The sequence below is a fragment of the Hemiscyllium ocellatum genome, chromosome 3, assembly GCF_020745735.1.
Source record: "Hemiscyllium ocellatum isolate sHemOce1 chromosome 3, sHemOce1.pat.X.cur, whole genome shotgun sequence".
Taxonomy (NCBI): Eukaryota; Metazoa; Chordata; class Chondrichthyes; order Orectolobiformes; family Hemiscylliidae; genus Hemiscyllium; species Hemiscyllium ocellatum.
This window is the reverse complement of record NC_083403.1, coordinates 59,577,525-59,649,613: the sequence shown is the minus strand read 5'-3', so window position 1 is coordinate 59,649,613 and position 72,089 is coordinate 59,577,525. Positions and strand designations below refer to the sequence as shown.

The window sequence follows — 72,089 nt, the reverse complement described above, 5'->3', positions numbered from 1 at the left end:
GAATTACCTCTTTATGTAATTATGTCCAGAGTTCAGGATTTTGCAGTTATTGACACAAAATTATTTTTCGCCATATTTCAGTGATGCTATCACAACAAGTCGCTCAAATTAAAAGCATCCAGTGCAGCATTTAAAAGAAATAAACATTCTAATTCTGATATGTTAGCTAAAGTACCTTGATTGCCACAGATGCAGTCCTAATGTATACTCACATTGATGTCTAAACTGTTGATTCAGAGTTTCTGAGAGTTGATTTTTAAATGCAATTATCTAATTCTGGGGCTCTGAGAGTTGATGTCAGGGCTTAATAGGGCTGATAATGGGATTCAGTAAACTGATGTTGGGGCCATGAGCTGAGATTGAAGTTAATTGGGCAGATATTGGGACTCAGCAGGTCTGGCAGTATCTGTGAAGAGAAATACAGTTAATATTTTGAGTTAACAGGAAGGTAACATTGTAGCTTGCACATAATAGTTTCTTGCAATAAATGTTGGACTCAGCAATATCAACATATCCAGGTTAATTTTCTTATGTTATGGGAAGCAATGCAAGCACTGTACATGGAATAAAATACCCTGCAGCTGCAGTGTGGTAGCAGTGTGGCATGGTGGCTCAGTGGTTAGCACTGCTGCATCACAGTGCCAGGGGCCTGGATTCAATTTCAGCTTTGGGTGACTGTCTGAGTGGAATTTGTACATTCTCCCCGTGTCTGCGTGGGTTTTTTCCGGGTTGTTCAGTTTCTGCACAATCCAAAGATGTGCAGGTTAGGTGAACTGGCCATACTAAAAATTGCCCATAGTGTTCCGGGGGGGGGGGGGGGGGCGGTGGGGGGGGTGGGGGGGAGTGTATATTAGGTACATTAGTAAGGGATAAATGTAGGGTATGGGAATGGGTCTGGTGGGTTACTCTTCGGAGGGTCGGTGTGGACATCTTGGACCAAAGGGCGTGTTCCACGCTGTAGGGATTCTATATCTAAGTACTTGAAATGTTGACTCAGTTTTTCTCTCCAAAGAGATTGTCAGACCTTTCAAGTTTCTCCATTTTTGTTTCAGATTTCAAAAGTCAAAAGTAATTTGTTTTTAATAGATGTTGAGACTTGCTCAGCAGATTTTGGGGTTCTAACAAAACAATAATGGTGTATTATCTAACCCTTCAAGATAAAGTTTGAGATTAGAATATACTCGACTGTCTGTTTATTTTTTTTCTTTTTTGATGCTGTGATTTAAATTCTTTTTGAAGGAAATTGAAATAAATCTACCAGAAGTGAGACTCAATTTTTTTGCATCTTTTTGTTGAACTTGAATCATATTCTTTAAATTACCAAACCAATGAAAGTATTACTGTAAGAATTTGCTATTGGAACAGGAATAGCAAACTTTCCTCTTTCTAATCCATTCCTAATTACTCAAGCATCCATGGGAATTAATTATTCTTCAGACACATTGTCACACTGCTACAACACTGCTACCACACTGCCAGATTCTGCCAGCTGCAGGGTATTTTATTCGATGTACAATGCTTACATTACTTCCCATAACATAAGAAAATTAGCCTGGATATGTTAATATTGCTGAGTCCAACAGAAATTTATCGCAAGAAATTGTTATGTACAAACTATACTGGGCACATGGTGAGGAGAGTATAGAGAGAGAGAGAGAGAGAGAAAACCTGTACAGTTACTGCCTTTACTGCTTGAATTCGTGTATTGCTGGACATCGGAGCACATCTGGGAAGATTAACAAACAGTGAAATTCACAACTAACCTTGGAGGAACTGTTGGGCAAAGTTCACAGCACAGAATCAGATAAGTTAATCGTTGTTTTAAGTCTGTCCAAGAGAAAGGCTGCAGTAGTGAGTATAGTGGATTCTTGCTTGATTATGTTTTTGGAGATAAGTCTCTTGATTAAACTTAAAATATAAGCCATAGCTATTAATTTAACCTGGGGCAGTGTTTGTAGAGGTATAAGACAGTGTTATTTTCTGGGTCTATAGATTGTGAAGGAGCAAAAATGGCCTTTGCAGCGATATGTACTTCTTGTCAGATGTGGGAATTTAAAGAGAGATTAAGGGTTATTGCAGATTATATCTGCCATAAATGCTGTTGGATGTGAATCTTATCAGATCGAGTGGATCAGTTGGAGAGACAAATAGAAGTGATGAGGAATTTGCAACAGCAACAGTATGGCAGTTATAGAAAGGGGGAAAGTCTCAGATACAGTCACATAGATGGGTTAACTCCAGGAAGGGTAAGAGAGGTAGGCAGCTAGAGCAGGAGTCTTTTGTGGATATACCCATTTCAAACAGGTATGCTGTTTTGGAAAATGTAGGGAGTGATGGATTCTCAGGGGAACATAGCACGAACAGCCAAGTTTCTGGTATTCAGACTGGCTCTAATGCAACGAGGGATACGTCGGCTTCCAAGAGATCAATTGTGTTAGGGGATTCTGCAGTTAAAGGTACAGACAGACATTTCAGTGGCCAGCAGAAAAAAAGCGGAATGGTGTGTTGTTTCCCTGGTGCCAGGATCAAGGATGTCTCAGAGAGGGTGCAGAATGTTCTCATGGGGGAGAGGGGTCAGCAAGAGGTCATTGTCCACATTGGAAACAATGACACTGGAAGGGAAAAGGTTGAGACTCTGATGGGAGATTACAGAGAGTTAGGTAGAAATTTAAAAAGGAGGTCCTCAAGGGTAGTAATATCTGGATTATTGCCAGTGCTACGAGCTAGTGAGGGCAGGAATAGGAGGATAGAGCAGATGAATGCATGGCTGAGGAGCTGGTGTATGGGAGAAGGATTCACATTTTTGGATCATTGGAATCTCTTTTGGGGTAGAAGTGACCTGTACAAGAAGGACGGATTGCACCTAAATTGAAAGGGGACTAATATACTGGCAGGGAAATTTACTAGAACTGCTTGGGAGGATTTAAACTAGTAAGGTGCGGGGGGGGGACCGAGGGAGATAGTGAGGAGAGAGATCGATGTGAGACGGGTATAACTAAGAACAGAAGTGAGTCAAACAGTCAGGGCAGGCAGTGTGGGATTAATAAATTAAACTACATTTATTTCAATGCAAGGGGCCTAACAGGGAAGGCAGATGAACTCAGGGCATGGTTAGGAACATGGGACTGGGATATCATAGCAATTACGGAAACATGGCTCAGGGATGGGCAAGACTGGCAGCTGAATGTTCCAGGATACAAATTCTACAGGATAGAAAGGGAGGCAAAAGAGGAGGGGGAGTGGCATTTTTGATGAGGGATAGCATTACATCTGTGCTAAGGAAGGATGTTCCCAGAAATACATCCAGGGAAGTAATTTGGGTAGAACTGAGAAATAAGAAAGGGATGATCACCTTATTGGGATTGTATTATAGACCCCCCAATAGAAAATGGGGGAGATACTAAATTAATATTTTGCATTAGTATTTACTGTGGAAAAGGATATGGAAGATATAGACTGTAGGGAAATAGATGGTGACATCTTGCAAAATGTCCACCTTGCAGAGGAGGAAGTGCGGGAAGTCTTGCAATGGTTAAAGGTGAATAAATCCCCAGAACCTGATCAGGTGTACCCGAGAACTCTGTGGGAAGCTAGAGAAGTGATTGCTGGGCACTTGCTGAGGTATTTGTATCATCAATAGTCAAAGGTGAGGTGCCAGAAGACTGGAGGGTGGCAAACGTGGTGCACTGTTTAAGAAGGATGGTAAGGACAAGCCAGGGAACTATAGACCAGTGAGCCTGACCTCAGTGGCGGGCACGTTGTTGGAGGGAATCCTGAGGGACAGGATATACATGTATTTGGAAAGGCAAGGGCTGATCAGGGATAGTTAACATGGCTTTGTGCATGGGAAATCATGTCTCACAAACTTGATTGAGTTTTTTGAAGAAGTAACAAAAAAGATTGATGAGGGCAGAGCAGTAGATGTGATCTATATGGACTTCAGTAAAGCGTTCAGTAAAGGTTCCCCATGGGAGACTGATTAGCAAGGTTAGATCTCACAGGAATACAGGGAGAACTAGCCATTTGGATACAGAACTGGCTCAAAGGTAGAAGACAGAGGGTGGTCGTGGAGAGTTGTTTTTCAGACTGGAGGCCTGTGACCAGTGGAGTGCCACAAGGATCGGTGCTGGGCCCTCTACTTTTTGTCATTTACATAAATGATTTAGATGCGGGCATAAGAGGTACAGTTAGTAAGTTTGCAGATGACACCAAAATTGGAGGTGTAGTGGACAGCGAAGAGGGTTAACTCAGATTACAATAGGATCTGGACTAGATGGGCCAATGGCTGAGAAGGGGCAGATGGAGTTTAATTCAGATAAATGCGAGGTGCTGAAATTCGGGAAAGCAAATCTTAGCAGGACTTATACACTTAATGGTAAAGTCCTAGGGAGTGTTGCTGAACAAAGAGACCTTGGAGTGTAGCTTCATAGCTCCTTGAAAGTGGGGTCACAGGTAGATAGGATAGTGAAGAGGGCGTTTGGTATACTTTCCTTTATTGATCAGAGTATTGAGTACAGTAGTTGGGAGGTCATGTTGCGGCTGTACAGGACATTGGTTAGGCCACTGTTGGAATATTGCGTGCAATTCTGGTCTCCTTCCTATCGGAAAGATGTTGTGAAACTTGAAAGGGTTCAGAAAAGATTTACAAGGATGTTGCCAGGGTTGGAGGATCTGAGCTACAGGGAGAGGCTGAATAGGCTAGGGCTGGTTTCCCTGGAGCATCGGAGGCTGAGGGGTGACCTTATAGAGGTTTACAAAATTATGAGGGCCATGTATAGGATAAATAGGCAAAGTCTTTTCCCTGGGGTCAGGGAGTCCAGAACTAGAGGGCATAGATTTAGGGTGAGAGGGGAAAGATATAAAAGAGACCTAAGGGAAAATGTTTTCACACAGAGAGTGGTAAGTGTATGGAGTGAGCTGCCAAAGGATGTGGTAGAGGCTGGTACAATTGCAACATTTAAGAGGCATTTGGATGGGTACATGATTAGGAAGGGTTTGGAGGGACATGGGCCGGCTGCTGGCAGGTGGGACTAGATTGGGTTGGGATATCTGGTCGGCATGGATGGGTTGGACCAAAGGGTCTGTTTCTATGCTGTGCAACTCTATGACTCTATGTTCTTCAAAGTCAGAAGTCACATGACACTAAGTTCTACTCCAACAGATTTATTTAAAAACACAAGCTTTTGGAGCAGTGACTTGTTCATCAGGTGAAGTGGAAGGAAGCACACAGGCACAGGATATATATACAAAAAGACAAAGGCAACATAATTCCAGGTAATTTAGAGTGTCAATGAATAAGGACTTAGGAGCAGCGCTCCGAATGCTTGTGATTTCAAATAAACCTGCCGGACAACAACCTGGTGTCGGGTGACTTTTGACTTTGTACACCCCTGTCCAACACCAGCATCGTTATATTCCTCAAGCACAGAAGAGTCTGAGTTAGTGTCAGCTGTTAGGTTCCAACAGAGAAGTACACATCCACAAATGCATCTTGTTGCAAGTGATCCAAAGTTAAATGGAGTATGAAGTTTTTATCCCTTCAGGTCAAATCCTGTAATACAGTGTTGATATCATGACCTTGTCTCTTCAAGGTATATTGACATACAGACCACAAGATATAACAACAGCTTCTGCACTGATCCCCACAAGAAGCACCAAATTCTGAAGGTCACCCAATTGAAAGAGTATCTATTCCCTACTAAAATTAAATAAGTTCAAAATTAAGTTTAAACCATTTTAAAATTGTTTTTCATTTAAATTGCAACCAATTCACTGTATCAAATGGGAGACAGTAGTCTCAACTGGACTCATGCATCAAGTTGCATGATAGGATAAATAACAGAATCAAAGAGGCTGATAATACATGGGCTATGATTTTGACACACAGCAGCCTGGCAGGGTTTGGTGTTTCCAGGCAGATTAAAGATGTGGAAGCTCTGCACACAGGGGTGTGACATAAATAATTTCCAGAAATTAATCTCTCACTTGACCCTTTTTTCTTGTGACAAGGAGGAGGGAGGATGTAGAAGCACGATTGTCGATTACAACTGAAACCACCGTTTGTGTTGATAGAATTGCAATATTTAATCACTAAGTCGGTACCAAACTTGCCACAAAATACAAAGTGAATTTCCCTCATTGAATATTTAATTAGAAGCAAGCTGAATTGTGGAATTCAATCACTAAAACACTAGTAAAAATCTCACGTGATCACAAGTACAGGTCATTCTGCTATAACACACATTTCGTCAACGCGAATTGGCTATAACGCGATTGACAAATGGGGAAGTTTTTTTTAAAATGTGTGTCAGCTACAGTGCAATTGCATCACCAACACTATATATAATATTTTCATTGCATGATTTTTATATAGTGCAGGGTGGCTCAAGAACATAATTATTGCTTTATCGAAGAACTACCTGTAGTCAAAATGGAATTTGACTCTATCGGCCTCAGTTCTGAAAATATCTTTGTTGTTGATTGAAAAACTCATTTATATCAAACCCATGTTATAACACATAAAAGCGACTGAAAAATTGGCTTCCATTTTAAAATTCAGCCCTTTGGTATCTGCCTTTTACTTTGAAATTTCTAGACAACCCAATAAAAACATGCAGTGCAAAATTAGATTTAAAAATATCTTCCTTGGGCACGTTTGCATAAGTTGCACATTTACAAAACGCTTGTATTTTCATAAGGTGATTTTTGAATTATTTTAAATTAAAAAGGAGCATTTACATTCAACAGGAGTACTAAACCTTTCCCCTAATGTATTCAACAAAAGGACAGGATAGTTGAAATCTTTTTCTTTCTGTCAAACTGAGTAAAACATCTGCTGAATGCATGATTAAGACTTTCCTTCATTGATTTGGTCCTTGGCCTCATTGTATTGATTTTTGCTCTTTGTTTTGTCACTTAGCTCCACGTTTGCCGATAACCATTTGATCACTTTGCAGAAAATCAATAGTTGCTATTCACCTTACAGCTTTTGAGAACTTAAATTTATCTTCATAAATGTTGGCACTTATTTACAAAGAAATTCCTAATAGTTTCTAAAACATATTAAACACAGCTACTTAATTTGTCTTTAAAATATTACCTGTTTAAGTTGATACAGCACTGTAATGTACAACTATAATGTTAAGGTACAAATGGGTTGCATTTCTTTTCAAGGAGAAGAGCAACCTAAGTTGGGTATATGGCCTACATCAGCCAGTGTGGTGCTGGAAAAGGTCAGGCAGCATCTGAGCAGAAGAATCAACATTTCGAGCATAAGCCCTTCATCAGCCCTTCCTGATGAAGGGCTTATGCTCGAAACATTGATTCTCCTGCCCCTCGGATGCTGCCTGACTGGCTGTGCTTTTCCAGCACCACACTCTTTGACTCTGATCTCCAGCATCTGTGGTCATCACTTTCTCCTTGATATGGCCTGTATGTGCAGCCTTGATTTTTGGTTCAGAGACAATTGTATAAAACATATGTAGTAATGCCCAGCTCCGTCACACACTAAAAAAATCAAGGCCCCTGATTTCAACCAAACCCTTCTTCATGGGAACTCATGGGTTTGTCGGAGACAGTGATGTAGACGTAACATCATTGGATTGGTAAACCAGAGGCTGGAGCTAATGGTCTGTGGACATGGGTTTGAATTTCACCATGAAATTTGAAATCAATAAAAATCTGAAATGAAAAGTTTACCTAATGCCGACCATACAATGATGATGAATTGTTAGAAAAAGCCATCTGGTTCGCAAATGCCCTTTCAGAAAGGAAAATCAGCTAGCTTTGCCTTATCTGGTCTATATATGACTCCAGAGCTACAACGACATGATTGGCTCTCAATGGATCTTGAAAATGACTAAACAAGTTATTCCGCTAGATAAAACTCTTACAAAGAAAGGAAGCATTCAAAAGGACCAGCTGGCATTGACTTTGGTAACAGAAATGACAACAGCAAAGTTAGTCCTGTTGACCCTGCAAAGACCTCCTCACTAACGCTATGGATGTTGGGTCAAATCTGAGAGATTCATCCCACAGACTGATCAACAACAGCCTGACAGTCGAACTCACCTATTCGTACCTCGCACACGATGTCCTAAGTACTCCTTCACCCAGGAGACTGACCCACCATAGGCGTGATTCAGGGATATGCAGCTGAAAAGGAGTCATTCTTAATATAGACAGTAGATCTCATGAAGCCTCAGGGCATCAGATCAAATTGGGGAAGGAAACCTCCTGCTGATTACTACACAATGCTCATCCCCATCCCCTTGTGAAAGTACTGAGGGCGAAGGTCAGAATATACTCTGGGTAGAAGGCCTTCAATGTCCATCACCAATGTACATCCTAAAGAATGTAGCTGCTAGACTCAGTCAACTGCAGCTAGTGAGTGAACCAACAACAGGGAAAGTCCTGCTTGATGTTGCCTTACTAATCCGACTCTATCAGATGCACCTGTCTATGACAGCATTGGTAGAAGGGACTACCATACAATCTTTGTGGAGAGTAAGTCTTGTTTTCATGTTCAGGATACCCACATCCTGTTCATGGCACTATCACCATGTTAAATGGGATAAACTTCAAACAGATCAAGCATCCCAAAACTGGTCAACCATGGGCCATTGGCAACAGTAAAATAGTATCCAACCACAATCTCATGAACTGGCATACCCCGCAGCTCTACCATTACCATACAGCCAGAGCTCAACTCTGGCTCACTGAAGTTTGCAGGAGAGCATGTCAAGAGCAGCACTAGGCATATCCTCAAATGAAGCACCAATCTCATAAAGCTACAAAACAGGACTGCTTGTCTGCCAAACAGAAGAAGCAGCATGGAATAAACTGGGTTAAGTGATCCAATGAACAATGGATCAGATCTAAGCTCTGGAGGCTAGCTACATCCAGTTGTGAATGGTGGTGGACAATTTACTAACTCACTGGTGGAGGAGGAGGAGGAGGTTTCACAATTAACCCCATCTTCAGTGCTCAGGGATCCGAATGCATCAGTGCAAAAGGCAAGGCTGGAACATTTGTATTCAAATTCAGCTAAAAATGCAGAGTAGGTGATTTATTCTTGGCCTCCAGTGGAGACCCCTAGCATCAGTGGGAGGCTGTGCAGTAAGCTGGCTTCATTGTGAAGTTGACTGTAAGACAAACCAGAGTGAAACTTGGGACATAAATAAGGATAATGCTATGTGGAATCTACTATCCATTCTGATCACAGAGGCACCCAGTTGGAGTAGCAGCTAGTGAAGCAAATCTGGGGTGAGAGACATTTGTGGATTTTCCTGATAAGAGCCTGAGGGCACAGACCAGGCCCTGATTGTGCTCTGTCCAGGCAGCAGCTAGAGCCCAACAGGCAACTTACCAGTATTCAAAAGGCTGGCAAAAGTGACAGCAGTGGAAAGGGGTGAACAGATTGGTTGGTAGTAGATATATATTTTGTTCATTCCTGATGACGAGCTCCTGCCCGAAATGTCAATTTTCCTGCTCCTTGGGTGCTGCCTGACCTGCTGCATTTTTCCAGTACCACTCTAACTTTGGCTCTAATCTCCAGCATCTGCAGTCCTCCCTTTCGCTATGTATTTTGTTCAGTTTAAAACTACATGATTTGTAGTTTCTTCTTTTGAAAAGAAAACTTAATCTTCCGCCAGGCTTAAAATTAGACGAAGTTTTTTTTAACTAAAGGTATGATAGGGATAGCTCAATCCTGAGTGTTGCATGACTTGCAGTATTTGGGAATTCTTAAGTGCTTCTGGCAGTCTGAATGAACAAGCAGTCTACAGGAAGTGCCATAGGTTTCACCAGCTTGTGCGCTGGGTTGTGTAGATTGAACATCAAGTGGACATGCTGCAGTGCATCTGCAAGGCTGCAAGATACATAGCTAATATATTTTAGAGGTGGTCACCGTGCAGCTTAAGGACTGCAGTCAGAGAATGATGGATGGATCACAAGAGAGGCAGGCAGGCAGTCATTAAAGCCCCAGACTACGTCCTACTCAAGAACAGTTTATCTCATTAAGCCATAGAGTCATATAGCACAGACAAAGGGGCTTTGGCCTAACCTATCCATGCCAACCAGGTTTCCAGAGCTGAAGTAGTCCCATTTGGCTGTATTTGGCCTATGTCCCTCAAAACCTTTTCTAGTCATATCCAAATGTCTTTTAAATGCTATAAGTGTACCTACCTCAATCACTTCCTCTGCAGCTCATCTCACACATGTACCACCTTCTGTGTGGAACGATTTGCCTTTCAGGTCACTTTTAAATCCCTTCCCTCTCACCTTAAATCTAGTTTTAGACTCCCATAATCTAGGAAAAGACCTTTGCTATTCACATTAGCTGTGACCCTCAAGATTTCACAAATCTCTATAAGATCACCCCTCAGCCTCCTACACACCAGGGAAAAAAGTCCCAGTCTATCCAAACTCAAACTTTCCAGTCTCAGTAACATCATTGTAAATCTCTTTTGCACCCTTTCCAGTATCATAACATCCTTCCCATACCAGGGTGACCACAGCTGTGTGCAGGTCTCCAAGTGTAATCTTACCAATGTCTTGTAAGTTGTAACACAACATCCCAACTCCTGCACTCAATGCTCTGACCGATGAAGGCAAGCTTGCCAAATGCCTTCTTCACTGCCCTGTCTACTTATGATGTTACTTTCAAGGAACTATGTTCTTGCATCCCGAGGTCTCTCTGTTCGAAACACTCCCTAGGGCCCTATAATTAACTGTGTTGGTCCTGACCTGGTTTATTTCACCAAAATGCAACACTTCACTCCTTGGCCCACCTGCCCAGATGCTCAAGATCCTATTGTAATCATAGATAATCTTCTTCACTGTCTACTCACCCACCAATTTTGGTGTCATCCACAAACTTAATAACCATGCTTTCTATATTCTCATTCAAAAGATTTACATAAATGACAAACAACAGTGGACCCAGCACCAATCCTTGCGGCACTCTGCTGATCACAGGTTTCCAGCATAGAAACCAACAATCCACCACAGCCCTCTGTCTCCTACCATCAAGCCAATTTTGTATCCTACTGGCTAGCTCTTACTAACCAATCTATCATGTTGAAGGCCTTGCTAAAGTCCATGTAGACAGCATCTACCGCTTTCCCTTGATCTATTTTCTTGGCCACCTCTTCAAAACATTTAATCAAATGTGATACATGATTCCCTATGTACAAAGCCATGCTGACTATCCCTAATCAGTCCTTGTCTTTCCAAATATATTTAGATCCTATCTCTCCAAGTCCCTTCTAGTAACTTAACCACCACTGACATTAGCCTCTCTGGTCTGTAGTTCCTTGAGTTTTCCTTGCAGTCTTTATGAAATAATGGCACAAAATTAGTCACCATCCAGTCCTCTGGTGCCTCATCCATGGCTGATGATGATGCTGGAATGGCGAGACTGGTCCCTATTCTGGAATGTCAGCAACAACAGAAGCAGTTCCTTCCGAGGGGCCAGAAGTGACCAGTTCCTTTGATGAAATGGCAGCCCCAGAAGGGAGCAGTGGCAGCCAGGATGAGGCACTGGCTGTTTCAGCGTGGTGAGTCCAGCATTCAGCTAGAGCCCAGTGCGGGACCTCGCTACGTCAGCAGCAACTACATTGCCAAGATCAGCCAAGCATGGACTCCTGGTAGCAATGACTTTGGTGAAGACGAGATGGTGCTGAATAAAGTGACCTGATTCCAGTGGCAGTGATGCAGCTCCAGGCCATGGCTAGGCCCGGGTACCTGACGGTGGACACAGTGGCATTCCACTGCAACAGCAGACAGAGACTCAGGGTACCACAGACTAAGGGATGGACTTTGTGGGTTTTGTTTTATGGCAGCGAGGAATCATGGTGGAAGTGAGGGAATGATCTGGATGTTTCCTTTTCCTGTTCTTGAGTACAGGTGACAATAAAATCTCAATCAAAGTATCTCTGCTAGAGGACCTGTAATTTCTTCTCGAACTTCTCTCAATGTCCTAGAATACACTTGATCACATCCCGGGGTTAATCTGCCTTCATGCATTTTAAGACCTTCAACGCCTCCTTTCCTGTAATGTGGATTCTTCTCAAGCCATCACTATTTACTTCCTTGAGTTCCCTGGCATGTCTTTCTCCATTTCTCCATACTGATGAGAAATATTTGTTTAGGATCTCACCCATCTCTTGTGGTTCCATAGATTGCTCTGTGAGTTGGAAAAAGATGAGAATGACAGTTGCTCTGGCAAATGCAGTCAGAATCCAGCTACATAAAGAGAAGCAAACAGAGAGGAAGAGCTATGGTGAGAGGACACTCAAAAGTGAGGGGTACAGACAGGCATTTCTGCAACTGCAGACATTACACAAGGAGGGTGTGCGGTGTCTAAGGGGCTAGAGTGACTGAACAAAGAAATGGTTGAGGGAAGGATAGGACTGGATGCTAAATATTCCGGAGTATTGAATGTTCAAGAGGGGAATGGAAAGAGGAGGTGGTGTTGCAATATTGATCAAAGCATCAATCATTGTAGTAAAGAGGTATGGTAACTTGTGCTTCTCAATTTGGGGCCAAAAAGTAGAATTAATAACATAAAATGAGCAAATACATTGCTGGAGTGTAACAGCAAACCCCAAACAGTCAGGTAGACCTAGAAGATCAGATGAGTAGGTAAATTTCAGAGAAGTGCAAAAATAACAGGGCAACAATAGTAGGAGGTTTCAGCTTCCCCAGTATCAAGTGGAATAACCAAAATGTGAAAGGCTTACCAGGATTGGATATCAGGGGAAAAAACTGGTTCAGGGATAGGGACACTACCACTGCACAACAATATAGATAGTGCTTAATGACCAGAGCAGTGACAACTGCTTCTTTCCACACAGTAACACTCTTGGACTCTGTCACAGATGCCAGTTTTCAATTTTATTCACTCCATGTGATATCGAGAAATGCTGAAGACACTGGAATACTGCAAAGGCTGTGCGTCCTGACAACGTTTTATCAACGCTACTATATCTTGAGCCAAACTGTTTTAGTATAGCTACAAAGGGATTTACTTACCAATGTGGAAAATTGTTTAGGTACGTCGATACACAAAAAACAGGAGAAATTCAACTCAGCCAATTAACATCCCAATCTACTCCCAGTGATCAGTAAAGTGATTGAAGGGATTGTCAACAGTGCAATCAAGTGGCACTTGCTCAACAATAATCTGATCAATGATGCTTAATTTGTGTTCCACCAGAGTCACTCAGATCTGACTTGAATTAAAGCTTTGATTAAAATGTGGATGAAAGAGCTGAATTCCAGAGATGCAATAAAAGTGACTACCTCTGATGGATACCAGCATTCAATGGAGCGTAATATGAAGACGTCCTGGGGAAAACTGGAGTCAGTGGAAAACAGTAGGTGAATTCTCTTCACTGTTTGGAATCACACCTAGCTGAAATGAGCATGGTTCTGGCTGTTGCATCAAGCATGTCAATTCCAGGACATCGATGCAGGTGTTCCTTAGAGTAGTGTTCTTGCACAAAGCATCTGCAATTGCTTCATCCATGACCTTTCCGTCATCATAAGGTCAGAAATGAAGATATGCACCAATGATGGCAAAGTACTGACCACCATTTGCAATTCTCAGATTTTGAATCAGTTCATGCCCTGATGCAGCAAGACCTAGACAACATCCAAGTTTAGGATAAGTGGCAAATAACATTTGCACCATACAAATGCAAGGCAATGACTAGCTCACAGAGAATCTAACCATTGTTCCTTGTCACAACTCACTAGGGTAGCATGCTGGAAATTTTGTCCCACTACTTCCGGGGTCATCGGGAATGTTAATGTTTTTATAAATTCCTCAATTTACCTGCTTTTTTTGGTCCCAAATTGATAGATAGCACAGATCAAGTTCCTGGACTCAACAAAAATTGCTAATGTTTATGAAGGAATAGACTCCAGCTGAAGGTAAGCCATTATGAACCATGAGCATATAATTCTACTTATTTAATATCTAACCCTCAAATAAAACTTGTTTTACATACCTGTACAGACAAACACAAAGTGAAACATGGTTGTTGGGTATTGGATTTATTTATTTATTGCAAAAATATACTTTCTTCACAAGAATAAATCTTTATGCATATGTATAGTTAATGAAGCCATTCAGATCAATACTCTCCTCCCTTACAGAGAACAAATTAATCCTTGATGTTCACCATTCTGTACATTTACAAGCAACCTCCTGACATTTAACTGAAGCATGAATGGATCTCCATCATTCTTTGGCAGAAGGATGTTACATGGTAGTCTTTCCCCACCGTGCCATGGTAGCAGCTGCCCCAAGCTTTAGCGCATCTCTCAGCACGTAGTCCTGGATCTTGGAATGTGCCAGTCTGCAACACTCAGTCAAGGTCAACTCTTACAACTCCAAGACCTGGAAGTTTTGAGAAAACCAAAGAGCATCTTTCACCAAGTTGATAGCCCTCCAGGCACAGTTGATGTTTGTCTCAGTATAGGTCCTGGGAATAGACTGACAGCATTGAGTCCCACGTCATGGAGCTGCTCAGGAATAACCTCGACAAACTCCACTGTATTCCTCTCCAGACTTCCTTTGCATAGGCACATTCCAGAAGGAGGTGCATGACAGTCTTGTCCCCTCCACAGCTGCTTTGAGGGCAGCATGTGGTGGCGCAGAGAGTCTGGACATGCAGAAAGGATCTCACAGGCAGAGTCCTTCTCACTACCAGCTACACAATATCCTGGTGCTTGTTTGAAAGTTCTGGCGATGAGGCATTCAAACAAAACCCTCCTGGCAGTCTACCCACGATACCGCTCGACAGGACCTGCCCTCTGCTTTTCCCAATGGGTCTCAAGGGCACTACTTGCTGACCTCTTTCTAATGGATTTGTGGTCAAAGTTGCTTTCCTTCACAAATTTCTCCACAATGGACAGGTGATACAGAAAAGGCTGTGAAGGCATTCATTGTTCCCTATCCACAGGATTTCTCAGGGCCTACTGCTCTTCAATCTTCCTTCCCCATGTTCTTTTATTTGCTTCAAGAACAGGGTGATTGGTTCACATTTGTAAAGTCTGACTTATCGATTAAGAGCCACATCTTGCAGCAACTGATGAGGTGTAATAAATTGGCTTTCTTCAGGCTTGAGGTGCTTTTAATACATTGCAGAAAGAAGGATAAATCCTTCCTGTTGGAGGTCTCATGGATTCTGCCCAAAAATTAGCTCTTCAACTAGCTTGCAGCCAATCACATAACTGTTGGCAGGCAGAAGGCTTTTGTCATTAGTCTGGGGAATAATGACTCATTATCAATCAATTACTTGTTGCTGAATCTCCACGTGTAATGTTCCTTAGCTCCATCTCATGTGCAACTGGAATTTCCCCACTGTTTGAACAAACAGCCATGTAAACAGAAATTACAATGACTGTCAGGTAGCTTGCTTTTAAAAAGTGCAGAATTCCTTTCCACAATCTTTGTTACCTAAAATAGTCCTTTTCCCATTTCAGTCCCCAATCAAATGTGAAGAAAAATTTAAAAATAGTGTTTACATCCTTAAAGTTGCTATCATGCACCATCAACATTCACAGAATTATCGTTATCTAGAAACTCAACTAAACTGGTTCAGTTTCTTTCCATCAGGTGTGAGAAACAAGTCAGAAGTGTTATGAGATACACTCCATTTGCCTGGGTGAGTGCACTCAAGATGTTTGACACTGTCCAGTACAAAGTAAAGTAGCCTGCTTGGTTGGCATCCCATCCATTCAACCTTTACTGTGATTACAGCTTGGCAGCAATGTGTACCATTAACAATGACATGGAGAAGACAGTGGTGGACTGGGATGGACAAAGTTAAAAATCACACAACTCCAGGTTATAGTCCAACTGGTTTATTTAGAAGCACTAGCTTTTGGGACCGCTGCTCCTTCATCAGCAACCTGATGAAGGAACAACACTCCGAAAGCTAGAGCTTCCAATTAAACCTGTTGGACTGTAACATGGTGTTGTACCATTAACAAGATACACTGAAATGATTCAGCAGGAGTTCTGCAGCACCTTCAAAACCCATGACCTTTACCACAAGGACAAGAACAGATGCATGGGCAAACCACCACCTGTGAGTTCCCCTCCAAGCCATGCACCATTTTAACTTAGAAATACATCACTAGTCTTCCTTTGTTGTTGTATCAAAATCTTGGAACTTTCTTCCTAATCGTTCTGTAAAAACACATATACCCTAGGGACTATTGTGGTTGTAGAAGGCAGATCACCATTGTCTTCAGGGTAATTAGGGACAGACAATAAATGCTGGCTTAGGGTTAGTGATGCCAATAAACAAATAGTTTCTTTAAAATGATTTTAAACTCATTTACTGTCCATTCCAACTAAGAAGCCTCCAGCTATTGCACTGTCAAATAAAAACTTAAATGAAAATCACCAACCAGAAACAAGGGTCTCATAAATAAAAGTTGAGCAAGGGCTAACTTGCTAATGATTCTAGCTGGGTACAACTGAAGTCTAACACAGATACCAAGCTACTGAGTAAAGCATTATACTATTGGTCTCTAAAACTAGCTGATACAAACAGAATCAATACTTAAGGCAGCACTTACTTTCAGAAACTCAAATCATGTGCATGCCATTGTGATTAATGGATGTTCAAGGCAGTTTTCAGCTTGGAAATGCCAACTTTTTATTTTTCTGACTACAACAGTATCTAGGGACTGTATACTGGGTTCCCAAGGTGTGTTGGAATTCAAGTATTCAGAATTTCCACTCCAGTCACATTACGTCAATGAGTTTTTTGAAAAGGTGTGGGTGATATCTCCACTTCAGAAGTCCATCCTAAAAACCGTAACAGGGGTTTAGCACCTAACAATTTGGCAGGAGCATTTTGGGATAGTTGTGGATTTTGCTTCTTGTTTAGCACGTTAATGACTAGCTTCTTACAAGTGCTGCTGTTTGAGTTGAGTACAATTGTATTATAGTTTTGGACATTCAAAAGCATCTTGCACAGAAGAAAAAAGAGCATTACGAAAGGAATCCAACTCATTTGCTGTGTTTTCTTCAATGAATGCCGATAAACCTTTGTTTAATAAATTATTGAATTGTATTTTTCATGCATCTTAATAATGTCTTTGAAGATGGGCTTACCTACTTGTTTAAAATGATTGAGATTCTCCGTTCATATATGTATATAAAACAGTTAATTGAGCTGAAACGATTTGAACATTCTTGTTAATATATGATAGTTGCAAAAGTCTAATCAGCCTTAAATCATTTTGCTTGTGAAAACAGCTGCATGGCTCATAAATCTATTTATTGTTTTACATTGTTACTGTACATCACCATAGTTGCAGCAACTGAAGTTGTTCACCTAATTAGAATCAATTAACTCATCACATTGTTCACTGAAAATCATTACCTTCTCTTTACACCATTTTGCTGTCACATTCAATTATATTTTCATGTTTAACTATGTTTTCTCAGCTGCTAACCTTACAGTGATACTTCTTGTCCTCAGCAAATTTATTCAATTGTTGATACCTCATTTCCCAATCCAGAAAGCTCCAAGCAAGAGTCTACTTTTTCAGATTAAGCCTTGATAATTAATTTTCCCAGATTAGTCAATAAGATCGTTTTGTCCTCACCAGATAGCCATTTTTCTGAGTACCTACTTGGGAAACTGGCCTTTTACTGGAAATAAATCAGAACAATGTCATCAAAAGATATGGAAGTAAATAGCAACATCCTATTGCCATTTCAAGGCACACTCCAAGGAGTGTCTCACATGGGTTTGTAAGTCACTCGTTGACACTACGTTATCTCTAATGCAAATGCTGATATAACAAAAAAAAGGCAGGAGGAAAGACAAATGGTGGGGATGGGCGAGTGGAGGTGTTAAAAGGCCCATTTCACCAAATAACAAATGTAATTCACCAACTGAGAACTAGAACTAGAAGCCATTCTGGTCAGTTGCCCAAGGACTTACATCATTTGATGTGTTTGTGTTACATTAAACAACTACCCAAAACTAATTATACATTACACTATATTCTATATTCAATCTCCATAACCTTACATCCATATATTAAATTCATTTACACAATGTAAGTAATTACCCACAACCAATTACAACTCCATGATGGTATATGCACCAAGTGTCCTTGCATGATCCACCAGATCCCGGCACCATAGGATCTATGGTATCCTTAAACAGCCGAATGTCGATTATGAATTATGGCCCTCCTCATCTGTCATTGAAGATTTGCACGATCTATGAAGTAACAGCAATTGGTAAACAAGACATATCTTGGCAAATGACCTAAAACATTGAATGACAAGGAAGTTTAGGAGATGATAGTTCTGTTCATACAAATGACCCCTTAACCCATAACAAATCCAAAGTGGGCAGATTCGGACATTCCAATGAGCTCCTTGATTTCTTGGTCAAGACGGGTATACTTCATAACCGTTTCAGTCCAGGCAGCTTCCAAAGATTTAGTATCATCCTCAAAATAAATCATAATGTCAATGACCACGATATGTTGATCCATCTTAAGGACTAGGTCTGGTTTCCGAAGTTGTCCCTCCCTATCCTTAAGACGCAGCTCGATGGATGTCATCCATCTATATTTTCCCAAAATTCCTGCAACTTTACAATTTAATCTTTGCATTTTTAATGAATGAACAGTTACATGAGATACGTGCTCACATTTCAACACATCTTCAACACTCCTTTCTTAGAACCATGCTTCTATATGTGATCTATCCCTGGATAAAGTCATAATAGGATGTAAATTGTATCATATTAGTGGTCCAATAATTAATCTTGATGATTTAATATTATAAGAGGGTTTAATGCAAGTATTTGACTTTGAGTCACTTTTAAGTTAACTAATCCCGAATGTTTCATCCATTTAGTTATTACCCAATCCCTCCATGTTCCACAATTACTTCATGGGACTACCTCAGATGTTAAATGTTTCAAACTAAGATAACTCCAGGGCTCATCTACTTCAACTGCAGAGTTAGTACCTGGATTCTGTGCAAAAGGCTCAACTTCCTTTGGGATCTTCAGTTCAATGAATCCCTTTACAATCTGTAAATTGGAATCTGTAGGTTCTGGTCGCTTCAATTTTGGAAAGATGTGGAAGCTTTAAAGAGGGTGCAGAGGAGATTTACCAGGGTGCTGCCTGGACTGGAGGGCATGTCTTATGAAGAGAGGTTGAGGGACCAGGGCTTTTCTCATTGGAGCGAAGAAGGATGAGAGGTAACTTGATATATGTGTACTTGTTGTTGAGAGGTACAGATAGACTAGATAGCCAGAGACTTTTTCCCAGGGTGGAAATGTCTATCATGAGTGGGCATAATTTTAAGGTGATTGGAGGAAGGTTCAGGGGAGATGTCAGAGGTTGGTCCTTTACTCAGAGATTGGTGGATACATGGAATGCACTGCCAGCAGTGATAGTAGAGTCAGATATATTAGGGACATTTAAGCAACTCTTGCTTTGGCACATTGAAGTTAATACAAAAAAGGGTATGTATGTTAGTCTGATCTTAGAGTAGGATAGAAGACTGACATGAACTGTTCTATGTTCTATGTTCTAAATTGTTCTTCTCTGACAACTGAAAAGAAAGCTAGTAAAGGGATCTTCTGAAACCTCAAATGCTTCTCTCTTCCTCATGATGGCAGCAAAAATTTGCACTTCAAGTTTGGGTTATCCTAACTCTTCATCCTTACTTTTGGCATATAAAATGCCATCTGTTGGATGGGATGGGAGGTAGAGAAATTGGTTTATGGCATTTCTAACTGCATCAAGTTTATGGAGGTTAGTTTGAAAAACTTCTGTGAGGGTCAAATGAAAATACATCCTCGGGATTACATTCGTTTTGAAAGATTGATTTTCTGATTAGGACATAGGGCAGCCGAATCCAAATTGGTAACCCAGACCTTAAACTTCTCCTCCCAGTCAACATCCGTAACACCAGCCCATGGGTTGATTTAAACACCTAAGTATTTTTCCATTTCACCTGGGGGGATATACTTATTGTTGCCTCCCCTCAATGTCCAACACTTCTCAAATGTACAAGAAGATCTTACCTTTATGTATGCAATGAAAACTTTGAATGTTTTGAATCTGTTAATGGTAAGACAGGGTGGTGTTCTCACAGAAGGTCTGGACCATCTTGAGATTCTTTTGCATTCCAAGGTGAGTCATTCATCAGCACAATGTTATCTGCAAAAACAAGGCAGAGCAGTTCATTCTTCCATCATCTATCATCATTGATACACCTGACTTGGCCTTCGCTACGAGGCATAGAAGAGGATCCAGGGTAATGTTAAGAAGTATTAGAAATAATGAAACTTGGTGCTTCACTCACCTCTCAATCTTTATTGAATTCATTTTTGAGAGATTAATAACTGTTGTATTACATGTATACAAGTTTGTAATTAAATGTATAAGGGCATTAGGTAAATAGTCTCGTTGAAAAACCTTAATTAACTGTTCATATCCTAAAAGTTGAAAACCTACAAGGATAACTGTAAGGTCCTTCTGATTCTTTTTGGCACCTTGAAAGATATTATCCAAGATTGCAGTATTTTCATTGTAACCTGGGGTTGCCGCTAAGGAACCTTTGTGTCTGGATTTATGCTGACTGTGGAACTGGGTACTGTGGACTGTGGAACTAACCATGCTTTTAATGAACGGGCAAAGAAAAGTGATTCTAATTGTGATGGATCTCCAGTTATTGTTATTTTTCAGCTATTTATGATCTTGAGTTTTGAGAATGAAGTCAGTTGAAGAAGTTTAGATTTGTGGACATTCTCAACCATAGGGAGAAGATTTTAGGCAGACATGTGGCAACCTCATCATGGATATCTTGGATATGGTTCAATTTCATCCCAGCTGGGTCTGCTGCACTCTTTGGGTCTATTTCTGTAATGGCTATGTTAATCTCTTCCTCCTCTATGGGCACATTAGTTGTCCATCTGACCTTCGCAAAGTTATTAACATTTGCTTTATTGTTCAGCACAAGAAGTTTAGAAATGAAATTATGTTCTAGTCCTTCTTTGGAAAGATGACATAAAAATATTGCTCATGCTACATAGTTTGCTGGGTTAGTTAAATTTCTCTGAACATCTTTTTACTTTTGGCACATTGTTTCTTTGCACTGGCATTCCTCTCTCAACTGTGCCTTTTAGACTTTTATCTATTGACCTGGGATTCTCTTTAGCTGATTCACACCCAGTTATTAACAATTCCGTGATACTTTCAATCAGCCCTAACCCCAGCGGTCTGACCTTGAGATTGCTGTTTTTGCTTCAAACTTCTGCAGCCTGAGTTGCTTGATTATCTACGTCCTGAGGTTTGGGGCTAGAAGATAAAGAATCCTTTTCAATTCTTCACCTATCGCATCAAGCAGTGATAGTTGGACAATAATGTAGGTGAACATTTTATCAGAAATTTACTTCGGTGTTTTTTGCAGATAGGATGCCAGAGATTTATTTGTTGATAAATTTGCCTGTTGAAATTTGTTCTTCTAATTGTCAAAGAAGCTTTGTATCTTCCTCCATCCATTTATACACTGTCCTCCTGGTCTACCCTCTGACATAAAGGCTTCCAAATGCTTCTGACTGCAAAACGTGGCTGATCTATGGTGTTCATGTTGACCAAGGTCAACTTTAGTTGCAAATGTTAATGCAAACATAGAACAAGCCAAGGACCCAAAATGTTTTGCTGATCTATTACATTTTACATAATGGTATGCCAAAGCATAAATTCCCCATTCTTCTCTTGCTTGAAACATCTTGTTCTAGTACTCTTAATTTGATGTTTCCTCCTTAAATAGACATGAAAAATGCCTATACTTGGAAGGAGTGAGTCACAGATCTTGCAAAATAACCTGTCAATGGGATAATGTATGATGATTTCTCTCACAATGGTGGGGTCATGGGTCAGCTCAACTGTGCTATTATATCAAATGCCTCATCGCGAACAGTGATGTTTCCCACATCAGTCACGGTACTTTCACTTGATTCTTTATAATTACTGTTATTGGAAGTTAGTGTCTCCAAGTTGGTACGACGCTCTGCTGTGTGGACCATCCCTGCTTCTACTTCCATAATTGGCCTGTCAGCATCTACCCTGGTCCTCTGGGCCCAGTACCCAAATTTACATCATTGGAGTAAATAAAGAAAAAGTCTCTTAGTTCTCTCTTCTGCCTCTCCTGTCTGTGTAGAGACAGATTTCTTATCAGCATTGGCAACTTTTTGCAGGACTTGATGTGGCATCAGTACTTTTCGCAGCTCAGTCCCACACACGTACCTGTGGCAGGGACAGGGAAAGGATTTTTCTGGGACATTTACCACCTGGACTGAGGTGTGTTATTAAAACTCTTCATTCACAACTCTTTCTACACTGTCACCCAGTGCTGAAGAGTATCATGGTCCATGCGAATCAATCAGCCATCTCGAGGTCTTTAACTAGCCAGAAGAAAAGATACCACTGTTCCCAACGAAGCCAGCAGGGAAGCATGACTGACAATGTGATAGAAAACAACATGTAAAAACTGCCACAAAGAGAACCAGCCAGGTGAGACTGCGATGGGAGACCCATCTATAAGAGTCAAGAGTTGCTCCCACGGTTTAATGGAAAACAATCAGAACTATGTCTTCAAGATGTCAATAGTAATGTCCTATTACTATCTGACATGAGGTCAGCTTACACAGTACAGGCAAATGTGAGGACTGCAGAGGCTGGAGATGAGAATCAAGAGTGTGGTGCTGGAAAAGCACAGCAGGTCAGGTAGCATCCGAGGAGCAGGAGAGTCAATGTTACTCAGTACAGACCTGGGCTCAGATGTGACAGTGTCCAAGACTACATGGCTCAGTTCCTCACAAGCAAGCTTGTGAAGGTCTTGTTTTTTAGCCCACTGTGCTTACTCCTCGAAGAAAATTTGAAGAAGAATCCCCTATCAGGTTACATTAAATCTGGGTCAACATTTTTATTTAACTTTCTTTCAGCTTGATCCAAATAATTGTATAATGGATTAATGACGTAAGTCATGCAATTGCTTTAGGGTTTTTAATTTAAATTTCCATTTCCTTCTATAGATATGTATAATGGATTTATGGAGTCTTTTTTATATAAATGTGATGAGATAGTCATTTAGCAATGCTACCTGCCTCATTTCATCACACTTTTGTGACTCTGCAAAGTTGCAAATTCATGCTCCAGCGAAGGGAATTGAGCTTGTATACTTCATCATAAAATGCCTACAGTGTAAAATCAGACCATTCGGTCCATTGAGCCCACACCGACCATCCCACCCAGACCAACCTTGTACCCCATCCCTGTGGCCCTGCATTTCCCATGGCTAATCTACCCAGCCTGCACATCTTTGGATCGTGGGAGAAAACCAGAACACACCTGCACAGACAACAGGTAGAGGGAGAATGTGCAAGCTCCACAGAGAAAGTCACCCAAGGCTGGAACTGAACCCAGGTCCCTGGCACTGTGAGGCAGTAGTGCTAACCACTGAGTCACCATGCCAGCCCCTATGAGCTTCAGTAATGATTCAGCAGTTGTTGAGCTATTAAAGGCAACAATTTGAGGAAGGCTTCACTTCAAGAAAAATATATTGAGTAAAAAATAAAATACATCTAACTGTATCAACAGTCTGCTAAATCACTGCTGGTTCTGTGTAAGTATGTGAAACATATCAATTCTGTGTGGAACTGGAGACAAAATGATAGCTCCAAGTGATGTTGTAAACTTTTGCTAGATTTTGAAGTCATGCCAGCATAAAGAACCGTTCTTGTGCACAAGCCCACCTTCCATCCACACAAAGAGAAATAGACTTGAATATATTTTATCTGCTATTGTAGTAATGCCCAGGCATCAAATAGAAGCTCTTATTTTACTGTAATGGATTTACTAGATATGATCACAGCATTCCAATGCTTTCCTGTATTTTGAATACTATAAGAATAGATCTCCCTGGATGTAGTTTAAAATATAAACCACAAACAGCTCTGGTCAAGATAATAGATAAGTTCAAATAAGTTGAACAGCTTCCATAATTCTTACAGAAGATGTAACTGATGTCCTCTCTTCAGTTACATTTTAAAAACAACAAATAATGAGACAATTTGTTAACCTGATTGATAATCCAAGTTTCGGATAAATGTTCATACTGTAGAATCTATACTGAGATTTATAATGTCTCGCAGGAATTCTGCAAGAGCTCCATTGTGTCAGTTGTGCTATGATAGTGGTAACTACAGTATGGTCTATTGAATTTTAACTTCTATCCTTGATCACTTACCCACGGATCAAGGCCATAAGATCATAAGATTTTGTTGGAGCAGAAATAGACCATTCAGCCTTTCAAGTCTACTCCACTATTCAAAGAGATTCTGGTTGACCCAATAATCCTCAACATGACTTTCCTATCTTTTCCCCATAACCTTTGATGCCCTTACTTATTAAAAGTCTATCTATCTTGACCCCTCACTCTGAGAGTATGTCCTCTGGTTCATGACTCTCACACAAGGGAAAACATCCTTTCAGCATCTGCCTTGTCAAACCCCCTAAGAAACTTAAATATATCAATCTGATCTCCTCGCATTTTTCTAAATGTCAATGAGTACAGGCCCAACATATTGAATGCCTATTCATATGACAATCCGTAATCAGCCTAGTGAACTTTCTCTGAACTACCTTAGGTACTGGGACTAAAACTGTTCACAGTATTCTAGGCGTGGACTGAATAATGACTTCTGTAGATTTAGCAAGACCTCCCCATATTTTACTCCATTCCCTTTGAAATAAAGAGCAATAATCCTTTAGCCCTTCCTATTGACCATTGAGTTTGAATGTTATAATTTCTTAATTCATGCACAGGATTCCCAAGTCTATCTAGGCTGCAGCTTTCTGGATAATTTAAATAAAATAGTATTCAGCTCTTCTTTCTGCCAAAGTTCATAAACTCTGATGTCTATATTCATCTGCACAATCGTTGTGTTATTTTCACTGTTTGCCTTCCCACTTATTTGTGTTTTATTTGCTAACTTGGGCAGAGTGCATTCACTTTCCTCATCCAAGTCATTAATGTATATTATAAGCAATTGTGGCTCTAGCACTGATCCCTGTGGCACTCCAATAGTTTCCAATTATGAAACAGCTCCCCTTTTTACCCTAATTCCCTATCTTCCACTAATTAGTCAATCCTCTATTTATTTTATTTACTACCTGAAACCATGAGTTTTATCTTATTAAGTAGCCTTCTATATGATGCCTTATCAAACACCTTCTGGAAATGTAAATATATCACACTTACTGGTTTCCCTTTATCTATACTGTCTGTTAACTCTTCAAAGAACTGGAATAAATTTGTCAGGTATGATTTCTCCTTCACGAAGCTCTGCTGATCCTGCTTGATTATATTATGCATTTCTAAATGATCTGCAGTTATATCCTTTATAATGAACTCCAATATTTTTCCACCATTAGATGTTAAGCAAAGGGGTCTAAAGTTACATTTCCTTTCTCTCCATTTCCTTGTGAACAACGCTGTTACATTAGAAGTTTCCAATCCTCTGGGACTTTTCCATCATCTAAAAGATTCTTGGAAGTTTACTATCTGTGCATCCATTATATCTGAGCCACTTCTTTTAAAATCCTAGGAAGCAACCTATCAGATCCGGAGAGTTACCAACCTTTATTCGACCCATGTGGAATGCCAAAAGCCTATGGGCATGAGATTCTAATTTTTTTCAAAAGACATTAAAACCAAGTAACTGAGTCAGCATCAAGGAATTCATTGCTCCTCTTTATTTCACATTTGTATGAAAATTTCACATGTTGGTCAATGTAAGGCTCACCTGCCAGTTAGACAACTTTTGGAGCGACAATGGAAGTAGACTCAGGAATATGTAATGAACTAATTTCAACACCTGCATTTGTGCAACAGGCCACAGAGAAAGAAAAATGATTTTTAAAACAAGAATTGGAAGGCTTGCTTTATCTCTCTGCTTGTTTCTCACAACATCTCAGAAAACAGTGTCCAGTCAATAGGATAAAGAACCATTCATTGAGAACTCAAAAGGTATCTACAAACTGTGCCACTGCTAAGGATACTCTATGTCTCAGATTATTACACCATAATGACTCAAAAGAGCTTTAAAACTGTGTAAACTTTATACTTCTCGTTTGTAGTAGTCATTCACCCTTTTAAATTTGTTAGCTTAAAGATTCTGTTTGTGTTTGACATTACATCTTAATTATTATTTTCCCTGGAATTGGTACGTAATACAATTCTTTTTTCTTTCATTCATGAAAACCATAGTAATCACCTCCTCCATTTTCTTGGAATCTACATTTTAATTCAAGGATGATAGCTGCATGCTCGAAAGAAATATAAATATTTGTTGCTACTGTCTAAAGGGGGATTAAAAAACAAGGAGGCCTCCGCACCTGGTCGTAATAACTGTAATACAATGATACAGGAAGAATCTTTTGATCATAGACCAGGTAGTGATTTCCCAATAAATGTCATTCACTATTGGGCATGATCATCTGTATCCATAAACTGAAAACCGAACAGAGGTTTTTTATGTTTTAGGATATTGATCTCTATTACTGAATGTCTCTCAGGCCATTGGATAATCATTGAATAAAACAAGTATATAATACAATAGAGTATAAAAATTCCAAGGTTGGTTTTGATTTTGTCTGTTAGTGAAGTACATTTAATAGCAAATTATTAAATTATTTTACCATTGCCTACACTGGCTTAGCCTCCATTTTATTGAAACAATGAATACAAAGGGGGTGGGATATACAATTAGCTGTATTTGAAAAATGGATTGTTTTTTGGGCATTGAATGAGGTTACAACAACAATGATTGAATAAGTTTGGAACAACAAGGAAAACAATTTAAAATTAGAAGTGACGAATTTAGAATGATATTGGAACAGAAGAAAAAGTAACAGCAGCTGGCCTGAAAGGAGTAAATCTGAAGCATTTGTAAAGCTCCACCCACTGAGATAAATATGCCTGTCTCTGGAGGGGTCAGTCAGTTCCAGTTACCTAACATGGCTGTTTCAGTTTGTCTTATCTCTATTGTTAACAACCATGTGAATTAAGTTAGCCAGAAATTCCTTAGGAGATAAATATATCTTTCATCAGGTGTAATATTTCTCACTCTTAAAATTACATGATCTGTTATCTTAGTTAGTGCATAGTAACCTGCTGATTGTTACTCAAGTGCATATCTCTTCTGCTAAAGACTTGTTGGAGCTTGATTTTTCATATCAGTAGGCTGCATAGACCAGACTGTATAGGAAGGTTTGGTTGAGCAAATCTAGCCAAAGGAAGATCAGAGCAGAATTAGGTGTCAGCTGAGGACAGGTCTTACTAAAAGAAACTCAGCAAGGAATGCAGTGATGGGAGATCAGGTCTTGAAATGGAATGGAATAGCACAATAATATAAGATCAAATGTAACAGAAGTAGGAGCATTCCAATTAGCCATGTCAAATTGTTCTGCCTTTCAATTAAATCATGGCTAATCATCTTACTTCATTCCACTTTTCCTCACATTATTCCAATATCCCTTCAAACCTTTAATTTTTAGAAATCTATATTGATCTTTGTCTTGAAAGTAATCAATGATTAACCTCCTCAGCCCTCTGTGATAAAGAATTTCACAGATTCAACTCCCTCTTAATAAAGTCTAGATGTGGTACTGGAAAAGGACAGCAGGTCAGGTAACTTCCGAAGACAGTCGACAGGAAGGGCTTTTGCCTGAAATGTTGACTCTCCTGCTGTGCTTTTCCAGAACCCTACTCTCGATTCTAATCTCTAGCATATGCAGTCCTCACTTTTGCCTACCCTCTTAATAAAGGCTTTTCCCCACTTCTCAGTCCAAAATGATTGGTCTCTTACATTACACAATATCCCATGGGGAAGCATCTTTTCTGCATTTACCCTGTTGAGCCCTGTAAGAATTCCAAGTACTTCAATGTGATCATCTCTCATTATTTGAAACTTGAGAGAAATCAGGCCCAGTCTCCTCAATTTCTGCTCAGAGCATGATCCCACTTTCCCAGGACACTTGAGCTTTGGATCGATCTAAGTTTCCTGAGGATTGCAGAAAATAAATGCTTAAAATGTGAGATTGGTTTGCCCTTGTTCAATTATCTGAACTTTCCAGAACACATAGCAGGAGAATTAGGCCATACAACCTATAGAGTCTGCTCCACCATTTGACCATGGCTAATATGTTTTCAACCCCTTTCTCCTGCCTTCTCCCCATAATCCTTGACTCCTTTATCAATCAAGAACCTATCGATCTAAAATGTACTCAATGACCTAGCCTCCACAGCTCTGTGGCATTGAGTTCCATAGATTAACATCCAGAGGCTGAAGAAATTCCTCCCCATCTCAGTTCTAAAGGGCCATCCATTCACTCTGAGGCTATGCCTTTGGGTTGCAGTCTCTCCTACTAGTGGAAACATCTTCTCCACATTCATTCTATCCAGACCTCTCAGTATTCTGTAAATTTCAATAAGATTCCTTCTCAAACTTCTGAACTCCATCAAGTACAGACCCAGACTCCGCAACCACTCTTCATATGTCAAACCCTCCATTCCCAGTATCACTCTTGTAAACCTCCTCTAGACTCCCTCCAACACCAACACATCTTTCCTTAGGTACATGGCCCAAATCTGCTCATAATATTTCAACTATCTGGCCAGAACCTTATACAACCACAGCAGTATATCACTGCTCTTGTATTCTGGCTTTCTTGAAAAGAATGCCACCATTGCATTTGCCTTCCTAACCGCCAATTGAACTTTCATGTTAACCTTAAGAGAATCTTGAACTGGGACTCCTCAGATTTCCAAAGCCTTCCCCAGTTTAGAAAATAGTCTATGTTTCTATTCTTATTACCCATGCACATAACCTCACATTTAGCAATGTTGTATTCCATGTGCTATTTCTTTGCCCACTCTCCGAGCCCGCCTAAGCCCTTCTACACCGTCCCTAGTTCCATCACTGCCTGTCTCTCCACCTATCTTTGTGTCACCTGGAAGGATGAATTTTATCATAATATAGTCACTGGCCCCCGAGGCATTCCTTCATTTCAGCTCCTTAATCAAATTTGCCTCATTACATATTACCAAATCCAGATTTGCCTTGTTTCCGCATGGGTTCTACAAAAGCCATTCCAAAAAACCCAAGTCTTATAGACATTCTCCAAATTCCCTTTCTTGGGTTTGTTACCAATCTGATATTCCCGGTCCACCTGCATATTGAAGTCTTCTGTAATTATTGTAACAGTGCTTTTCTTACACGTCTTTTCTATCTCCTGATGTATTTTCTGTCCCACACCCTGACTACTTCTAGGGGCCTGTATATAACTCCCATCAAGGTCTTTCCCCCTTTCGGATTCTTCAACTCTACTAACAAATTTTATGCCTTCGGATTCTATATCACTTCTTGTTCTTAATTAAATGGTGGCAATCTCAACCCCCCTGCCTGTCATTTTAATAGGATGCATATCCTTGAATATTTAGCTCGCAGCCCTGATCTCCTTGCAGTTAATTCTCTGTGATGCCCGCAACATTGTGCCCACCAATTTCAATCTGCACAAGTTCATTTACCTTGTTTCATACACCGCGTGCATTTAAATTCAACACCTTCAGAACTGCTTTGATCAACCCCATTCTCATAGTTGTTCCTTTATCTGCATTGCCTGAAGTTAAATTCTTGACCTTTTCCAACTCTCTGTCTTATTACTTGATCTGGAAACTTTAATAACCTCTGCTGAGCAGCTCCCTCTTTAACTACTTTAGAGTCCATCTGACCACTCTACTTATCTTTTCCACTAAGATCCTGGTCCCAGATTGTTTCAGGTTGGCCCATCTCAATGGTATAGTTCCTTTCTGTCCCAATACTGATGCCAGTGCCCCACAAAACTGAACGGCTTTCCAGTACTCCTCCTTTAGCCACATGTTTACTTCCTTGGTTTTCTTATCACTGTACTAACTTGCACGTGGCTCAATGATGAACCACAAATTATAACCACAAAGTCCAGTTTTTAAATTTTGTTCCAAATTCCTGATATTTCCCAAACAGAACCTTCACTCTACTCTTGCCTATGTTGTTGGTCCTAACGTGAACCTCAATAAATGGATTCTCCACATTCCACTCCAATTCCCTTTCAAGCTGGTTCAAGATGTCCCTTACCTTTGAACCAGGCTGACAATATGTCACGCAGGACTCTCAATCCTGCCTGCAAAAAGATGGAAGGTTTCATTGCATTCTGATGAAACTATAACATATGGATCAGGAGTTATTCCCGGGAAATACCTGGACACAGACTTTCTGACAATTTGAGATGTGTTAAATCTATTTTATTTGTCATAATAAAAGCTTAAGGAATAAACAAAGCAAATCTTCCAATGAATTTAAGTTCTCTGCTTTCATTTTAGAAGTTGTAGGTTCACATACCATAATATTTGATTCAGCAGTTTCCTTAATGTTTATCTTGTTATAATTGATTATAATCTTATAGGGAAATAAATGCTCAGATTTCCAGCAACAGAAGATGAATATACCATCCTGTGAGATTATAGAATGAGTAAGTAGGTAAATGAATGATTCAATTATCACCATTTCATCCTAATGAGTTTAAACTACAATATATCATGCAAACTCTAAACACTAGCTATGATAATTTGATTTCAATCAACTCAATTGCACAACATAATCTCCTGAATATCCTGAATTACAATCTAAACATATTACACACGTATCACTTCCAAGTTGAAACTACCTTGTTTTCTATCTCAGTGCTCACAATGCAAAACAGTTAGAGTAATGGTCAGGTTATCACATGTCCATTGCCCCATCAACACCCCAATCTTCCATTGCTACCTATTTATGTTATCGATGGAAAATCTGAGCTGCAGACCTGACCAATGCTTTTCCTTAGCTGACTGGAGATTCAGTCCTCCAACATAGGAGTCTGATCAAACTCTGTCCCCAATGAGTGATGCTGGTTATCGGGCAGAAAAAACTATATTATAGCCTTTATATGCTCACAACGTACAAAAACAGGGAATAGTTCAAGTCTGTTTGCAGGAATAATTTTTATTTTCTGTCATGTTGTTAGTAGCGTAGATATATGAAATATCCCTCCTATGTTTTATGACCGTTAATCTATGAGATTAATTGGACTGCAATGTGACAACCAATAATTGTTGTCATCTTTTTGAGGCTCTTTGGCTTGTTTCAGTCTTGGTAGCTGACTTTAATATGAAACACACATATTCATATGTTCGTCATATATTAGCTTGGCAATAGGTAGCTGACATCCTTGGTCTCATTGTGACAAGCTTGATCCTGTTCTGATCAAAATTTATAAGGTTTGATTTTAATTGTAAAAATAAGTTCTGAATGGGTTAAAAACTAACCATACTTTTTCCTGCACAAGTCACCAATTAGTGATTACAAGTAAGATCTGGAGATGACTGGCAAAAAATTTGATCTTAAAATATTTGTAGAGATTAGAATCATTTCTACATTCTTGTCTCACATGGAGAGAAGGTATGCTGACCTTCTGGGAGGCTGCCAATTCACTCTTCACATTCACATCCCAGTCAGGACAGTAACAGGTTTGCAAGGAAGTCCAGTCCAAGGGCTTGTAGCACCATATTGGCTGGTATCGTAACCCACAGTAATGGGTGCTAATGAGAAGGGTAGCAGAGTATGACAGCAACTCAAGATGGAGGTACACTGCCAAGCCCGTTGAAGGTTTAATCATATTGAAGATTTAAGGCTCTTGGGAACTTGGGAGAGGAAATACTTCCATGTAAATTATCGTGGCCTGGGTTGCAATCTTTAGACTCACACAATCCAATAATGGGATTCAGTGAGATTCGAGACCAATACTCTCCTCAGCCTCAAAGCACCCAGTTGCTGCCCAGTGGGTAGATCTATCCAATACCAGGACAGTTTCAGTGGTATCTGGACCTTGTCCCTTAGTGGGTTCTGTTTGATCCTGATGAGTATCCACTGCTACAATATTAGCAGCAGCCTGCAATCCTGCCTCTTTGGAGTTGGGAACAGTCCATTGAAATTCCATTTAAGAGCCAGGGTATTCTTTATTGCTTTCTAGATGAAATCAAAGAACACAAAATGATGAAGTTAAAACTATTAAACATATACTTTGAAGAGACACATGATGAGAGGAGATATGAGTTTGTGGTAGAACGACTCATTTACCCATGTCCAATGCTCATATGTTTAAAATGTTCAAATCAAATGCCATCACTGGCTGCACTGATCGAAATAACTAGAAAAGATGCACAGATAAAAGGTCCAACCTCAAGCTTATAATCAGGATTGTTTTGGAAACCTAATGCTATTTTCATATAAGCCATTAGGGTGACAGATGATGTCACGGTCTTATTTGAAACTAATAATAAAGCACTTGGGAAGGCTTTTGCTGGGAAAATAAAGGTCAGAAATATAAGCATCTGTGAGATAACATCAAAGCACACAACAGCTGCTTCGAAATTGAATTCCTTGGCTTTGTCTTCAGCGCATTAGGTAAATGGAATATTAGTAACAAATCCCTCATTTCATATAGCAGGATTAGCTCATTCCAGCCTCTCCTCACATTTCTCTCTGTGATTTAGCTGGCTCCTGCACTGGACACTTGGTATTCAGATGGGAAGACCATCAGCAGAATCCCATGAGGTTTCAAAGCCCTCCTTGTCCTTATACAACAAAAGAATGGCCAGAAACTTTCACAGAGGGCAAGGTGATCTCACCACTTTCACCCGGTTGAAAAATCTGGGGTGAGCCCTACTCCACAGGCCCAGGAAAATCAGAACTGATTTGGTGGTGTTTAATCTATTAAATGACTCATGAAAAAGCTCCAACCCTCATCTGGGAGGAAATCCTGTCATCCTCCAGCCAATCCAGTCATCAGATGAGTCACAAGAGTGGGTAAACCTCCAACAGAAGTGGATTGGCAATGCGTATAATACTGCAGCCCATCATCCAATGTCCAACTCCACTCAAATATATGACCCCCATCTCAACAACAACCCATCTGTGGCAATTTTCCAAAGGGGGAACCAAATTCCCATCAAAAACTGGTACTGAATTGTACTGACATTAATTAGAAAATAATCCTAGCTAAATCTCCATGTTCCACTCCATAACAAGAATTGGCAAGAGCTACAGACATCATTCCAGAAAATCATCTGAAGATCCAACTAGCACTACCAATAATCTCCACAGAAAACATTTATCAACTTTAGATAGTAAACAGGCATATTAAATTCAATGTGCATCTATTTAAGCATAACCTGCAATATCGAGGAAGAAAAATTCAATCATTCACCTCTCCCTCCCCCATTGGATTAATTTATTCTGGGCCATTAACAGTTTACAGCCTACCTATTCAGTCTAGTGTTAAAATCAGTTAATTTTTGCTTGTAAAGTAGTGAATGCATTAATGATCAGTGTGGGTAAAAGCATTACCTGGTGTTGCATGAAGTCATATAAAACTTTGGGTTCAATATCCAGTCAGTAATGTTTTAAACTCATCTCTGGAGATTTATAAACTGAAGCACTGGAAGTTGCTTTTGAATCTGGGTTATAAAGGGTGAAAAAATACGACTCAAAATAACTGTTGATCATAGCAACCAGTCCAGGGGTCAGTTCTAACATAGTCAGAAAGAACACCAAGTGTCCAGTGCAGGAGCCAGCTAAATCACAGAGGGGTTTGGTCACTCCTCATCCAGGTCTGTCCATTTAGGTTGTTCAAGCGAGTGGGCAGAGTGTAGGTCTGTCAAATAAATGTAAGATAGTGGGAGAGCAAGGGAGTCACTGCTGTGGGAAGGAGATTTGCAAATCTATTTGTGGGGGTTAGGGCTTTTGGCTGTGAGGCAGTGGATGACTTCTGTAAAGGATCCAACTGCATATGTAAGGGTTGGGGTGGGGGGGGGGGGGGGGGGGGGGGGGGTGGTGGCAGGCAGGGTCATTGACGTTCTTATGACATTGTAATTTGTTATCCCACACTGACCCAGGTAGTGACTTCAGCCCAGGCGGGTGGGGTCTGATAGGCTCCCCCACTGCTCCTAGAGAAAGAGGACATAACTTCTCTGCACCACCCTATAGTCCAGAACATCCAATTCCCTGTCTGCAAAGTGAGGCGCTAATTTTCCCTTGCCTTTGAATCTGGGTTATAAAGGGTGAAAAAATAGGACTCAATTGAACTGTTAATTATAGCAGCTAGTCCAGGGTTCTAACACAGTCAGAGAGATGGTGCAAGCATCAATCAAGGGTTTGGTCACCCCTCATCCAGGGAACAGGTGACAAGCTGTGCTGGGCACTTTCAGAATGCCAGTGCTTAATGGCCTTTTCGAAGAAGGTGTGGGCGACAGGGGAGATTCAGGATATCTGGTGAGTAGCAAGAATGTCCCATGACAGGCAGTGGGGGAAGCAGGCTGACATGGGATCAAAGACGCACTGTAGGGACATGGTGAGTATTGAACAAGGAAAGTTTAAAGTGGTATGGCGAGAAGTCTCACTCAGGCATCAGCAGAGATACCCTCTGTGAAACCCAATGGCATTTATACTTTGACAAAGTTCCACCACAAAATTTAATACCTTGTGTAAAAGACATTTTTGGTACTTTCTTTTTTTTGTGCTGATGCCCTGGCAGGAATTAAATTCTGCAGGCGTGTCAGCATTAAATATTTCTCCACTAGCAGCCTGTTGTCCTAGTTGTACCAGAATTAGTAAGGAGACAAAAGAGAAGGTTGAGGCTAGTGTAGAAGTGAAAGAGGGCAAGCTAAATAGACCAGGCAGGCAAGAGCATGGCAGGGAACACTGGACAACTGATGAATTAACCTGCATTTATTTCAATGCAAGAGGCTGATGGGTAAGACAGATGAACTCAGGTCAAGGATGGCAACATGGGACTGGGACATCATAGCTATTACAAAAACATGGCCGAGGGAGGGTAACAACTGACAAATTAATGTTCTCGAGGTGCAGATGTTAAAGGAAGGTTAGAAGAGGAGGCAAGAGAAGAGGGGGAAGGGGCATTTTTGATGACGGAAAACATTATGGCAGTACTTAGAAAGGATATTCCTGAAGGATGGTCCAGTCAGGCTGTATGAATGGAACTGAGAAATAAGAAGGTGATGATCACTTTAATGGGATTGTATGATAGGCCTTGCAATAGTCAGTGGGAAAGTGTATGTTGGGAGATCACAGATAGCTGTAAAAATAGTAGGGTTGTAAAAATAGGGAATTTTAATTTTCCAAACATAGACTGGGGCTACCATTGTGTTGACAGCTTGAATGGGGAGGAATTTGTAAAGTGTGTTCAGGAAAACTTTCTTAATCAATATATAGATGGCCCTGCTAGAGAAGGGACAAGATACAACCTTTTCTTGGGAAATAAGGCAAGGCATGGGACTGAGGCATTAGTGGAAAGCACTTTGGGACCAGTCGCCATAATTCTATTAGTTTCAAAAGGATAAGTCTGGTCCACAATATAAAGTTCTCAATTGGGATAAGACCAATATTGATAGTCCTTTCAAAAGTTGATTGGGAGAGGCTGTTCACAGGTAAAGGGATGTCCAGCAAGTAGGAGGCTTTCAAAAGTTGAGAGTTGAGGGTCTGCACATTCCTGTTAGTGATAGTGGCAAGAGTAGGGAACACTGGATGACTCAAGATATTAAGTCTCTGTTCAAGAAGACAAAGGATGTATGAATCAGGTATAGGCAGGTGGGATCAAGTGAATCCCTTGAGGAGTATAATGAATATAGGAGTACACTTAAGAAGGAAATCGGGAGATAAAAGAAAACGTGAGATACTTTTGGCAGATAAAGTAAAGGAGAATCCAAAGATTAAGAGCAAAAGATTAACTATGGAAAGAATAGGCTCCCTTAAAAATCAGTGAGGCTGTCTATGTGTGGAGCAAAGGAGATGGGTGAGATTCTAAATTAATATTTCTCTTTAATATTTATGTGGAGAAAGACAAAGTAGCTAGGAAACCCAAGGAAATAAATAGTGGTTTCTTGAAAAGAGTTCACATTACAGAAAAGGAAATGCTGGAGGTCTTAAAAAACATCAAGAAAGATAAATCCCAGGATCTGATCAATTGTATCCCATGACATTGTGAGAAGCTAGAAAAGAAATTGTGGAGCGCCTAGCAGAGATATTTGTATCATTGACAGTGAGGTGCTAGAAAACTGGAAGAAAGCCAGGGAACTACAAACAAGTAAGCCTGATGAGAGTGGTGAGTATGTTTCGGAGAGGATTCTGAGTGACAGGTTTGACAAGTATTTGGAGAGTGATAAGGGACAATCAGCGTGGCTTTGTGCATGGAAAATCACATCCCATATACTTGATTGAGTTCTTGACTAAAAGGATAGCTGTAGGCAGATTCCTGAATAAGAGCTTATGCCCGAAACGTCGATTCTCCTGCTCCTTGGATGCTGCCTGACCTGCTGCGCTTTTCCAGCAACACATTTTTCAGATTGGTAGATGTTGTCTACATGGATTTTAGCAAGACCTTTGGCAAGTTTCCACATGGTGGACTAGTTAGTAAGATTAGATCACATGGGATACAGGCAGAGCTAGCCAATATGATATAAAATTGGCTTGATAGTAGGAGATGGAGGGTGCTGGTAGAGGATTGTTGTTTAGACTGGAGGTTGTGACCAGTGACATGCTACAAGGATTGGTGCTGGGTCCACTGTTGTTCATCATTTATAGCAAAAATTTGGATGAGAAGATAAGAGACATGGTAAGTTTGCAGATGACACCAAAATTGGTGGAATAGTGGGCACTTTGGGACGTTATCCAAGAGTGTGTGGGCTGTTGACCAACTATGCCAGTGGCCCAAGGAATGGCACAGATTTTAATGCAGAAAAATGTGAGATGTTGCATTTTGCTAAAATAAAACTGCATTGTTAATAGTAGGGCCCTGGGGAACATTATTGAACAGAGAGACTTAGGAGTGCAGGTAGATAGTTTCTTGAAAGTAGAGTCACAGGTAGACAGGGTGGTGAAGAAGGCATTTAACACTCTACCTTCTTCAGTCAGAGCATTAAGTACAGGAGCAGAAATGTCATGTTACAGCTTACAAGACATTGATAAGGTCATGTTTGGAGTACTGTATACAATTTGAGTCATCCTGCATTGGAAGAATATTATTCACCTGGAAAGAGTGCAAAACAAATTTGCAAACATGTTTCTGAGGCTGGAAGTTTTGAGTTATAAAGAGAGGATGGATAGGCTGGGATTTACTTCCTTGGAGCATCAGAGGTTGGTTGGTAAACGTATAGAGATTTATAAGATCATGAGGGGCATAGATAAGGTGAATAGCAAAGGTCTTTTTCCCAGGGTAGGGAGTCCAAAACTAGAAGGCATAGGTTTCAGGTGAGAGGGAAAAGATTTGAAAAAGACCTAAGGGGGATCTTTTTCACACAGAGGGTGGTGCGTGTATGAAACAAGCTGCCAGAGGTAGTGGTAGAGTTGAGTATAATTACAACATTTAAAAGACATTTGGACAGGCACATTGATAGGAAAGTTTTAGAGGGATATCGGCCAAACCCAGGCAAATGGGACTGGCTTAGTTTAGAAAATCTGCTCGTCATGGATGAGTTGGGCCTATGCATCTATTACTGTGTTGTATGATTCTATGACTCGAATTGGTGTAAACAATCTGACTATGGGGAATCTTATTGGAGTCAGCATAACATCAATTGTGCCAAGAGTTTCGGGAGAAGTGGGAAGTCCAGTGAGGCCAATTTCAACATCAAGAGCATCTCATTGAATCTCTTATGCTTTTCACAAGTGACATAACAAGTTTTTCACTATTTACCACATTCTTGACATGGAGATGTCAGTGTTGGACTGGGATGGACAGAGTCAAAGTTTACACAACATGAGGTTATGATCTAACAGGTTTATTTAAAATCATCAGTTTTTGAAGGGCTGCTCCTTTATTAAAATTGAGTAATGTGGCTCTAACAAAAGCAATAAGTAATCAAAAACTGTACAAACTTCATGTTTCTGTTCAAGTGAAGGATAAGGCTGGTAAGATTAAAGAACAATAGATGAATAAAATATTGAAGTTATAATCATGAATAAAAGAAAATCTTATTTTAAATATAGGTAACTTGGTTCAATTGAGTCTCTCAATATAAAGAGCAGGGGCATTCTTAAGAAAGAAATCAGGATGGCAAAGAAGGGATATGAGATAACATTGGCAAATAAGGTTTAGAATAATCCAAAGAGATTCTACAAGTACATTAAGAGCATGAGGGTAACCTGAGAGATGGTAGGGTCCCTTAAAGATCAAGATTGTCTTCATGTTGAACCCCATGAGATGGAAGAGATACTAAATGAGTATTTCACATCAGTTTTTACTGTGGAGAATGAAATGGAGACTAGAAAATAGAGAGAAATAAATGTTGATGATTTCAAAACAGTTCACATTGCAGGAGAGGAAGCTTGGGAGATCTTAGAGAATATAAAGGTAGATAAATCTCCGGAACCTGATATAATATAGCCCAGAACATTGTGGGAAGTAAGGGAGGAAATTGCGAAATCCCTTCTAGAAATATTAGCATCATCTATAACTATTAGTCAGGTGCCTGACGACTTGAGGGTGGCTAGTGTTGTGCCTTTGTTTAAGAAAGGTTGTAAGGAGAAAGCAGAGAAGTATAGACCTGTGCGTCTGACTTCAGTTGTGTGTAAATTATTGGAGGTGATTGTAAAACATAGACTTTATGGATATTTAAAGAGGCAAAAATTCTTTAAGGATAGTCAGCATGGCTTTGTGTGAGGAAAAGCATGTCTCACAAACTTGATTGAGTTTTTTGAGTAAGTTACCAAAAAGATTGATGATGGCGGTGCAGTAAACATTATTTACTTGGACTTTAGTAAAGCCTTTGACAAAGTTCCACATGGGAGACTAATTGGTAGTTCACATGGGATTCAGGGTGAGCTTGCCAGTTGGATACATTATTGGCTTAACAGCAGGAGACAGAGTAATAGTGGAGGGTTGCTTTCCAGACTGAGGCCTGTGACCAGCAGTGTTCCACAGGGATCAGTTCTGGGTCTTCTATTGTTTGTCTTTTACATAATGATTTGGAAGAGAACATAGAAGGCATGGTTAGTAAGTTTGCAGATGATACCAAAATTGGCGGCACAGTAGACAGTGAAAAGGGTTTTCTAAGATTACAAAAGGATCTTGATCAAATGGATCAATGGACTGAAAAATGACAGATGGAGTTCAATCTGGGTAGATACGAGATATTGCATTTTGGTACAACAAACAAGGGTAGGGCTTATACAATTAATGATAAGGTTTTGGCTAGTGCTGTAGAACAGAGGGACCTCGGGATTCAGGTGTATAATTATTTGGTGTTTCTGTCACATATGGATAGGGTGGTTAAAAAGGTGCTTGGCATGCTTGCCTTCATTGCTCGATCCTTTGAGGTGTTGGGAAGTCATGTTGAGGTTGCCCAGGACATTGGTGAGACCTCTTCTGGAATACTGTGTCCAGTTCTGGTCACCCAGTTATAGGAAGGATATTATCAATCTTGAGAGGGTTCAGAAGAGATTTACCAGGATGTTGCTGGGTATGGAAGGTTTGAGTTATAAAGAAAGGCTGATAGGCTGGGACTTTTTTTATTGGAGCATAGGAGGTTGAGAGGCAATCTGATAGAAGTTTATAAAATAATGAGAGGTATAAATAGAGTTATTGATAGTTTTCTTTTCCCTTGGATTGGGGACTAGGAGGTACATTTTTAAGGTGAGAGGAGAGAAATTTTAAAAAGACATGAGGGGCAAATGCTTTACACAGAGGGTGGTTTGTGTGTGAAATGAACATCCTGAAAAAGTGTTGGATGGGGTTCAATCTCAGCATTTAAAAGACATTTGTATACATGCATGAATAGGACAGATTTGGAGGGATATGGACAAGAAGCAGGCAAGTGGGACTAGTTTAGTTTGGAATTATATTTGGCATGGACTGTTTGGACCAAAGGGTCTGTTTCCATGCTGTAAAACTCTGTAATTAAAGCAGAGAGATAATTATAAATAATCTATGAAATGCTATCAAAACAGGGCAATTAGGAAGATTTTACAAACACAGAATAGAATCTTGGGGTTACCTGTAGCGTGACATGAACCAAAGATCATGATTGAGACCTTCCTCATGAGTGAGGAACATAGCTATCAGACTCTGATACCAACTCATGTTATTCCAGCCAATTGGTTTGTCTCTCACACCATCTTACATTTGATTATTTGTACTTTTCTCTCTGCCTTAATTTATCAGTTCATAGGTCATCCCTTCACTTGTTATTCAGCCTACTCACACTATTTGTACTTATCTGTTGACTGTCTTAATTATCTGGAACTATCTTGCCATCGTCTCTTCACCTATGTATTCTATCCCTGTGCACCTCTTTCCAATTCACTTGATGAAAGAGCAGCACTCCAAGAGCTTCTGATTTAAATCAACTTGTTGGACTGTAATGTGGTGTTGTGTACCACAACCTTGATCGCTCACAAGTTCCTACCTCATTCCTCATTCAACATAGCTGGTTGCTGGGAGACAAAGACTGCTCTCTGTAATTATGGTTCATGACTCCTGAACTAAACCTATTGACTGAGATTGAGCACGGCTACAATGCAGCTTCTCTTGAACCAGAGTCATCATAGAACAGACAATGGGACTCCTTCAGGTTCCAATGCTTGAATTAAGCTGGAGGCATCTTACAGTACAGTTCGGATAATCCTTACATGCTTTGCTTTCTATAATCAGAGCAGGCAAAAATGGGGTTTAATGGACACTAAAGAGCTGTGACACAAGTTGCAATTTTCTGAGGAAGAAGAAGAAGAGGACATTGATCAGGAGAAACATCACGTTCAGTAAGATGTAGTGTTGGGTGTACCAAGCCAGCCAGGATTTCATTGATAGCTGCTTCTGTGAGATCCAAATTGGGTGAAGACATCATTCAGTGATGTTGACTTTTGTTGTTGTTGTTGTAAAAGCAAACAGTCCCTGCTTAGTAAGAAAAGCAAATGCAGCTTCTGTGTTCTTTGTTTGCTTTTTGTATTGTACAATACAAGTATTTTTACCAACTAGTTGAAGGTTTTTTAATAACTGCTGCCCCAACATTCAAGAACAACAGTATTATATATTATGATGTACATTTAGGAACAATTAGTACTCGTTCAGACAGGGTTATATAGAAAGATAGAAGATAGGAGCAGCAGTAGGCCATTCAACCCCTCAAGCCTGTTCTGCTATTTGAAATGATCAAGACTGATTATCAAGTTCAATAGCCTAATCCCGCTCTTTCCCCCAGATCCCTTGATCCCTTTATCCACACAAGCTACATCTACCCCCGTGTTGTGGTTCTGTTCGCCGAGCTGGGAATTTGTATTGCAGATGTTTTGTCCCCTGTCTAGGTGACATCCTCAGTGCTTGGGAGCCTCCTGTGAAGCGCTTTCTGTGATGTTTCCTCAGGCTTTTATAGTGGTTTGTCTCTGCAGCTTCCGGTTGTCAGTTCCAGCTGTCCGCTGCAGTGGCCGGTATATTGGGTCCAGGTCGGTGTGCTTGGGTCCAGGTCGATGTGCTTGGGTCCACATTGACCTGGACCCAATATACCGGCCACTGCAACGGACAGCTGGAACTGACAACCTGAAGCGGCAGATACAAATCACTATAAGTGCCGGAGGAAACATCACAGAAGTGCTTCACAGGAGGCTCCCAAGCACTGAGGATGTCACCTAGACAGTGGACGAAACGTCTGCAACACAAATTCCCAGCTCGGTGAACAGAACCACAACAACGAGCACCCGAGCTACAAATCTTCTCACAAACTTTGATTAAGTACCCCCTTGTTGAAAACATAATGGTGTGTGCTCAATCACTCTCTGTGGTAGCCGGTTCCATAGGCTCACCACTGTCTAGCTGAAGAAGATTCTTCTCATCTCAGTCCTAAGGTATATCCCTTACCCTTAAGCTATGACCCTGGTTCTGAATTCCCCCACTATTGACAATATCTTTCCTGCATCTAGCCTGTGCCATTCTGTTAAGATTTTATAGTTTTCTTTGCAATCTCCTGTTATTCTTATAAACTCCGGTGAATCTTAGAAACTCCAATCCTAAATGACTCATTTCCTCCTCATATGTGAGTCCTCTAATGCCAGGCTTCAGATTAGATTAGATTATTTCCAGTGTGGAAACAGGCCACACCGACCCACTACCCACCCAAACTCATTCCCCTACATTTACCCTTTCACCTAACACTACGGGCAATTTAGCATGGCCAATTCACCTAACCTGCACATTTTTGGATTGTGGGAGGAAACTGGAGCACCCGGAGGAAACCCACGCAGACACAGGGAGAATGTGCAAACTCCACACAGAGTCACCTGAGACGGGAATTGAACCCAGGTCTCTGGCGCTATGAGGCAGCAGTGCCAACCACTGTGCCACCGTGCTGCTTCATTTCAGTAAACCTTAATTACATTCCCCTCAATAAAAATAACATTCTGTGATGCTCAGGGAAGTTAGTTTCTGAGGTTTCATTCATAATCAGATATCTGAGAGCTGCATATTGAGTTCTGCTGTGGCCATTATCAGTTTCTGATACATCTTGATGCAGAATCTTCTCTCTCTCACACACCCATTATCATTTAGCATTTACAAATTCACAAACACTACTAAATGAGCATGCAATGCTAGGGTAGACTTCAATCCAACATCAAACATTACAGAATCTGTCCTTAAAACCTCTGTTCCCACCAGAACAGAGTGCTTTGAAGCTGTTAGGATGTTAATAGAGAATTTGATATCACCCATTCTTAAAGGAGTGCATTCCCTTGTCAGACACATGGGTTGTAAATGTTTATTCTAGCTGAGAAGTGAGAAGTCAAAAAAGTTGATATAACCATGCATGCAGAGTGTTCATAAGTGTGGAACATGAGTGAAAGCAACAACCCTTTACAAAATTTACACATTAACTTTGCAATTAATAATCTCCTCACCAAAGTATTAAGTCTTGGCAGCATTCATGATTGCAAGGCTTGAAGGATTACCACAGGAGAAGATTGTGTGAGATAAGTCACCTACCCCACACAGAGAGAAACTCTTCATAAAACTCCACCAAGTTGACACTCAGACAAAATATGGAAAGATTCAATACAAGAGCTGAGACGGGACACTGTTTTCATAACTTTATAAAAATTCCTAAAGTAAGGCAAGCTTGCCTATAACTTAGAAACAGAATGTGGAAGAAACTAGAAACTTCAGACCTGTCCGTTAACATCAGTTGTAAGGAGGTTATTAAAATCTGTCATCAGAGTCAGTATGTCTGAGCATTTGGGCAAGTTTTCACTGATCAAAGAGTGGAAGATTTTTGAAGTATAGATCATGTCTGATTAATCGAGCTGAGTCTTTTGAGCAGCCATTAACATTACTGTTCAGGAAGTGCATATGGACTTTGTCCATGTACCTTCGAGATGAATCCGCATAAGATTATTAGCGAAAGTTAAAAAAGCATCGAACTGAAGCTTATGACACGAACAAAACAATTGCAGATAAAATTCAGCATGGGGATATATGAGTTCATGCACTATGAAACCATGAAAGCCAAAGCAGAATAGTTTATGAGTGGCAAAAAGATAGAAGCTGTGGAGGAAAGGATTGTTTATTTATGTACAAATTGCTTAAAGACAGTAAACAGATAAACATTCTGTCAAAACGATTAATAGAAATTTGACATTTATCTCAAATGGGCTGGAACAATAAGTGACAAACTTACACTTCAGATGTAGTCTAGTCAAAGACTATTTGGATTTCTGTGTTCCATATTTCTGTGTTCCACCTCAGGAATGATATATTTGCCTTTGAGAAAGAATGAAGATACATCAGAATGATAGCAGGGACTAAGGGCTTATCAGAAGGATAGGTTGTTAAAATAGTAAAAAAAAATCAAGACACATTGATTAAAAATGAATGGGTGAAGCTGAGGTATAGATCAGCGGTTATCTGACTGAACACATTCAAAAGACTGAATGATATACTGTAGCTATGAAAGATGTGTAAAATCAATCAAGGTTTTTTTTAACTTTGCTTTCAGGTGGTGTGCTTCTCTAAGTCTAAGGAAAATTGTAACCTGGAAATCACTGAATTCCAATTCAATTGACAAGACTTTCCGAAAGCATCATCCTAATGATTTACTTATTTTGCTTTGGTTAAGCGAACAGCCTTACGACCCTAACCCTAACCCTAACCCTGGCCCAAGAGTTAAAATCATAGCTGATTGGTATGCAGGGGGAAAAAATGGTGCCACTTTGATTCCCGTTTTCTCATTCTGTTTAATATGGATGTGCATAATGCTGGAATTCATTCGATCTAATATGGATGTGCATAACGCTGGAATTCATTCTGTTTAATATGGATGTGCATAACGCAGGAATTCATTCTATTTAACATGGATGTGCATAACACTGGAATTCATTCTGTTTAATATGGATGTGCATAACGCTGGAATTCATTCTATTTAATATGGATGTGCATAACACTGGAATTCATTCTGATTAATACAGATGTGCATAACGCTGGAATTCATTCTATTTAATGTGGATGTGCATATCGCTGGAATTCATTCTGTTTAATACGGATGTGCATAACGCAGTAATACATTCTTTTTAATATGGATGTGCATAACGCTGGAATTCATTCTACTTAATATGGATGTGCATATGGATGTCACACTGGAATTCATTCTTGCAAACGTATGCGTCTCATTTATCAAACCTATTAATCTTCACATCATTCCCTGCTATATTTAATCTTTGAGGGTACTTCAGTCAAAGGGTCAATGTATTGACTCATCTTATCATCATGTGCAGTACATTGTTTCTGTTGCTCATGTCCTTAACATCATTTTGTCTCCCTCTAATGGAAAAGTCAACTAGTGCCAACTGAGAAACAGGAGCAACGTTGACAACATTACAAAGAAGAAAAATGGCACATCACAGACAAACAGATAAACAAGAATATAAACTGAACTTTCCTGACAAAGAGTCTTGATGAACTGCCTTATAGGAAAAGCATTGCAAATTGACTGATCTATCAAAAACACCATGCAGTTCTCTAGAATGTAACTGTAACAAAATATTGAGAGCGATAGTCACTGGTTTTGTTAAAGGGAGTGCTGCCTGTTTTTCAAACATTGGTTATAGATCTGGGTACAGCAACAAACTGTAGCTAATATACAGTTCCATGAAATGGAACTTCTGGGAACAGGTAAGAGAAACCTGGGCCTATACATACCACTAGAAGAATCGTACCAAAATGGTCTGGCTTTCTTCAGTTGTTGCTGAATTGCAGCCAGTTTCCTTTGCAGTCACCAGTTGATTCAGTTCGTTCAGTACCGTGATCATATGAATGAAGATTTCAGTTCCGAAGCTGATTGTCCAACCCTGTTTTGAAATAGAATCCAATGCAGAAAGTGAGTATAAAAGTGATTTTCTGTTCTGTTTACTCCATCTTCCAGTACCTGCAGTGCCAAAGTATAGTCAGAAGTCTCCACACATATTCTTAGTTCAACAATGTACTTTAAACCAAATGTGTCTGAACAGATGAATGGATCTTAGGGAAAAAATCGTCAGAAACTTTGGGAATGGTAGTAGTAAATAATGCTGGAAATCAGAATCAAAAGCAGAAATTATTAGAAAAGCTTAACAGGTCTGGCAGCATCTGAGAGAAATCAGAGTTAATGTTTCAGGTCAAGTGATCCTTTCTCAGAACTGATGGCAGCTAGGAAAATGTTGGTTTATATGCAGATTGGGAGGAGGGGGTAAGGAATAAATGATAAGTCGAGATAGAGTCCAAAAAGAGAGAACAGTTGGACAGACAAAGGAGTGAACAACAGTCTAACTAGGAAGGTGAGTAGCTACAATTATTTTTGTGAGGTGTAATGGGAATCACACCTAGCCTTAGTTAACAGATATAGTAAAGAAAAGAAAATTGAAAGAGAATAGAAGTAGCCCTTTGCTTATCTGTTACTTTTCATGCCAGTAATGGGGATTGTCAGTGAATAACAATGGGCTGTATGTAAAGCCTGATGTGTTGGGGGGGTGGGCGGCGATGGGGTGTTAGAGTAAGGACATGGGAGAGCTCAAGCCCAAAAGTTGCTGACCTCAATATTGAGTCCAGAAGGCTGTAGAGATCCTAAGCAGAAAATGATGTACTGTTCTTCTAGTTTGCACTGAGCTTCGCTGGAACACTGCAACAAGCCTGAGACAGAGATGTTGGCCAGGAAAAGTGTGGTCCATGGAAGTGGCAGGCAACTGGAAGCTCAGTCTCTTTTGCAGAATGATAAATAGTAACTTCCTTGTACATATTAATTTTGTTCTGTAAATAAGCCATATTCTCAAATTTATCAAAAAAATAAGAAAAAAGAAGGGCTGCATGGTTAGCATTGCTGCCTCACAGCACCAGGGACCCAGGCTCGATTCCAGCCTTGGGTGACTATTTATGAGGAGTTTGCACATTATCCCTGTGTCTGCATGGGTTTCCTCTGGGTGCTCCAGTTTCCTCCCACAGTCCAAAGATGTGCAGATCAGGTGAATTGACCATGCTAAAGTGTCCATTGTGTTAGGTACGTTAGTCAGAGGGAAATGGGTCTGGGTGGGTTACTCTTCGGAAGGTCGGTGTGAACTTGTTGCGCCGAAGGGCCTGTTTCCACACTGTAGGGAATCTAAAATCAAATCTAATCTAATCTAACTCTTTTTTGCCTGGTTACCCATTATGGTAGGTGCACAACCTCTTCATTGAGTCATGAAGTCTTGGAATCTCTCAAATAAGCTTGAGTTGACCAATCTCAATTGAGCTAAAGTGAGAAACTATAATTAGCCTCAGCATGACTGGAATAAAAAGAAGAAACATCAACTAGTACTTTAATGTTTGATTTCTGGAACGTCTGCTCAGAAGTGGTTGGTGTGCAAATGTGGATAGCCACAAGATCAGCCCAAGGTCTGATTCCCCATTTCCTATCTGGCAGCACAAGAAAAACAATTATTTTGGTGAGGTGTAATGGGAATCACACCTAGCCTTAGTTAACAGATAAAGTAAAGAAAAGAAAATTGAAAAAGAATAGAAATGGCCCTTTGCTTATCTGTTACTTTTCATGCCAGTAATAAATACTTCAAGGAAATCAATGCAACATGATTTATTTGCTGACAGAGAAATGGGATAGAAAATCAAAGCTTCAGAAACTATCAAATTCTCCCCTAATTTCAACAAAGTAATCTAACCTAAGAAAACATAAACTTTCCAGCATGCCATTAGGTTCATATGTACAGACAGTAACAAAACCATAGTGAATGTCTATTTTAAGGTTGCAACAAACAAAGAATACAGCCTACTTTTTTTACCTTGAAAATGCAGTAAGTCATGATATATATTAAATAATGTGCATACTTCCACTCTTAGTTTGAAATCAGAGATCATTCCTGTGCTGATTGCTATTGTTCACCACATTGAGGTTTGGTCAATACTTACTCTCAAAATGTCAGATGGCAAACTTGGCTAATTACACATATTTTAATCTCTGTGATATGAACTAACTTAGTTTAATGAATTAAAGATTGAATTACTAAATAGCTAAATAAGTACAAAGTAGTTAATCCTGAACTAACGCAAATTTCAAAGAGCAAAATTGTACTTCATTAACCCTGAAGATTCTTTGAGGACTTGGCTGATATCATGGATGGAGAAATACAACTCATGGACAAGGACTTTAAAAAACTTTTGGCAGGACATTATGCAAGAAAGATAGGGGAAGGACTATGAACAGACTATGAAATTAGGACAAAGTTAGAATTTTTGATTAAAAATTAATAAAAATGGAGGATACTGAGAGTAAGAGTTTGAATAGTTTGTCAATGGTTGAAAGTGAGCAGTGATTTTTTCAGTTCATTAATACATCAATATTTCAATAAAGGGCTATATTTTCTAACTTTTGTTTCCTTTGTCTTTCTAAGTAACTCACTGTGTTCCCATCCCACTGCCAAACTAATTTAAAACTTCCCAACAATGCAGGTGAAAAAAGGGATATTTCTTCCAATCCTGTTCAGATGTGCATTGTTTGGCTTGTACAGGCTCCAACACCCCTAGAACTAGTTCCAAAGCCACAGAAATCTGGTGCATTTTTGCACACCTTTTCAGACACATGTTCAATCATTCAGTTCTTCTACGTTGGCACTTACTAGCATGCAAAACTGGGAGCAATCCTGACACGAACACTAACACAGTTCTATCTTTAAATCTCCTACTTCATCCCTGAAATCAGCTTTTTTGGACCAAATCCCCACTTCTATTTAATCATTGGTACCAATGTAGATGATGACAGCCAGTTGATCTCCCTCCCGCATAAGAACGCCCTGCAACTGCTCCAGAACATCCTTTATCCTGGCAACAGAAAAGCAGTATATAATCTGAAAATGTCGTACAAGTGAATTCTTCGAGAAAAAAACATATCTGATCCCCTGACTATGGAGTCGCCTATTACCATGGCTCATCTATTCTTCTTCCATCCCCACAACACTGTCCAGCTGAGCCAGGCTAGGTTCTGACTAGATACTTGTAGCAACCATTGCCCTCACCCGTATCCAAAATGAAATACCATTTAGCAAGCAAGATAGTCTCAGGAGACTTCCGCAATACCTGGCTGGTGGTCAACTATTCCCCTTCTGCCTGTACACTTCTAACTACAGGGGAAACTCTATTATCCGAACGTGATGGGCGGGCACTATTTCGTTCAGATAATCGATTATTATCCACCTCCAACCCCACCCTCCCCACCCCCATCACCATCCTACACCATCCGGCCCCCCCACCCCCAACCCCGTGCAACACCTGCCCCCGCCCCCAACCCCTTGCAACACCTCCCCCGCCCACAGCCCCGTCCAACATTGCCTCTCTGACCCCCTGTCCAGGGCAAGTGGACTGGACACCAACAACAAGACTGCTGCAGTAGCCTTTTTGGGGTAAGTCTCCAAATAGCATGAGCGCATACACACACATACACACACAACTTTTTACTGCAACTTTTTGACAGGTTCCACCTTTGCCCTGTATTGGAGAGATTATCTGGGGAAGTGGGGGGTGTTTTAGGATACACCCCTGTGTAGAACTCCAGGGAAAGTGTGGGGAGAGAGACAGGGTGGGCAGTCAGTCATTTGGAGACGGTGTCTGTTTAATCACTGTAAACAAAAGACACAATCATTGTTGAAAATGTCTTTCATATAATGTTTCAATCAGGACCTCGAGCTTTCCTTCGGATAATCCGACTTTTGGATAATTGGTATTCAGATAATCCAGGTTCCTCTGTATAGTGCAACTTCCTCCAGAATGTACTATCTATGTTCTCCATCTCGCGGACACATAACAGTGGTTCCATGAAGGTGGTCTACAAGGTATGAGGGGCCATTGGAGTTGGGTGGAGGAGCATAGACTCACATGGAGTCCAATAGTTCCTATTATAGGTGATTGGAGAGAGACCAATTGTCATAGAGCATAATCAGTAGGAATTGGTGATGAGTGATGGGATAAATGTTGGTGTGGGGGGACACACAGTTAAGATCTTCCGAACTTAATTTACAAATGACTCCTTCAAGACTATCATCCAGATTGTGTTACAGTACCTTGGAAAGGCAATGAATGACAATTGCTCAAAAAGCTGACCAGATCCCACAAAGATTGCAGGTGTGGGGCTTGAATGGTCCAGGAGCTGCCTATCCCAGTGGAATAGCCAGATCAAGACTGCAAGATGTAGGCATATATCCTGCATCATCTCACACCCTTTTCCCACTCTGATGTAAATCACGGCTTCCTGTAATGGGCCAAAGAATCACAGAAACTTGTTTCTCTCGCAATGTTTAATCAGCACAGTCTCATCTACCCCAATAAAATCCAGCCCATTATCCCTCAATACCAATATCCAGTAGGAAGCATGGGTAGTAGTTAGAAGTAATATTTTCAACCACAATGAACTCCAATAGTACACCTTTTGACAACATAAATCTACTCTGCAATTCAATAAGATCATGGATGATTTGCTTATGTTTTGAATTCCATATTCTCGTCCATAGCTGATAATCTTTGCTTTCTTCACCTAACAAAAAATATCTACCTCTGCCTTGAAAATAGTCAATTACACAATGGCCACCACCTTCCAAGTCAGAAAATTCCAAAGTCAAACAACCTTATGACATAAAAACATTCTCGTCAGCTACATTCTACCATTCTTCCAACATTTATCTTGTCATGACATTTCAAGATCATTCATACTTCTCTGTTCTAGACTCCAGTGGAAGCCAACCCAATCTGTCCTCTTAAGACAGTTTGCTCATTCTAGCTAGCAATTGAGTAAGCCTTCTCTGAACCGCCTCCAATACATTTACAGCCTTCCTTAAATAAGACAACAAAACTGTAGAAAGTATTACATGTTGACAGATGGCTGTCATCTACTTGTTTTTATTCATTCATGGGATGTGGCCATTGTTGGCTGGAGCAGCATTTATTTCTCATGCTTAGTTGCCCTCAGAAAGGTGGTAGCAAGCTGCCTTCTTCAACAGTTGCTGCAAGTGGATCAGCACAACAGCACTAAGGAGGGAGATCCAGGAATTTGACCCAGCAACACTGAAGGAATTGTGATATATTTCCAAGGAGAAAGTGAGTTCTGCAGATGCTGGAGATTCGAGCTGAAAATGTGTTGCTGGAAAAGCACAGCAGGTCAGGCAGCATCCAAGGAACAGGAAATTTGATGTATCGGGCATAAGCCCTTCAACAGGAAATTCGACGTTTTGGGCTTATGCCCGAAACGTCGAATTTCCTATTCCTTGGATGCTGCCTGACTTGCTGTGCTTTTCCAGCAACACATTTTCAGCTCTGATATATTTCCAAGTCAGGATGTCGAGTGGCTTGGAGGAGAACTTGCAGGTGATGGTATGCACATGTATCTGTTGTCCGTGACATTCCAGATGGTAACAATTTTGGATTTGGAAGGCACTAGCTAAGGAACCTTGGTGATACTCTGCAGGGCATACTGCTGCAATGGTACACACTCCTGAGACTGAGTATCAGTAGTGGAGGAAGAGGATGCTTGTGAATGTGGTGCCAATCAAGTGGGCTACTTTGTCTTGGATGGTGTCAAGCTTCTTGAATTTTACTGGAACTCCACTCATCCAGGTACGTGGGCTATATTACATCACATTCCTGACTTTTGCTTTGTGGATGAGGTTTTTGCGAGTCAGGAGGTGAGTTACTTGCTACAAGATTCTAAACTTCTGACCTGCTCTCATAGCCACAGTAATTATATCACTGATGCAGTTAAACCTCTAGTTACAGTAATGTCCAAGAACTTGATGATAGGACATTAAGTGATGGTATGGTCAAGAGGTGATGGTTAGATTCTATTTTATGAGAGATGGTCATTAACTGGCACTTGTGTGGTACAATTGTCACTCGCCACTTGCAACCCTAACACATTTCCCTGAGGAGCTCCTGCAGAGATGTCATGGACCTGAAATGACAGACTTCCAATAACCACAAGCATCTTTCTTTGGTCAGGTATGATTCCAACCAGTGAAGAGTTTTCTCCCAATTCCCATTGATTCTAATTTTGCGAGGGCTCCTTGATACTACACAGAGTTAAATACAGTCTTGATGTCAAGGGCAACTATTTTAATCTTGTGACTAGAATTCAGGTCTTTTATCCATATTTGAACCAAGGATGTAATGCATACTGTCCCCACTGTGCCGACAGAAAATAGGTAAGCAAAAGATCAAATTACACCACAGTAGTGCGATCCCAATTGGTTTGCTCTCTTGAGTCATTAGCACCTTCTTTGACTGAATCATGTGAGCCAAATGGATGATGCATGTATCCCCAAAGACATGCTCCATGTTGAGTTCCCAGTCAATATGAGACCAACAAGTCTGTGGTACCAAAACCTCTGTAACTGAGACCTCAAGTTGACTCACATCAGAGTCAGTGTCTGCAAAGTCCCTGCTGCTGATTGGAAATGTAAGAGATGAGTGGTCAGGTTTGGGATGGAGGAGACAGAGGAGAAAAAAAATGACCAGCTGGCAGAAAACAGACCCCACTGTAAGGAAAATTATCAGTCAACCAATGCTACTCATCTGTGCCAGCTGTAGGTGTGTCTGCCCACTTATGAATTGTCCTCTCGGATCTTCATAGATTTCAACCAGAAGTGCTGTACATCCCTGGTACAATCATCATTTGCTGAGAGGGATAGATAACAACATGTTGACACAGAGGTCATAAATGATTCCGAATGAAATCTGCATTATTGTGCTCAGAGCCACAGTGAAAGGTCTTTGCTTTCATCAGTTCTCTCCCTGAAAACAAGTCGGGCCTATGGCACCATGATCTCTACAGTGTGTAGGTCATGAGGAAGGTCCTAAATTCACCCGAACCAGAACAAGGATTGAACCCCATCCTGTTGGAACCATTTTGATCTCACCAATTGACTCAGTCAATTGAGCCAATCCATCCCTAGTAGTTGCTGTGGTACCTAAATTTTCATATCCATATTGCATCCTGAAACAGTGGTGGTTGAGCAGGAATCCTTTTACTTATTGCCATTAGTACATGTTAAAAAATTTGCAGGTTGGTCTTCAATCTGTTTAGATGCACTATGAATGTGCTTTCCATGATCATCAAGTGCAAGGGCTAGATATAATATGCCCTCTTGCTGGATCCTTGCTTTCGAGGGAGTGAAGACAAATAAAAGATGGTGAGTGCCTCGCCCATCACCCTTCCACCCATCCTCAAATTCACTCACCCACATACAATGGATGGTGGGTGGGCATTGAAATCACCATCATACGTAAAGAAATAATCAAAGGTGCATTGAACCCACCACAGAATAGCTGTGGTGCAGACTTGTTTTGTGTGTTCTTGTTTGTCAAGCTTGTTTTTCACTGTTACCTTTACATCTGGTACTGGGAAAGACATCCCTCGCCCCATAAATTTCTGACCCCAAGTGGCACTTGAACTTAGGGCTCAGAGACAGGGACACTACCATTATGTAATAAGACCTCCCACAGTTAATGTTATACAATAAAATCAAGATTGGGTGAAAATTGAGTCACTTTAATGGTACATTCCATACAAACTTATATTGGCTTTAAAGTTGAATCTTAAATATTATACATCAACACAGTGCAGAACAAAGAGATGACTGCAAAGAGCAAAGCACCAAAACCAGTGTCAGGTTCAGGACACATCACAGTGTGTCAACTTCTATTTCGAACAACACCAAAAACTAAAATGCCATCATGCATTGTAAATGTTACCTTACCATTTTTTCCTTATTTCTTCCAAAAAGAAAATCAATTCTGAGTTTTAATAACATCTGTGCTGAGCAGCCACAGCAAGCTGATCCCAGTACACAGTGTACTGTATTGTCATATTAAATATTAATCAGATACATTAGCACTTGACATATTTAACAATGCATTGTCCCCTTGGCTACACTTACTTGATTTCAGAATTTTGTTATCACTTGTTAGCAACAATGTATAAGTTGGGCAAGAAATCTCCGTGGTAAAGCTGTAAGATGTTAGTGAAATGATTTTGAACTTACAGTAACCCAGTGTGGATGAGACTTGATGATATACCTGTTATGAGGAAAAGGAGATGCTTTCTTGCCAAAAATGCTCTTTTATTCACATTGGGCAGCACGGTGGCACAGTGGTTAGCTCTGCTGCCTCACAGCACCAGAGACCCAGGTTCAATTCCCGCCTCAGGCGACTCTCTGTGTGGAGTTTTCACATTCTTCCCGTGTCTGCGTGGGTTTCCTCTGGGTGCTCCAGTTTCCTCCCGCAATCCAAAAATATGCAAGTTAGGTGAATTGGCCATGCTAAATTGCCCATAGTGTTAGGTGTAGGGGAATGGGTCTGGCTGGGTGCGCTTCGGTGGGTCAGTGTGGACTTGTTGGGCCGAAGGGCCTGTTGCCACACTGTAAGTAATCTAATATGAATGATGAGACATAATTACTACCTTTCCAGGTACCACAGAATTCAATGTGAGTCAAAATCCAATGAGGACAATGCAGGTGTTACAACAATGGAATAAAAACAAAGTACTAGAGAAACTCAGCAGGTCAGGCAACATCTCTGAAGAGAGACAGAGTTAACATTTCAAATCCAGTGCCTTCTTTAGAACAATGCATCTAACATCCACAGGTCTTGTCAGATGTGCTGAGTTTCTCCAGCATTTTTTGTTTTGAGTTCAGATCTCCACCTTCCACTGTATTTTGGTTTTGTTACAACAAAGGAAATGAGCCTGACCTTTCAGTTTTCAAAATACTTAAAATCATGAAGTAAATGAAGGACGAAATAATGACAGTTTTAATCTGAGAATGTTAATGATTTCAAAAATGTATATTTTCCTTGATTCACTTATACATGTCAAAAATGTGGTTATCAATCGGATTTTGACCATGCAGCAGTCTGAGAAAATTCAAGCAAATGAAAATCAGAAACAGGAATGTTTGTTTCTTGTTTAATCCTCATTAAAATTTTGGATGTGCGGGTCAGGTGAATTGGCCAAGCTAAATTGCCCGTAGTGTTAGGTAAGGGGTAAATGTAGGGGTATGGGTGGGTTGCGCTTCGGCGGGTCGGTGTGGACTTGTTGGGCCGAAGGGCCTGTTTCCACACTGTAAGTCTAATCTAATCTAAAAGGTTCATTCTTTACCAGATATGAATCATGAAAAGCTTGTGTAGCATTGTTTCTGAGATGTGGAAACATATGTAAAGAACAATCTCTGCACTGGATCTGTACATTAACTCCAGCGTTAAACCTGGTATTAGTTAATAGAAAAGAGTTTTACAAGTTGTCCTTTCACACAAGAACTGAAGTAATGACAAAGCCTCACATTTTTTTGTGAATCACCAGTTTTCCCAGGGTTTTAGATCTATGCCTGATGCATGTCACTTTTCTACTCTCAGGTTTGCATATCCACAATTACATGGGACAAAAAAGTTCTCTTTCCCTAAAAGTGCACCTTGCAAATACATTGACAAAGTATTTCAATCATATGAGGTCAAGTTAGCAATGTAATCTCATGAATATGGGTATTTACCGTTACTACATTGATCGTCAGGGATACAGAAATATCAATATAATGTTTTCATGCCATTTATAATAATGCCTTTTACTTTCAACTGTTACTTAAAAGGTCATCATTGTTTCAAATAGTGTGACATAACCTTTACTATCACCTAGGTCAGGCAGAAAGCCTCCAAAATGTAACCTGCCTCATAATGTAGTTGAAAATGTGCTGCTGGTTAAAGCACAGCAGGTTAGGCAGCATCCAAGGAATAGGAAATTCGACATTTCGGGCATAAACCCTTCATGAAGGGCTTATGCCCGAAACGTCGAATTTCCTATTCCTTGGATGCTGCCTAACCTGCTGTGCTTTAACCAGCAACACATTTTCAACTGTGATCTCCAGCATCTGCAGACCTTACTTTCTGCCTCATAATGTAGCCCATTGTCAACACTATATTGCAGTGCTAGCATAGATTGAACTTCTAGAACTCTGAACCATCCAGCTCAGATACAACTGCATGACCAATTTCACAAACTCCATGTCAATGCATTCAGCTATGTAGAATAATTGGAAATCATTTTCCTATAGCATTTATTAAAGTAGTTGCCATTTAAAATATCATTTACTGGATAAGATATCTGTGATCCAGACCCATAGGTAATTAGATGGGTAATTGACAATGAACCTTCGTATGTTGTCACTTTCTCTCAATTTTTGTTCTTATTTATATCCTCACTTATATGATGGATCTGAAATTCTTAATGGCTCCTGTGATGACCAACTTCCATTTCTGCAGAAATTACAGGTAATTTTTGAATATATTTCATGCTCATAAAGCACAGTTGGTTTCCCCTTGAATTCACAATATCCATATGCAGGACACGAACAAAAAAACCCAGCCTTTCTACAATTTGCTTTCCTTATTCCATCACATACCTTTTTCTCTCCACTGCTGTTCTTAACTAGGATTTGTGATTTTAAATGCAAATTCTTGTAGTGGAAAAATAACTAACTATCAGAATAGCAGAACGTTGTACTGGGCCTCACCATCTGTATTTCAGTGCACCTCCAAGAGACACGTTCATTACATTCTGCATCATGGTCTGAGGGTATTCCACCTTATCTGTTGATCATTTGAAGCATGACACACTACTGGACAGTTATAATCTAATGTTGATGTATAATATTTAGCTGTAGCAAATGACTACTGGATTCTTCAATACCATTATATCTGCTCCCAACATATTATGTTTTGAGGATAATCTAAGCATTGTTACATCAAGGAAAATATTCTGGAGGAAAGTGGATGCCATGATGTTCCTGATGAAGGACTTTTGCCCAAAACATTGATTCTCCTGCTCCTTGGATGCTGCCTGATCTGCTGTGCTTTTCCAGCACCACACTGTCCACTCTGATCTCCAGCATCTGCAGTCCTCACTTCCTCTATGATGAACAGTGGTGGCCATTTAAAGAATAAAGTGGAAGACCTTATCAAGATTGTTCTTTTACACTTTGGTTTGTATGAGGAATTGCAACTGGAAATTGCTGAAGATGAGTAACTACAAGAGTTATAAAATCAGAGATTTTACAGTATTATAAGGGGCCCTTTGGCCCATTATGTCTGTACCAGTCATCTCATCTTCAGCTCCAAACCATATGTAACTCTTCAATTGCTTGGTCAAATGTTTGTTTACATGATGTTTTCCATGGATGTCAGGTTGCTTGTTTTCAGTACATGGAGCTACACTTTCAAGCACTCATTTTAAAACAATTGTCTCATTTCAGCCCACAATGCTGAAAAAACTTGGAAACACAAAAATTGATTCCACCCCGGGTGACTGGCTGTGCAGTGTTTGCACATTTTCCCTGTGTCTGTGCGGGTTTCCTCCAGGTGCTCCAGTTTGCTTCCACAGTCCAAAAATGTGCGGGTTAGTTGGATTGGCTATGCTAAATTGCCCATGGTGTCCAAGGATGTGTAAAGTAGGTAGATGAGCCATGAGAAATGCAGGGTTCCAGGGATAGGTGTTTGGGTCTGGGTGAGATCCTCTTTGGTGGATCAGTGTGGACACTATGGGTCGGATGGCCCACTTCCACACTGTTAGGGTTCTGATTCTAAAAGATACAGACTTTACAGGCTTCTGTCCTTAAGGAAATGGAAAGCCTTTCCAAAATAAGTTTCATTGCAAAATATGTGGTACATAAACAACAAAACAAAACTTGCATCCGTCCGCTTTTCTTCTCTGTATACAACCCTACAGAGTTATGGAATAACTTAGAAGTTTAAGAAATGCTAATATTTTACATTCAGGAAAATGCATCTGCAATGACATTATTCTAGTCAGATGAGTAATCTGTACATGAAGTGGTTAAATCAAAAGATGTCATCTGAATAGTCTTGTCTTCCAACTTTTAAACTTTTCAGTGATGGCAAGTGGGGTATGGTTAATATAATTAGTGTTTCCTCACCTGTGTGTTGGATGTGGAGTTCAAAGTGTTGAACAAGTAACAACAATCCCAAAGTCTTTTTTTCCATGGTTGAGTAATTCTTCTGAAACAGTTTCTTCGAGAAGTACCCACAGTCTTCTCTATTCCTGATTCACAATCCTGGAACAAGACAGCACCCACTCCCAAATCACTTTGACAGGTCTAGAAAAATCCAGAGTAGTCTAGAAAAATGCAGAGTTTATTTATTAAGATTGCATTAGCTTCCCAAATGCTGCTTGGCATTCTACTGGCAATAACAGTTTTGCTTATTTCTTTACTAATTTTAATCTATTAAATGCCCAGCGTAGGTAATGAAATTATGCACAAATTTCAGGTAAAATTTACACATTTCTGGAAACCTCATGATTTTTCATTTAGTTTTAGAGAACTCCATTAAAGCCTTCATTTTTACAATCCTTAACAACATTTTTTTCTTGCCTAAAAACACGGCTCAAATAATTCACTCTTGCTTTCATGAGGTCACTTCTGGTTAAAGGTATCACTAAACCAGGCAGCAGTAATTGCTTAAACAGGTCTTTGAGTTGTGTCATATGCTCTTCCCAAGTGTTACTGCAAACTACAACATCATCCAAATAGACGACACAGCTATGAACTCTAGCTATGACTTGATTTATAAACCTCTGGAATGTTGTTGGAATAACACAAATGGGCATCATCCAAACTTGCTAACACACTTAATGTAATAAAAGCATAAATTGCCCTAGTCCTCAATGTTAATAGCACTTGTCAATATCCCTTCAATACATCAGGAAAAGAATGAAACACTGCCAACACTATCAACACAAACTTCTAATTGTGGAATGGAGTTCATATTTGCTTTTGTCACCGCATTCACCATTCCATAATCTATATAAAGTCTAGCTGATCCATCTAAAGCTAATCCAACTAAAGCTAATAGAATGTTGGCCCTTATTTCAAGGGAGTAGGAGTAAAAGAGGAGGGAAATCTTAGTACAACTGTCAGAAATCACACAACACCAGGTTATAGTCCAACAGGTTTATTTGAAATTGTGATTTCAAATAAACCTGTTGGACTATAACCTGGTGTTATATGATTTCTGACTTTGCCCTCCCTCGTCCAACACCGGCACATTCACATCATTGCTACAGCTGAACAAAGCCATCGATGAGATCATATTGAGACTATTATAAGCAGTTTCCTTTATTCAGAGAAAGATATTATTTCATTGGAGGCAGTTCAAAGGATATTCATCAAGTTGATTTCCTCTATGGAGAGATTGTCTTATGAGCAAAGGTTACACAGATTAGAACTCTACTGACTGAAGTTTAGAAGAATGAGAGGTGATCTCATTGCAACATATTGAATTCTTAAGGGGCTTGACAGGGTAAATGCTGAGAGGACATTTTCCCCTTATGGGGAAGTCTAGGGTCAGAGGGCATAATCTGATAATAAAGGGATGCCAATTTAAGAGTGGGAAGAGGAGGGATTTCTTCTCTCAGAGATTCCTTTGCACTCCTTGCCACAAGCAGCCTTTGTGTTTATTTAGATTAGACTTACAGTGTGGAAACAGGCCCTTCGGCCCAACAAGTCCACACCGACCCGCCGAAGCGCAACCCACCCATACATTTACCCCTTACCTAACACTACAGGCAATTTAGCTTGGCCAATTCACCTGACCCGCACATCTTTGTGACTGTGGGAGGAAACCGGAGCACCCGGAGGAAACCCACGCAGACACGGGGAGAACATGCAAACTCCACACAGTCAGTCGCCTGAGTCGGGAATTGAACCCAGGTCTACAGGCGCTGTGAGGCAGCAGTGCTAACCACTGTGCCACCGTGCCGCCCTAAAAGGCTGAGATAGATAGACTCTTAATCAGTAGGGGATCAAGCTTTATGGGGAACACACAGAAAAGTGGACATGAAGAATATCAGATCAGCCATGATCCTGTTGAATGATGGAGCAGGCTTGAGGGGCTGAACAGCCTAGTCTGATGGTCACCACGCTGAGCTCAAACTGAGTGTCAATGAGCAGCTTATTCCTATGCAATTGTCATTTGACAGCACTATCAAAGACTTTTTTCATCATCACTGACAATTTAGAGTAGACTGAATGTGCAATTGTTAGTCATGTCAAACTTTTCCTGCTTCTTGTGCAAAGGATATACCTGAGTAATATTCCATATTAAGCAGATGGATGTCAGTATTGACGGTGTTGTGGAACAGCTAATCTAGGGTCACTATGTTTTCCAGAGCACAAGTCTTCAGGTACTATTGCCAAAATGTTATCAGGGCTGATGTCTTTTGCAGTATCCAGTACTTTAATATTGGATTTAGCTGATCTGTAAGAGATTCATTCTATTCCAGAAACTGGCAACATTTTACATTTCATAAATGTTAACTTCATACTAATAGGGGAGAAATATTTTGGTTCAGTCATTACTTTAATTTGGGTCACGTTTATATTTAAAGAGGACATTACTTTCCCTGTAAGATAATGGGAGAAGCAATTTCAGAAACAATTTAGAGCTGTTCAACTTCAAGTCACTGTTTGCAACTGTTCGATCTCCTACAGAGTGTGAATATGTTTGAAAATATGATTTTTAACAGCACAATTTATGAAGAGTTCAGCAAGTGAAGGCTGTACGCTTTAAGGTCATTCAACATAGCTACTTGAAAAGATTTCAATACCACTACCACCTCTCATTAAATTAAAGATATGCTGCTTGAGATTAGTACTCTTCATGTTGCAAACTTAGATTGTTAATGAAAATTGACTCTTCTGTAGTTGTTCGTGACTAAACAACTTAAAGTATATGCAGCATATGCTATTAAAAAGCATCTGAGTCAGTATTCTTTGAAAAAGGAACTGTTTTTTGAGAGTTTAAACAAATGAAACTACAGCACATTGGTGCTGAAGAGTTGAAGAGCTCAATAACCTTTTAACTTTCTTATACATCAGCTCTTCGAAGGACAGACTTGGCATATGTAGATATAAATGTTAAAAGAAAGTTTTGCTCCAACAATATGTACCAGCACCAATCTTATCCACACTCCATTAGATTATCATTAACTTTTCCTTATTTTATGTATTTATACTATAATTGTATTATCAGTATTCAAAATTGAATAAAATTGACCTGCCAAGTATTTTATAATTTTTATTTAATGTTCAGAATTTCAGAATCACTGGTGGACAGTAAAAACCTATAATATTTTACAGCTATATTGAGGACATTATAAAATGGCAACACTGACGATTCAAGTTGCCCTGACTGATTTGGTCAGACTGCACAAGGTTTCCAACTGCTGCCTGCTAACAGTTTTGATCAGTGGTCAGTTACAAGTTTTGAAGCCATCACCGTGTCAGATGAGAAAAAGAAACAGAGATGTTACCATTTAAATTCATTAAACATCAGTAAATTCAAAATCTAACAAAATTCAAATTCAAAAGTTTGTGAAAATCTAATTATCTTAGTTTATCTTTAAAGTTACAGATGTCCTTCACAGATGTTACATTGGCTCCAGCAATTAATAATTATTGTCTTAAAGTTTAAACATAAGTCTTAAAAGTGAACTATGTCGAAGAAGTGTCCAGCTCCTGCTGATAAACAGATGTGGATAAAATGCTTCTATTGTTTTTATTTACTCCTATATTTGAATGTAATTTGTAAATACGGGATGTAGCAAATTGTCAATGCATGAGAAAAACTAGGTAAAAAATTTGTATGTGATGCCCATATATCAGTTCCTGTCAAAGTAACCCATTTCTCATTAATATATATCGGATAAAGCAAAGGAAAATTACCATCATTATCTGCCACCTGTGTGATGTTAAATCTATCACAGATCCAATACAAAGTTGCGAAAAACCTAATTCTCCATGGAGTGTTGCTAGTGCATTCATGCTAGCTTCAGCTGAGCAAGTAGCTGCTAATCCCCTTAGCACATGGGACAAGGCCACCAGCAGCCCTAATTGATTTAAAACAGACTGTGGCTGTGAGTGGATAGGAAATTAGAAAGTTCAGATTCCCATGTGGACCTCAATAGAGAGAGGCAGGATGTAAGCCTGGTGCTAGAATGGATTTCAAAATGAAAATCTGATAAGCTGCTTAAAATTGTAGTTAAGTCAGAAAATGATATTAATGGCATTGCTGCTGGTACATCATGTATTGTCACCTAGTTAATTAACTCTGGAGCAAAAGCTGGGGTGGCCTTTCATGCCTGATCTCTCCACGTATTTATTAAATCCCTTTTGGCACAAAGAAAGGGCTTACATCTGTGTGTCCACTGTGCAGGCGCTCCTGAAAGCTTCAATGTATTACAAAAAGTAAAATTCTAAGCTGATGACGAGTTATTGGTAAGCTTACTGCCAACTGGATTATTAGAACTTGTAACAGAGTATTACCACTAGCTCACTGCAAACGTGTATACGTGAAAAAATGAACTTGCAATGCAATATATACTATTGCACAATTGGCAAAATAAGAACCATTTAGAATTATCTGTTTTGCAGCCAGGAATGAATAATAACAGAAATAATTCAAAATTGTCTTTAACTTATTATTTGTACTAGACATACACCTCATTCTTTGTAAGCTTATTATCCATGTTTGTACATAGTGTGTTTTCTTATTTTTCTCATGTTTAATATTTGATAAAATTGCAGTGGCTTCCATTCAAGAGAACTTTTGAACTTGTTCTCCTTCATTTTTTGTCTGGCTAAGTTTAATTGTTGAGTATTATTGAAAACATTTTGGTAAAGCTTTCAAGATTGTACTTATCATGGCAATTCACAAGAAATACGAAAATAAATGGAAAACAACATTTACAGTGTATGAGGGGAGCATGCTGGCTAGTTGGCAAATCAGCTTTGATTTAGAGAGGTGTTGCTACAGAGAATGATAACTGACAGTTAAGTGCCAAGCTTTGTTTACATTTGAAACATGGCCATTTGACTTTGGTTACACAAGACATTGCCCTGAGAACTGAATCAGTGAATCGTTGTGACCAATCTATGTTGAGTTGAACCAGGTGCATTGTGCATGTGTTCTTCCCGCCTTCAAAGAACAGGGCTCAAACATATACATAAATAGCGTAGTTTCCACTACATACAAATATGCAACACTATGAGTCTGCCTGACAATGTTAAATTAGTTGTCAGCATAATTCTTTGCTCATGTAGGATGATTTAGCGAGTATTACCCATACTGCAAAATCACATCTAATGTTAGACACTGTATTGTGAGTTTTTCAAGCACAGTCTGGTTGACTACAATAGCTAATCCACAAAGTAAACTGTGAAAGGAAGACCCAAGATGAAAGGCAATCCACATCTGCCCTTATCTACCTTACTTTCTTGTGAATTCTACAAAGCCAGCACAGAGTGCACTCAGGCAATAACAAACCAATTTGGGAAGTCATGTTGAGGTTGTATAGGACATTGCTGAGACCTGTTCTGAAGTGCTGTGTCCAGCACTGGTCACCCAGTCATAGGAAGATTATTATTAAATTAGAGAGAGTTCAGAAGAGATTTACCAAGATGTTGCCGGGTACAGAAAGTCTGAGTTATAAAGGAAGGTTGGTGAGTCTAGGACACTTTTCACTGGAATGTAGGAGGTTGAGAGGTGACTTTATAGACCTTTATAAAATCATGAGAGGGGTATTGATATGATTAATGGTAGATGTCTTTTCCCAAGATGGGGGATTTTAAGACAAGGGGGCATATTTTTAAGGTGAGAGGAGAGAGGAAGAAATGAGGGGCAATTTTTATACAGAGGGTGGTTTGCCTGTGGAATGAACTTCCTGAGGAAGTGGTGGATACAGACACAGTTACATAGAACATAGAACATAGAACATAGAAGGATACAGCGCAGTACAGGCCCTTCGGCCCTCGATGTTGCGCCGACCGAATCCTACCTAACCTATACTAGCCCAATAACTTCCAAATGCCTATCCAATGCCCGCTTAAATGACCATATTTAAAAGTCAGTTAGATAAGTACATGGATAGGCAAGGTTTGAAGGGATATGGGCCAGGAGTAGGCAGGTGGGAATCGTTTAGTTTGGCATTATATTTGGCATGGACTGAATGGACCAAAGGGTTTGTTTCCACACTGTAGGATTCTATGATGCTATTTGCAGGCATCACCTGACAGCCTGGATATTCAACACTGGCCACTGCTACTCCAGGTTAAATGCCCATTGGGATGAATGGGGAAATGTGTAGGCAGCAGACACAGTCACTGCTATGTTGCCAAACTTTAGGCTCCATTAGTTCAAGGAGGTTTGAGATGTTGAATGCAGGATTCCAAAGTTAGTCTCCAGAAATCTATCAATTTCAATTTCAAATATACTCACTGACTGAAGATCCAAAGAACTCTGGGTTAGAGAATTTCAAATGATCAAAATCCTCTGAATGAAGAGATTTCACTTCAGCCTTACCTCAAGACCTATTCCAAAACCTAATGCCTGGGGCGATAATTTCTTTTGACAAGGATACCTTGAAGAAATTGTCCTCCTCCCTCTACAAGGATAACTTGAAGAAGCTCTCCTCCTCCCTCTACAAGGAATTCCTGAAGAAGGGCTTATACCCGAAATGTCGAATCTCCTGCTCCTCAGATGCTGCCTGGCCTGCTGTGTTTTTCCAGCACCACATTTTTCAACTATACTGCTCATGGCACTAAGTGTATTACACACTCCTCATTTCTGTCCTAATGTTCCAATCAATTATTGTAAATCCGTTTGGAATCAAAATCCCACAAAGGTATTGAGCTCCAATACTCAGACTTGAAGGCCTCTGCCCCCTGTGCTTTAGATTCTCACCTATTTACAGGCCCATCTGCGAGCTGGATTGTGTAGGCTTTGGAACATCAAGATGTTTCTGCTACCCAAGATTTTCAACAATCAGCTGTCCACTTTTCAGGGGAGAAATGATTTTACAGAAAGTCATACTTTGCTCATAGGCTATGTGTCATCAAGTGAAAACGCTCAGCTGAGGGCCCATTATTGAGTGCCCAGCAGCACTTGAATCAAGTCCTCATTCCTCTGAAAGGGAGAGTCAAGAGCAATAATTGATTATGCTGAGGACATTCTAAATACTATGGTGAAAAATGGCTGGTCACGAGACAGGAATACACACCAAAGTTTTCAGATGCTTCAAATAAGGTGTCTTTGTGGAAGAGGTAGAAAGATGGGAAAACAACTTGTATTTTCGATGGGGTACTGGTGGGGACCCACCCAAAAGATGCTCAGAAACTAATAGAGTGGAGATCAATGCTAGAATGCAGCTCCAAGGATCAAAAGGAGGAAAAGGTTTAATGATCTCACATGTAGCATCAGAGTCATTGAACACAACCTCAAATGTTGTATTGTGTCAACTGTAATGTTAGCAGCATATGTTACGTTGCTCTCTTTGATGTAGCTGTACCAAATACACAAGGATTCTTGAAACATTTCTTATTTTCTAATTTAAAGGTTAGACAGTGTGCAGATTGAGTTCTTTGGCAGACTACAAATAGTGCATCGCATTCCTACTCCTGCTACTTAAAGGTTGACGAATTAATTTGTCATATCCTGTCAAGATGGCAGTGATTGACAGCAGTCTAAGGTACACCTTATGTTACAAAAGCATTTGCTGCTGAATTCATCATGTGTCTAACAATCACCTACCAACTTTATTAAGTAGAATTAATACCTTACATTTTATGCATTATCTCATCCTAATGCACTGAGTACTTCAGTAAGTCTCTGCCCACATTTCAAAGCTTGCAGGCAGTGGCAGAGATTTAACAAAGTAACATTCATAACAATACCAGGCAATGGTCATTTCCACCATGCAGGCTCTTAACTCTTGCCATTGATAATGGCATTGCCATCAGTAAATTCATCCTTATCATTATCAATGGATCACAACTGACAGGAACTAAATACACCAGACATATAAATATTGTGGTTAAATGATCAGGTTAGGGATTGGGTATTGTACACTGAGCAACTCAGTTCCGGACTCCCCACGTCCTGGCCACCATCCCCAAGGCACATGTTAAGAATGGAATGGGCTTCTCTCCACTTGCCTGGATGAGTGCAGCTCCAATAACTCTCAAGATAGTTCAAGTGTCTGGATTAAGGCAGCCCACAGATCTCAACTGGAGAAGTCTACTACATGTTAATAAAATGAATGTTCACTTGGCCAAACAAGAAAGACTATTATGAATCAGAAAGATTGTTGCAAATTGAAAGAAGAAATTTTAAAGTGTATGTTAAGACAGTCTCAGTTGTGAAACATGGAAGGTAAGATCATTTACTCGACCATCAGTAGATATCGTGGAGGTGTGAAAGTAATGACTGGGACCAGATTCTCGTATTCCCGACACGACTCTGGTGATTTGTGAATTTCAACAATGCTTATTAAAGGATGTGGCTGGATCAGGTCATGAGCCCACACCTCGTGCTCTCAACCTGGCTGACTCCATAGTGAAGATAGAAATGTTCCAGCTCTCCACAATGGTGATGGAGTTAGACCAGCTTTTAAAGGACTTACGGGTTTATTGTCCTTCAGAAATAATAGGAGCCATAATCAGGAAGATGGAATGGTAAGCTAAAAAACAACTTATCATATCCCCAGATCAAACTGTGCCTCATCGCACCTCATAAACTGTGCCAAGCTTCCATGTGCATGTATTGGCATATGTAGAATCACTGACCACAATACTGACAGTGGGATGTATCAAAAGCTTTGTGTTAAAGGAAAAATAAAGCCATTCATAATTTTTCATTACTTATTTTAAAACCTCTCAATTTGCAATAAGTCAAATAAAGTGTCAATCACCCAGAGCATTTAAAGTATAAAGAGTAAAAACAGTCAGTACTTCATCTTGTGGAAATAATCAATGTGAAATTGACAGTATTGATCAGAGTCCACATCTTTCAATCAAGTAATGATTTCCCTGGGACTCAGCTGAATCAACCTGTTGATGGATATCTGGATTCTCAAGAAAAATACATTGATGTTTGTCAAGGCAGCCAGGCATCCCTAGGAGTTCTGTTCACAAAATACTACATAAACACCTGTTAACAAAATCAAAGGTTTATGGAATAGGAAGGCAAGAATTTAATTGGATAAAAACTTGATTGAGTTTTTTGAAGAAGTAACAACGAGGATTGATGAGGGCAGCATGGTAGGTGTGATCTATGTGGATTTCAGTAAGGCGTTCGATAAGGTTCTCCATGGGAGGCTAGTTAGCAAGATTAGATCTCACAGAATACAGGGAGAACTCACCATTTGGATACAGAACTGGCTCAAAGGTAGACAGAGGGTGGTGGTGGAGGATTGTTTTTCAGACTGAAAGCCTGTGAGCAGTGGAGTGTCACAAGGATTGGCGCTGGGTCCTCTACCTTTTATCATTTATGTAAATGAGTTGGATGCAAGCATAAGAAGTATAGTTAGTAATTTTCAGATGACACCAAAATTAGAGGTGTAGTGGACAGCGAAGAATGTTACCTCAGATTACAACAGGAATGAGATCAGATGGGCCAATGGGCTGAGAAGTGGCTGATGGAGTTTAATTTAGACTAATGCAAGGTGCTGTATTTTGGGACAGCAAATCTTAGCAGGACTTATATACTTAATAGTAAGGTCCTAGGGAGTGTTGCTAAACAAAGAGACCTTGGAGTGCAGGTTCATAGCTCCTTAAAATTGGAGTTGCAGGTAGTTGGGATAGTGAAGAAGGCATTTGGTATGCTTTCCTTTATTGGTCAGAGTATTGAGTACAGGAATTGGGAGGTCATGTTGCAGCTGTACAGGACATTGGTTAGGCTATTGTTGAAATATTGTGTGCAATTCTGGTCTCCTTCCTATCGGAAAGACGTTGTGAAACTTGAAAGGGTTCAGAAAAGATTTACAAGGATGTTGCCAGGGTTGGAGGATTTGAGCTATAGGGAGAAGCTGAACAAGCTGGGGCTGTTTTCCCTGGAACATCAGAGGCTGAGGGGTGACCTTATAGGGGTTTACAAAATCATGAGGAGCATGGATAGGAAAAACAGACAAAGTCTTTTCCCTGGGGTGGGGCAGTCTAGAACTGGAGGGCATAGGTTTAGGGTGTGATGGGAAAGATATAAAAGAGACCTAATCGGCAACTTTTTCATGCAGATGGTAATACGTGTATGGAATGAGCTGCCAGAGGAAGTGGTGGAAGCTGGTAAAAATGCAATATTTAAGAGGCATTTGGATGGGTGTATGAATAGGAAGGATTTGGAGGGATATGAGTTGGGTGCTGGCAGGTGGGGCTAGATTGAGTTGGGATATCTAGTCGGCATGGATGAGTTTGACTTAAGGGTCTGTTTCCGTGTTGTACATCTCTAAGACTCTATGACAAACATTTCTGAGTCATGGTGGTTATTTGTATTTTGGACTGGAGGAAAGTAGGCAATAATGTACCCAAAGGCCAGTGCTAGGATTATTGCCCTTTTTGCTATGTATATATTAAAATTATGTCTGATCACGGAATACAGAGTAAAATGTCAAAACTTGTCAATGCTACCAAACGTAGAGGAATTGGAAGCATTAACAATAACACAAATAGCTTGGGAAGAAAATTGTAAGTATATGATAAGATTTGCTTTCTATGGTACTCTCTGTGCTAGTGAGCAACTGCAGATAATTGTTCCCCTAATGTTTGTCAATGCATTGTGTCCACAGTATCACAAAATTACAGAAGTGTTATGGCATAAAAGAAGGGCATTTTAGCCCATTATATCTTCACTGGCTTTCTAAATGAGCAGCACAACTTAGTATCATTCTCTTGCCTTTTTCTGAAGCAATTGCACACAGTTTCTGTTCAAATAATTGCCATCTTGAATGCATCAATTTAACCCAATGCCCTCTTGAATGTGTCAATTGAACTGGCTTCCACCACACTTCCAGGCAATGCATTTCAGACCCCAACTACTCATGAAGTGAAAACAGTTTGCTCTTTAATCAGATTGGTTTCTTTTGCAAATCATTTTAAATCAAGGCCTGCACATTCTTAATTATTAATTAATGAGAAGAGTTTCTCCATATTTACAATAACTAGCCACACTGCATCATGATTTTGAAAACTTCACTCCCAGGAAATTGAAGTTCATCATTTCTGAACTATTCATATTCATCTATTCTGCCCTTTCTCAAATATGTTCAAATGCTTCCTACAGCATGGCACCCAAAATTGTATGCAGTTCTCCAGCTGAGGTTTAACATGTGTCAAAGACAAGTTCAGCGTTGCCACCTTGCTCTTGTACTCTGTGCCCCTGTTCATAAAATCCAAGATATTGTATGCTTTATTTGCCATCTTCAATCGTTTGTGCACGTATGCATCCAGGTCCCTCTACTCCTGCATCCCTTTATATTTGTACTCCTTATTTTATATAAACTGTCCATATTCTTCCAAACAAAACATATTATCTCATACTTCTCTACATTAATCTTCATCTGCCACTTATTTAAACTCTGCACCAGTTTGTCAATGTCCTTATGAAGTTCTACACTGTCTTCATCACAGTTTACAATGCTTTCAAGTTTTGTATCATCCTCAAACTTTAAAATTGTCCTCTGCAATTAAGATCCAGATCATTAATGTATACATCAGGAATAATAAATTCTACCCACCACCAAAGAATGTTGTACGCTCAACATAAATATGAAAGTCCCTTATTAGACCGCAAGGTCACAAATTGGGGTCCAAAGTTTGTTGCCAGGGCAGACTTACTTTAGTTGACAGATTTGATTACATTTTTATTATCTACTACAACCCCTTTAGACTCTTGCATATGTTTAAAAGTGCAGGCGTGTAATTTAGATTTATTTTGCCAGTCAATTTTAATGATATTGAGGTCCATTTCTCCCAGCTGGCCATGCTACTTCTCATCACCAGATGATCGCCTCTGGATGCTTTTCAGAGTTCCCGAATGCTTCCACAGGCTATGATGCCTTTTTAACATGTCTGAGCACTGCTTACTCTGGAGTGTGAATGCCACCTTCTGCAATCATTATTTAATCCAAAGTACAGCATGTAATGTCCATTGATCATGACATCAGGTTCAAGTGTTTCAGAACAAAACTGAATGCTTGATTTTTTTTCAGATAGATATGGTTATCTATATAGATAGATATAATTTACAAATTTGAGATAGACAGCATGCAAACAGACTGCCCGTGCTAAAACATGGATAATAACACAATGCGAAATTCAAATGTTGTCGTAACCTAGGGTTAGAAAACAGATAAGATATCAGAGACCCCAAGTAAATGAGAAGGAGTTAAATTAGACAGTAGGCTATCCTGGTCATAATGACATTCACCATCAGCCACCCCTGGAAGGTCACAGTGAAAAGAAGTGGATTGGAGTGAAATGGGATGGAAGACCAGACTCTTCCCCTTCCTACACTGAGGATAAAAAGGGAGGTAAACAGGTGACCCATTGGGGTGACAAAAAAACTTGAGATCAGATAGCTATGCAGGTTTTGTCTGTCTTCCTCAATATTGTGACAAATAGCTGAAGATCATTTAACTCAGCAAATACAGGAACTGGAGGTAGCAAAGATTAGCAAGAAATTGTCAATAAAGCAACAGAAACCATGACTTCCTTCTGTGTGGTATCTTTCATTGATATTAGTATTGCAGTGGTAAATTAACCAAAAAATAATGTCAAGAAATATGTGCATTGTTGCCCATTCCTCCTTCTGGATATTCAGTATATTTTCCTGTAGAATCACCACTTTTATCATTATTCTTTGATATTACAACTTCCATGATATTTACTCAAAACTGCTATCAGAAAAATATGACAAAGGCATCAGCACTATTCTAATTTTTTTGTCAATAAGAAGCAACGCATTAAGGAAGCAATCAATTTTAATGGCTTCTTTGAAGATCTGGGATTGAGAAATTCTCAATGATAGTGCTTGAGCAAACAAATTGAAGGCTGTTGATAGGTTTGTAACAGTATCACTCTGCATTCTTTTCCATTCAAACTGCCTTCTAGAAATGTGTTCAAAAATTATTGGAAAGAAAATCAGTTTGATATTCTAATCCGCATTGCCTCATAAGCTTGCAGTTTTTATTGGGTCTCTTTTTGTGGTTGAATGGAGAATTCTTTCTGAGTAAAGTGTCATGTGAAAAATAGAAACAGAGAAGTGTAATGTAATTAAAGGAGGAAAACATAACTCTTTTATAGATCTCCGCAATATCTTTCATTTCAATTTATCTCATTTTTGTCTCACTTCACAAGAAGTTAATTGTAAATTGATAAAAACAAATTTAACAACTAAATTCTCCAAAATATGCACTTACCTTAAAAACCAATGTGTTGAACAGAATTGGCATGAAATTCATGTTATTGTAGCAATTTAGCTTGTACTGTTAATAGGGTCAAATCTTAAGCTTTGACAAAGAATGAACAAAGGTTGTGTGCATCACTTTTAATCAAGGTGAATTATTTACTATTTAACTTGCAGAACGATGTATTGCAATGTTATGTACTGTTGAAAACTTGCTTTCAAATTATGGTAATAGTAAAATATCTGCTAATTACCATTCACCAGCCAGAATGTTCCTTTAATATTTCATAGTTAGCTGGCCATTTAACCAGAAAATGATGATAATTTTGCAAACATGTTTTTCTAGTGCACAATTATGATTGGAAATAACCATATAATAGCAGACATCAATTGATCAAACTTCTAAAACAGATGATTATCATCCCAGCATATTGAAGGAAGTAACAATAGAGATAATAGATGCATTGGTGATTCAGTTTTAATAATTCTATACATTCTAGATTAAAATTCAATTGATCAACCTGTCTTTATAGAGCACAATTATGATTGGAAATAACCATCTAGTAGCAGATTTCAATTGATCAATTTGCTACAAAGTCAACAATGGATAAATATTATTCTCAGGCACAATCTTCCAAAGGGAAATATGTATTTGCCATGAATAATAAGTGAAGTTGAAGATTGCATTAGGTCAAAGGAAGTGCTTATAAGAATGTCAGAAATACTCATAAACCTGGGGACTGGTAGCAATTTAGGACTCAGAAAAGGAGGGCCAAGAATCTGATAAGGAGGGAGAATATAGAATAAGAATGCAAGCTAGCAACGAACATAAAGGCAGACTGTTAAAATCTTCTATCAATATGTGAAAGGGAAAAGATTAGCATGGATAAATTTGGAGCATGACTCGTGGGGACAGGATAATTCATAATGGAGAACGAGGAAAATAGCTGTGAAACTTAATAGTTAGTTTGTGCCTGTCTTCACAGAAGACGATACAGAAAATCATCCAGAAATACAAGTGGCCAAGGATTATGTGTAATTGATGAGCTAAAATAAATTAGAATTAATTAGTGATTGGAAATTAGGGCAAG

At 39.8% G+C, this 72,089-nt stretch overlaps 1 long non-coding RNA gene across 1 annotated transcript; it reads right to left on the bottom strand.

The window, feature by feature from the left end:
• Positions 1-43,921: 43,921 nt before the first annotated feature.
• On the bottom strand, positions 43,922-57,712 carry LOC132805726 (uncharacterized). The gene is made up of 3 exons (XR_009640949.1): positions 57,684-57,712; positions 45,403-45,551; positions 43,922-43,968 (listed from the first exon to the last, which is right to left on the bottom strand). It is a non-coding gene; the product is annotated as an uncharacterized LOC132805726 (long non-coding RNA).
• Between the last annotated feature and the right edge of the window lie 14,377 nt (positions 57,713-72,089).